This window comes from Salmo salar, chromosome 06 (assembly GCF_965601325.2).
Source record: "Salmo salar chromosome 06, fSalSal1, whole genome shotgun sequence".
NCBI classification, from domain to species: Eukaryota; Metazoa; Chordata; class Actinopteri; order Salmoniformes; family Salmonidae; genus Salmo; species Salmo salar.
The window spans coordinates 97,323,933-97,396,021 of NC_138296.1; the positions used below are offsets into that span (position 1 = coordinate 97,323,933).

A 72,089-nucleotide genomic window follows, 5' to 3' on the forward strand; every position below is an offset into this window, starting at 1 on the left:
AGGGCTATAGGCCTAGATTAAAGGGCTATGGGCCTAGAGTAAAGGGCTATGGGCCTAGAGTAAAGGGCTATGGGCCTAGTGTAAAGGGCTATGGGCCTAGTGTAAAGGGCTATGGGCCTAGTGTAAAGGGCTATGGGCCTAGTGTAAAGGGCTATGGGCCTAGATTAAAGGGCTATGGGCCTAGTGTAAAGGGCTATGGGCCTAGAGTAAAGGGCTATGGGCCTAGATTAAAGGGCTATGGGCCTAGAGTAAAGGGCTATGGGCCTAGTGTAAAGGGCTATGGGCCTAGATTAAAGGGCTATGGGCCTAGTGTAAAGGGCTATGGGCCTAGAGTAAAGGGCTATGGGCCTAGATTAAAGGGCTATGGCCTAGAGTAAAGGGCTATGGGCCTAGAGTAAAGGGCTATGCGCCTAGAGTAAAGGGCTATGGGCCTAGAGTAAAGGGCTATGGGCCTAGAGTAAAGGGCTATAGGCCTAGAGTAAAGGGCTATGGGCCTAGAGTAAAGGGCTATAGGCCTAGATTAAAGGGCTATGGGCCTAGTGTAAAGGGCTATGGGCCTAGATTAAAGGGCTATGGGCCTAGATTAAAGGGCTATGGGCCTAGAGTAAAGGGCTATGGGCCTAGATTAAAGGGCTATGGGCCTAGTGTAAAGGGCTATGGGCCTAGATTAAAGGGCTATAGGCCTAGATTAAAGGGCTATGGGCCTAGAGTAAAGGGCTATGGGCCTAGAGTAAAGGGCTATGGGCCTAGTGTAAAGGGCTATGGGCCTAGTGTAAAGGGCTATGGGCCTAGTGTAAAGGGCTATGGGCCTAGTGTAAAGGGCTATGGGCCTAGATTAAAGGGCTATGGGCCTAGTGTAAAGGGCTATGGGCCTAGAGTAAAGGGCTATGGGCCTAGATTAAAGGGCTATGGGCCTAGAGTAAAGGGCTATGGGCCTAGAGTAAAGGGCTATGGGCCTAGTGTAAAGGGCTATGGGCCTAGATTAAAGGGCTATGGGCCTAGGTAAAGGGCTATGGGCCTAGAGTAAAGGGCTATGGGCCTAGATTAAAGGGCTATGGGCCTAGAGTAAAGGGCTATGGGCCTAGAGTAAAGGGCTATGGGCCTAGTGTAAAGGGCTATGGGCCTAGATTAAAGGGCTATGGGCCTAGTGTAAAGGGCTATGGGCCTAGAGTAAAGGGCTATGGGCCTAGATTAAAGGGCTATGGGCCTAGAGTAAAGGGCTATGGGCCTAGAGTAAAGGGCTATGGGCCTAGATTAAAGGGCTATGGGCCTAGAGTAAAGGGCTATGGGCCTAGTGTAAAGGGCTATGGGCCTAGATTAAAGGGCTATAGGCCTAGATTAAAGGGCTATGGGCCTAGAGTAAAGGGCTATGGGCCTAGTGTAAAGGGCTATGGGCCTAGAGTAAAGGGCTATGGGCCTAGATTAAAGGGCTATGGGCCTAGATTAAAGGGCTATGGGCCTAGAGTAAAGGGCTATGGGCCTAGAGTAAAGGGCTATAGGCCTAGAGTAAAGGGCTATGGGCCTAGATTAAAGGGCTATGGGCCTAGTGTAAAGGGTTATGGGCCTAGTGTAAAGGGTTATGGGCCTAGATTAAAGGGCTATGGGCCTAGAGTAAAGGGCTATGGGCCTAGTGTAAAGGGCTATGGGCCTAGAGTAAAGGGCTATGGGCCTAGTGTAAAGGGCTATGGGCCTAGAGTAAAGGGCTATGGGCCTAGATTAAAGGGCTATAACTATCTATAAATCAGATGACATGATGAACTGTGCGACATTAGCCTCCAGATAGCAGGCAGGTAGCAGCAGGTCTCTCTGTTTTACCCAGAGGACCTAGAAGGAGTGCTCTGACGCAGAGAAACCGGTCGACTGCACCGATGACTTTAACAGCATGTTTTTCATAGGCTACACTACACACAACTTTTACCACAGTGGTATTCAAAGTCGGGGTCGTGGACTCGCTGGGGGACTGCAGTGAGGTCCGGCCCACAAAAAAAAAAAAAAACGTTTTATTTGTTTTTTTTTCAATAAATAATGAAGAGTACAGATTATTGTATGGGACAATATACAAACATTTTTTGAGAAAGATCTTTTTTTTTTTTAAATGCTGTTTTATTGAGTAAATGTATTTATTGGTTTATTTTGATTTTGATAAGAGATTAAAAAGGTCATGAATTGAAGGTTATTGTATTGATGTAAAAATCTAAATGTACTGATTTTATAAAATTGTATTTGGGGTGGGGGGTCCCCAGAAATTATGACCCCCAAAAAAATGGGGTCCTCTCTGAAAAAGTTTGAACATCACTGCTTTCCAATAATACCCTTTCTCAATCTGTTATTTCCGTCCAATAATTTGGATGGAAAAAAAAATGCATACAAGCACGTCTTGTTTATAGCGATATTCACCCACCAATTGCGAAATATCATCTTGCCTCAATCCGTAAATTATTTATTCGGTACAGGTTCGATTTTTTTTTTGCGTATTTTCGTACGCTGTTGACCAATAGAAATGGTCATATTTCCTTTCAAATCCACGAAGGGAAGTGAACAAGTGCAACCTTCGGGTAAGATAGGAAAGGTTATTGAGCTAACTACCTTCGTCTTTGTGTCTGATCTCTGTGTCGTCCTGAAGATCCTCGTCTACCCACGGTCGGGACTCGGCCGTGGGCTTCCACTCGGGTTTCACTGCCTCGTTCTCCTTCTTCTGAGAGCTTTTGAACAGAAAAACTAAGATCACACATAAAGCAGCCACGAACAGCGGTGTGAGAGAGGAGAGAAGAGCCATGCTGACCGACGGCAATACTCATGAACACGACAGATAGAAACAGACAGTCTGCCAGCCAGGCGGGCATTCCGCTGCACTTTCGTCCCAAACTGCACCCTATTCCCTATCCAGTGCACTATTTTGAGCTGGACCCATAGGGCTCTGTTAGAAAGTAGTGCACTACGTAGGGAACAGTATGCCATTTTTTTGGACACAAAACCCTGGTTGCGAAACAGTCCGGAGTCAGGTGGGAGTTGAGTTGACTGGGTTAATCATCAAACCACGACACACTGAACTACCACTGCGTGACTGAAACAGGCTTTATTTCTAGATTATACATTAGGACTATAACATCTATAGGCTACTTTAAAAAAGTTAGGAGCACCAATCAGTAATTCAGAAAATAGACGGATTAGTTTAGTAGGATGGAGGCTGTATGGATCTGTAACTACTACAGTGTAGTTTATTCTGTAAATATTTCTTAACTCTATTTGTTGAACTGCCTTGTTGGTTAAGGGCTTGTAAGTAAGCATTTCAAATCAAATCAAATGTTATTGGTCACATACACATGGTAGCAGATGTTAATGCGAGTGTAGCGAAATGCTTGTACTTCTAGTTCCGACCGTGCAGTAATATCTAACAAGTAATCTAACAATTCCCCAACAACTACCTAATACACAGAAATATAAAGGGGTGAATGAAAATATGTACATGTATATGGATGAGCGATGGCCGAACGGCATAGGCAAGGTGCAGTAGATGGTATAAAATACAGTATATACATGTGATATGAGTAATGTAAGATATGTAAACATTATTAAAGGGGCATTGTGTAAAGTGACTAGTGATCCATTTATTAAAGTGGCCAGTGATTTGAGTCTGTATGTTGGCAGCAGCCTCTCTGTGTTTAGTGATGGCTGTTTAACAGTCTGATGGCCTTGAGATAGAAGCTGTTTTTTCAGTCTCTCTGTCCCAGCTTTGATGCACCTGTACTGACCTCGCCTTCTGGATGGTAGCGGGGTGAACAGGCAGTGGCTCGGGTGGTTGTTGTCCTTGATGATCTTTTTGGCCTTCCTGTGACATCGGGTGGTGTAGGTGTCCTGGAGGGCGGGTAGTTTGCCCCCGGTGATGCGTTGTGCAGACCTCACTACCCTCTGGAGAGCCTTACGGTTGTGGGCGGAGCAGTTGCCGTACCAGGCGGTGATACAGCCCGACAGGATGCTCTTGATTGTGCATCTGTAAAAGTTTGTGAGGGTTTTGGGTGACAAGCCAAATTTATTCAGCCCCCTGAGGTTAAAGAGGCACTGCTGCGCCTTCTTCACCACGCTGTCTGTGTGGGTGGACCATTTCAGTTTGTCAGTGATGTGTACGCCGAGGAACTTGAAGCTTTCCAACTTCTCCACTACTGTCCCGTCGATGTAGGTAGGGGGCTGCTCCCTCTGTTGTTTCCTGAAGTCCACGATCATCTCCTTTGTTTTGTTGACGTTGAGTGAGAGGTTGTTTTCCAGGCACCACACTCCCAGGGCCCTCACCTCCTCCCTGTAGGCCGTCTCGTCGTTGTTGGTGATCAGACCCACTACTGTTGTGTCGTCTGCAAACTTGATGATTGAGTTGGAGGCGTGCGTGGCCACACAGTCGTGGGTAAACAGGGAGTATAGGAGGGGGCTGAGCACACACCCTTGTGGGGCCCCATTTTACTTGTTTGATTGCATTGCAGAGGGAATAACTACACTGTTTATATTCAGCCATATTTCCAGACCTCTTTCCGTGGTTAAATGCGGTGGATCGCGCTTTCCGCCATCCATCCACGATTTCTGGTTCGGTTTTAACCTGTTTAGGATAGGGGGCAGTATTTTCACGGCCGGATAAAAAATATCCCCGATTTAATCTGGTTATTACTCCTGCCCAGAAACTAGAATATGCATATACGTGTTTGATTTGGATAGAAAACACCCTAAAGTTTCTAAAACTGTTTGAATGGTTTCTGTGAGTATAACAGAACTCATATGGCAGGCCAAAACCTGAGAAGATTTCATGCAGGAAGTGGCCTGTCTGACAAGTGGTGTTTCATCTTGGCTCTTTTTTATTGAAGACTGAGGATCTTTGCTATAAGGTGACACTTCCTACGGCTCCCATAGGCTCTCAGAGCCCGGGAAAAAGCTGATTGCATAAAGGAGTTCTGTATCTATAATTCTTTAAATAATTGTTATGTTTTTTGTGAACGTTTATTGTGAGTAATTTAGTAAATTCACCGGAAGTTTTCGGGGGGTATGCTAGTTCTGAACATCACATACTAATGTAAAAAGCTGGTTTTTGATATAAATATGAACTTGATTGAACAAAACATGCATGTATTGTATAACATAATGTCCTAGGAGTGTCATCTGATGAAGATCATCAAAGGTTAGTGCTGCATTTAGCTGTGGTTTTGGTTTTTGTGACATTATATGCTAGCTTGAAAAATGGGTGTCTGATTATTTCTGGCTGGGTACTCTCCTGACATAATCTAATGTTTTGCTCTCGTTGTAAAGCCTTTTTGAAATCGGACAATGTGGTTAGATAAAGGAGAGTCTTGTCTTTAAAATGGTGTAAAATAGTCATATGTTTGAAAAATGGAAGTTTTGGAATTTTTGAGGAGTTTGTAATTCGCGCCATGCTCTATCATTGGATATTGGCGAGGCGTTCCGCTAGCGGAACATCTAGAATGGTACTTACAGAGTGACTCAATTGCAACTTGCTGAAAAGTGTCAACATGGTTCCTATCATCTGGACTAAGCAGTACAGCAAAAATGGAATTTACAGAGTGACTCAAACATGATTTAGACCTTGTTTATGAAAAACTGTTTATTTCTGTATTTCACGATTGCAACTTGCTGAAAAGTGTCAACAGTGTTCCTATCATCTGGATTAAGCAGTACAGCAAAAATGGTATTTACAGAGTGACTCAAACATGATTTAGACCTTGTTTATGAAAAACTGTTTATTTCTGTATTTCACGATTGCAACTTGCTGAAAAGTGTCAACAGTGTTGCTATCATCTGGATTAATAGTCAATGTGCTCTTCTTTATAAACACAGAGTCAGCGTATATGTTAACCTCTCTGGGCTAGGCGGGACGAAATCGTCCCACCTACTCAACAGCCAGTGGAATCCCGTGGCGCGATATTCAAATACCTTAGAAATGCTATTACTTCAATTTCTCAAACATATGACTATTTTACAGCTATTTAAAGAAAAGACTCTCGTTAATCTAACCACACTGTCCGATTTCAAAAAAGCTTTACAACGAAAGCAAAACATTAGATTATGTCAGCAGAGTACCCAGCCAGAAATAATCAGACACCCATTTTTCAAGCTAGCATATAATGTCACATAAACCCAAACCACAGCTAAATGCAGCACTAACCTTTGATGATCTTCATCAGATGACACTCCTAGGACATTATGTTATACAATACATGCATGTTTTGTTCAATCAAGTTCATATTTATATCAAAAAACAGCTTTTTACATTAGCATGTGACGTTCAGAACTAGCATACCCACCGCAAACTTCCGGAGAATTTACTAAATTACTCACGATAAACGTTCACAAAAAACATAACAATTATTTTAAGAATTATAGATACAGAACTCCTTTATGCAATCGCTATGTCCAATTTTAAAATAGCTTTTCGGCAAAAGCACATTTTGCAATATTCTGAGTACATAGCTCACCATCACGGGCTAGCTATTTTGACACCCACCAAGTTTGGCCCTCACTAAACTCAGATTTACTATAAGAAAAATGTTATTACCTTTGCTGTCTTCGTCAGAATGCACTCCCAGGACTTCTACTTCAATAACAAATGTTGGTTTGGTTCAAAATAATCCATAGTTATGTTCAAATATCCTCTGTTTGTTCGTGCGTTCAAGACACTATCCGAAGGGTGACGAAGGGTAACGTGCCCGACGCGTTTCGTGACAAAAAAATTCTAAATATTCCATTACCGTACTTCGAAGCATGTCAACCGCTGTTTAAAATAAATTTTTATGCGATTTTTCTCGTAAAAAAGCGATAATATTCCAACCGGGAAACCCTGTTTTCGTTCAAAGACGAAAAAATAAAAACATGGTGTCGGCTCGTGCACGCGCCCCCAGTCTCATTGTTCTCTGATCGACCACTATCCAAATGCGCTACTGTTTTTCAGCCATGGCCTGCAGAGTCATCATTCAACGTTTTGCCGCCTTCTGAGAGCCTATGGGAGCCGTAGGAAGTGTCACGTTACAGCAGAGATCCTGAGTTTTCAATAAAGAGAGTGTAGAAGGCCAAGAAATGGTCAGAGAGGGCACTTCCTGTATGGAATCTTCTCAGGTTTTTGCCTGCCATATGAGTTCTGTTATACTCACAGACACCATTCAAACAGTTTTATAAACTTTAGGGTGTTTTCTATCCAAATCAAACAATTATATGCATATTCTAGTTTCTGGGCAGTAGTAATAACCAGATTAAATCGGGTACGTTTTTTATCCGGCCGTGCAAATACTGCCCCCTACCCTAGAGAGGTTAATGTTGTTCTCTGAGGCTGAATGGAAACATATTCCAGTCCGCGTGATCAAAACAATCTTGAAGTGTGGTTTCTGATTGGTCAGATCAGCGTTGAATGGTTCTCGTCACTGGTACATCCTGTTTGAGTTTCTGCCTATAAGACGGAAGGAGCAAGATGGCGTCGTGGTCGGATTTGCCCGAAGGGAGGGCGAGGGAGGGCTTTGTATGCATCGCGGAAGTTAAAGTAGCAGTGGTCGAGAGTATTACTCCTGCGGGTAGTGCAATCAATATGCTGGTAGAATTTAGGTAGCCTTGTTCTCAAATTTGCTTTGTTAAAATCCCCAGCTACAATAACTGTAGCCTCTGGATATATAGTTTTCTAGTTTACATAGATACATACATTCTCATGTGGTTTCCAGTTTACTACATAGAGTCAGGTGGGAATGTACACAACTGTGACTATAACTGACGAGAATTCTCTTGGTAGGTAAAATGGCCGACATTTGATTGTAAGGAATTCTAGGTCGGGTGAGCAGAAGGACTTGAGTTCATGTATGTCTCTCTCCTCTGCTCTCATCCTTCTAGACCTATCTGCTGCCTTTGATACCGTGAACCATCAGATCCTCCTCTCCACCCTCTCCGAGCTGGGCATCTCCGGCACCGCGCACGCTTGGATTGCGTCCTACCTGACAGGTCGCTCCTACCAGGTGGCGTGGCGAGAATCTGTCTCCGCACCACGTGCTCTCACCACTGGTGTCCCCCAGGGCTCTGTTCTTGGCCCACTCCTATTCTCGCTATACACCAAGTCACTTGGCTCTGTCATATCCTCACATGATCTCTCATATCATTGCTATGCAGATGACACACAATTAATCTTCTCCTTTCCCCCTTCTGACAACCAGGTGGCGAATCGCATCTCTGCATGTCTGGCAGACATATCAGTGTGGATGACGGATCACCACCTCAAGCTGAACCTCGGCAAGACGGAGCTGCTCTTCCTCCCGGGGAAGGACTGCCCGTTCCATGATCTCGCCATCACGGTTGACAACTCCCTTGTGTCCTCCTCCCAGAGTGCTAAGAGCCTTGGCGTGACCCTGGACAACACCCTGTCGTTCTCCACCAACATCAAGGCGGTGACCCGATCCTGTAGGTTCATGCTCTACAACATTCGCAGAGTACGACCCTGCCTCACACAGGAAGCGGCGCAGGCCCTAATTCAGGCACTTGTCATCTCCCGTCTGGATTATTGCAACTCGCTGTTGGCTGGGCTCCCTGCCTGTGCCATTAAACCCCTACAACTCATCCAGAACGCCGCAGCCCGTCTGGTGTTCAACCTTCCCAAGTTCTCTCACGTCACCCCGCTCCTCCGCTCTATCCACTGGCTTCCAGTTGAAGCTCGCATCCGCTACAAGACCATGGTGCTTGCCTACGGAGCTGTGAGGGGAACGGCACCTCCGTACCTTCAGGCTCTGATCAGGCCCTACACCCAAACAAGGGCACTCCGTTCATCCACCTCTGGCCTGCTCGCCTCCCTACCTCTGAGGAAGCACAGTTCCCGCTCAGCCCAGTCAAAACTGTTCGCTGCTCTGGCACCCCAATGGTGGAACAAGCTCCCTCACGACGCCAGGACAGCGGAGTCAATCACCACCTTCCGGAGACACCTGAAACCCCACCTCTTCAAGGAATACCTGGGATAGGATAAAGTAATCCTTCTAACCCCCCCCCTTAAAAGATTTAGATGCACTATTGTAAAGTGGTTGTTCCACTGGATATTATAAGGTGAATGCACCAATTTGTAAGTCGCTCTGGATAAGAGCGTCTGCTAAATGACTAAAATGTAAATGTAAAATGTTGTTATGATTACACCATGAGTCGTTAATCATGAAGCATACACACCCCCCCCCCTCCCCCCACCCTTCCTCTTCCCAGAGAGGTGTTTATCTCTGTCGGCGCGATGCATGGAGAAGCCTGGTGGCTGAACCGATTCAGACAACATATCCCGAGAGAGTCATGTTTCCATGAAACAGAGAATGTTACAATCTCTGATGTCTCTCTGGAAGACAAACCTAGCTCGAATTTCATCTACCTTGTTGTATTCGGGCGCATATATGTCAAATACAATTTGATTTGATTTTGATTTGACATTGGTAGTATCATTGATATCCTTGCATCAACCTTGGATTTGATGAATAATGAAGATAACACTTGTTTCCTATTGGGTGATTACATCATAAACGCATTTAAATGTGAGAACATCTCACTGACATCTGACTTGTTGAATACTTTATACTCCGTCTATCAGACTGAATACTTTATACTCAATCTATCAGACTGAATACTTTATACTCCGTCTATCAGACTGAATACTTTATACTCCGTCTATCAGACTGAATACTTTATACTCCATCTATCTATACCCCCTCATCTATAAGCCCACTAGACTGAATACTTTATACTCTATCAGACTGAATACTTTATACTCCGTCTATCTATACCCCTCATCTATAAGCCCACTAGACTGAATACTTTATACTCCGTCTATCTATACACCCTCATCTATAAGCCCACTAGACTGAATACTTTATACTCCGTCTATCTATACACCCTCATCTATCAGCCCACTAGACTGACCAGTTCATCTACCACCCTTATTGATCATATTTGTACCAATTCTTTGAATAATGTGGCTAATACAGGTATACTTTATCCATGTCACGGAGGAGCGGACCAAAGAGCAACTTTTTCGTAGTTCCACATCTTTAGTGAAACGTGATGCGATACATAAATACTTAAACTAACGAGAAAACAACAAACCGTGACGCAGAGAGGGGAAAAAAAAACACACTACTCAAAATATAATCACACCACAAGGACAGGTGGGAAAAACATCAACTTAAGTATGGCCTCCAATTAGAGACAACGACAACCAACTGTCTCTAATTGGAGGTCATGCCAAACAACAACCCACATAGAAATACAACAACTAGAACCTGAACATAGACATACAAAAAAACAGATCAACACCCCCCCTGTCACGCCCTGACCTACTCTACCATAGAAAATAACAACTTATTATGGTCAGGACGTGACATATACTGACATTTCTGACCACTTTTTCCACTTCTCTTTTGGCAGCTGGAAATAAACAGACGGGAATGATTAGTAGCATTACAGGTAGAATATTTAACAAAAGTAATTGTGAGTGCTTTAAGATGTTGATTGATTATATTTTTATTGGAAAATATTTATAAAATCAGTCTGCTTACCAGACTTTTCTCACATCTTTCAACTCTGTATTTCACTAGTGCTTTCCCTTGGTTAAACCAAGTAAGAGATCTGCAGAAGGGTTCTGGAAACCTCGGTTTACAAACGGTTTCAACTCCCGAGTGGCGCAGTGGTCCAAGGCACAGCATCACAGTGCTAGAGACGTCACTACAGACCCGGGTTCGATCCCGGTCTGTATCACAACCGGCCGTGGTCGGGAGTCCCATACGGCTGCGCACAATTGGCCCAGCGTTGTCCGGGTTAGGGGAGGGTTTGGCCAGGGCGTGCTTTATAAGTAGGTCGTCATTGCAAATAAGAATTTGTTCTTAACTGACTTGCCTAGTTAAATAAAGGTTAAATAAACACATGTATTGGATTGAGGTCGGGTGATTGTGGAGGCCAGGTCATCTAATGCAGCATTCCATTCCTTCTTGGTCAAATAGCCCTTACACAGCCTGGAGGTGTGTTGGGTCATTGTCCTATTGAAAAACAAATGATAGTCCCACTAAGCCCAAACCAGATGGGATGGCGTATCGCTGCAGAATGCTGTGGTAGCCATGCTGGTTAGGTGTGCCTTGAATTCTAAATAAATCACAGACAGTGTCACCAGCAAAGCACCATCACACCTCCTCCTCCATGCTTCACGGTGGGAACCACACATGCGGAGATCATCGGTTCACCTACTCTGCATCTCACAAAGACACGGTGGTTGGAACCAAAAATCTCAAATTTGGACTCATCAGACCAAAGGAAAAATGTCCACCGGTCTTTACGTCCATTGCTCGTGTTTCTTGGCCCAAGCAAGTCTCTTCTTCTTATTGGTGTCCTTTAGTAGTGGTTTCTTTGCAGCAATTCCATCATGAAGGCCTGATTCACGCAGTCTCCTCTGAACACTTTCCAATTTATTGTTATTGGTTTTTGTTTTTAAATCTTCTGTTTGTTACGTAGTAAATATTTATGTTTTTATTTTCATTTGTTTTTCCCCCTTAAAGTGCATTGTGTTGCATTCATGTCTGAAATGTGCTATATAAATAAATCTTGATTTGGCTGAGCATGCCGGTGGAGGCAGATGTCATCGGTGTGACACTGAGCCATTCCGACCCGGAGACACAGTATGAAGGTCTGAAGGAAGAGCTCATCGTGCCCAAGAGGAACCAGGAGGAGAAGCCGGCCCTGGCGAGGACCCAGGTGGTCGGCCATGCGAAGGCATCCCTGGACGCTGTCCCCTTCCCTGGACGCTGAACGTGGCCACCAAGGACATCAGGGAGCACTATGAGTCTGTGACCTCCTAGAACTGGGAAGTCTGATTATAGAACAAGCTGGTTACTGTAGAGATTGAAGTTGTGACCAACAATGAAGAGCTTCTGTACATCTTTCTTTCTTCCCCTCCATCAGTGCCTCCTCTCCTCCCACAGTCAGCGGTGATGGATGACCGGTTTCTACAGTCTCTTGTCTCCCTGCTGGGCTGTCTCAGCCAACTCTTTCTCCTTATCGAGGTTGTTCTCTTATCCCTCCATCTCCTTCATAGTGATAGTATTACTGATGTTTTCATATTATGCATTTTATTTATTTTTTTTACATTTAGTTTCATGAAAACATTTCTCCATGTTGAGTTATGGTTGTTTAATGGTTGTTTAATGGTTGTTTAATGGTTGTTTTATGGTTGTTTAATGGTTGTTTAATGGTTGTTTTATGGTTGTTTTATGGTTGTGGTTATGGTTGTTTAATGGTTGTTTTATGGTTGTTTAATGGTTGAGTTATGGTTGTTTAATGGTTGTTTAATAGTTGTTTTATGGTTGTTTAATGGTTGAGTTATGGTTGTTGAATGGTTGTTTAATGGTTGTTTAATGGTTGTGGTTATGGTTTTGTTTGGACCTGAGGGAACGCAGCCAGGCCATTCTGGAGCTGAAGGATCTGAAACTGAGAGGGTAGAGGGAAAATGAGGAGGCTGCCAGGTGAGTCACACACACACTGAACACAATGTCATACTGCTGTCGTACCAGACTGATTACAGGGTAAAGACCAGCGGCCAGGTAAACAACAGGGCTGCTGTCGTACCAGACTGATTACAGGGTAAAGACCAGCGGCCAGGTAAACAACAGGGCTGCTGTCGTACCAGACTGATTACAGGGTAAAGACCAGCGGCCAGGTAAACAACAGGGCTGCTGTCGTACCAGACTGATTACAGGGTAAAGACCAGCGGCCAGGTAAACAACAGGGCTGCTGTCGTACCAGACTGATTACAGGGTAAAGACCAGCGGCCAGGTAAACAACAGGGCTGCTGTCGTACCAGACTGATTACAGGGTAAAGACCAGCGGCCAGGTAAACAACAGGGCTGCTGTCGTACCAGACTGATTACAGGGTAAAGACCAGCGGCCAGGTAAACAACAGGGCTGCTGTCGTACCAGACTGATTACAGGGTAAAGACCAGCGGCCAGGTAAACAACAGGGCTGCTGTCGTACCAGACTGATTACAGGGTAAAGACCAGCGGCCAGGTAAACAACAGGGCTGCTGTCGTACCAGACTGATTACAGGGTAAAGACCAGCGGCCAGGTAAACAACAGGGCTGCTGTCGTACCAGACTGATTACAGGGGAAGGACACTGGCAGATTTCCCACCCATATGAAGTGTTCCCAACCCTAATAACTTAAAGATCAGTGTCTAGGGGCAAAAGAGATGTCAATCTCAAGGTGACTTTCCCGGTTAAATTAAGGATTACAAAACACCAGTATAGTAGAAGAGGCGTCAAAGAGGCTGGTTTCCTTTTCTCTCACGCCAAACTTTTCGCTCCCACCAGCGGCAAGAATACCCCTGCTCCTGTCAACAGGGTCACTGGGCTGCTGCAGACTAAATCACATGACTACAGACTCCGACCCCAGACAGCGATGTGAGTCTACTCTCTCTCTCTCCCCTCCCTCTCTTTCCCTCCCTCTTTCCCTCTCTCTCTCTCCCCCTCCCTCTTTCCCTCCCTCCCTCTCTCTCTCCCTCTTTCCCTCTCTCCCTCTTTCCCTCCCTCCCTCCCTCTCTCCCCCTTTCCCTCCCTCTTTCCCTCCCTCCCTCTCTCTCTCGCTCTCTCTTTCCCTCTCTCTCTCTCCCCCTCCCTCTTTCCCTCCCTCTTTCCCTCCCTCCCTCCCCCTCCCTCTTTCCCTCTCTCCCTCTTTCCCTCCCCCTCCCTCTTTCCCTCTCTCCCTCTTTCCCTCCCTCCCTCCCTCCCCCTCCCTCTTTCCCTCCCTCCCTCCCTCCCTCTTTCCCTCCCTCCCTCTCTCACCTCTCTCTCTCTCTCCATGCCAGTTCTGATTTTCATATGCACATTTTCGTGGAACAGTTTCATTTAATTTCTAAGTCTTTTGTATCTCAAAATCATTGTCATATACAAATCTAAAAGTAACTTTTATTGCCACGTCCAACTATGTAAAAATAGCCTACACATAAAGCCAACAAATAGAAACATTGCAGCCCGCAGGTAGAAAATATGTGTAACGGTTGTCGTCGGATAAAGTGGACCAAAACGCAGCAGGAATATGTGCACTTATCTTCTTTTATTTGGTAAAGAAGGAGAACCAAAAAATAAACACAAAGGGAAAAACACAACGACTATATACAGGCTGGTACGGCACAAGGCTATACACAGAACAATCTCCCACACACTACAAAACAAAACACATACCTATATATAGGACTCTCAATCAGAGGCAACTAGAAAACACCTGCCTCCAATTGAGAGTCCAACACCCAATTAACAAAACATAGAAATACAAAAGACTAGACAGAACATAGAAATACACTAAACATAGAACAGTGCCCAAAACCCCCCCGGAATACATAAATCAAATACCCTACTAAACAAACCACCACCCCGAACCACATAAAACAAATACCCTTCTGCCACGTCCTGACCAAATATAATACAATTACTCCCTCTGCTGGTCAGGACGTGACAATATCCTGATAAAAATAAATATCCTATAAATCACATTGGCTATGCATAGCCTGTCTGCAACGATCAAATATTCTGGGTCCTCTGAATTCCCTGTGCCAGTTAGCTCTGGACAGACACAGCTGTAGGCTATTTGCACAAAGATAAGAAATAATCTGTTATTTTAAGAGTTTCCACTTGATCATAACATTACATTTTTTCCCTTTCATGCTGAGTGGAGCTGGAAATATAAAAACAAAAAATAATACTTTTGAGGAACTATTGTCATTCTCAATTAATGATAAAAAACAGACTTTGTTTAGTTGCTGTTTGAGGTGAAGTAAAAAAAAATACTTTGAGAAGTGCCACAGATTATTCGTGGTGGTGAGTTAAGCCAATCAGAAATACTATCAGATCCCCCAAATGGGGACATTTATAGGCCTACATTTGCGCGCAGGCCAGGTAGACTAGGCCTACTTCTATAGGCCTGTGCTTAATCAGGTAAACGTGCTTAACATTGACAGTACCGTTTAAAACAAAAGAAGATTAATAAATAAAAACTCATAACTCAAAACTCATAACTCAAAACTCATAACTGGAATGAAATAAACAAAAAAGTGTTTCTCTGTCACATCCTGACCCGTGAAAAGGGGTCATTTTGCCATAGTAGAATGGTCAGGGCGTAGGCAGGAGGCGTGGCAGGGGGCGTGGCAGGGGGCGTGGCAGGGGGGGTTGTTTTGTGTGTTTTTGGGGGGGTTTGTTTGTTTCTAGGGGAATGTGTTCTAGTTTTCATTTTCTATGTTTCGTTTTTTCAGGTTTGGCCGAGTATGGTTTCCAATCAGAGGCAGGTGTCTTTCGTTGTCTCTGATTGGAAACCATACTTAGGCAGCCTGTTTTCCTTTGGGGGTTTGTGGGTCGTTGTTTTTTTTTTTCGTATAGTCGTGGTACCTTGCGTAACTGTTGGCTGTCATTTATTGTTTTCTTGTGAAGTGTTTTCATTAAATGTAAAGATATACACGCTTCCGCCTTGGTCTAATCCTTTCGACGCTAATTACATTATCACAAGTGTAGCATAGGTTGTGAGTTCTGCAAAACAAGCATGTCCACTCTGACAGTGACAACAGGAAACAACTGTGATAATAACATATTGAATGCATTAACAGAGATGACCTTAGCCAAACGTTGCAGATTAGAAATGAATTAAGTGATAATGCCCGAGAAGACGTTGTTTGGAGGATATATTGGTTAAAGGTCAAAAACGGTAATAGAGTGCTAATTTGACGACTTCACGAACCTACGGTGTCGGGAAGAAAAAAAAAGAACCAGACATTTATCTGTCGTAATTTACGAGAAATCGTACAATGTACAATTGATGATGGTTAAAAGAAATGTGGGGTTTTTTTCCCCCCAAAAAGTTACAGATCCAGTTGCGGCGTGTTCAGATGAATCTGTTAAGGCGGGTTTCGGAGCTCTACATGATTTTCGGTGATTTTCGGAAGTCACACACACACACACACACACACACACACACACACACACACACACACACACACACACACACACACACACACACACACACACACACAGTCAATGGGGAGGGACACAGACACACAGAGCCTGCAATAGTTACCTGCGTTCGAACTATCCTAGAGCTAGAGCTCTGAAACAATAAATACATGTTCTAGAGCTTAAGTCGGTTGTGCACTGTGAGTTATGAGACTCTAGAAGGTTCTCAGGCTGAGAAAGAGCCTCGTACATTTGCAATGACTTCAGTTCATTTTGACCATCGCGAAAATGACAACATTTGGAAAGGTCCCAGAGTCACAAGACTGGGTGCATTGAAACCACTTCGACCCATAGAGACGGGCCCTAAAGTTTCTGTCCAATAGCTCATTCAGGGACCCCATAGCAACGCCCGGAACAAGTGGATTTTTGCACGAATTAATGGTTAATGCTCAGGCTCTGAATGACCTATCGAGCAGAAACTCGGGATTCGGGGTCGCCTCAGCTAGGCCTACACATAATGTCAGAACTGGACCCGCAGCTACAATGTAACTACGTGTTTTAATTTTTTTATGGTTTAAACAGAAGACGCTGTGAAATTTGGGCCTGCTCTGAAATATGTGATAGTTGGCTTCTAAACGAGTTGGACAAAGTGGGTTTGGTGCCAGTTTGTATCAGTTTGGTGTCAGAATGATATCTTACTGACTGATGGACGCTGACTTGATGGCTGACTTCTGTCCATTTGCAATAAGTTTAAACAGTAATGAACCATCTCCAAATTGACATGCTGAAATCAACACCAACGAGCGATGGAGAGGACCCACTATCACTGCCCGGCCATCCCAAGTTCAATGGGAAAGTCAATTGGGCATTTCTGCTGTATATTACTGCATGTCAAATTTGTGATGGTAAATGTCCATTGTAAGACATTGCAAATGGACAGCCATGCGCCTGGTTACCTGAACGGGTTACCAGTAGCATTTTTTTTAAAGTTTTTTAATGCCTTTAGGGAGGTGCAAGGGGTCCATGGCCGGGTAGGGGGCACCCCCCACCCGTGCCCAACCAATAGAAGGTGCCCTTGGTCATATTGGACTTTTTTTATCTTTAAAAAACGACAGAGTCCCACTTCTCTCTCATTGCACCAAATTCCTATGTCCTATGACTTCCTATGATCAAACATGACAAATAGACCTTATAGGTTGATTCCAGGCTTAACATAGGGATATATATCATTTGGTCAGTATAAATGCCATTTGGACATTTCTTATGCCATTTTGACATGGTTTACACTGACTTTTGACTTCCTATGATCATATATTGCAAATGGACAAAACATATGCCCTATGGGCAAACTCAATAAAATAAGACAAATGTATGTTCATAAGGTTGTTATATATGTATAACTGACCAAAAAAATCTAAAACATTTTGAAAACGGTGAATAGAAAGCACTTTTTTAGAGGGGGCTGTATTTAAATTTTTTGGCATTTTCAAAATTTGACCCTTGGGTCTTGACTTTATGTCCATTTGCAATATGAAAATCTATGGTGGAGCGCGCTCGCCATCTTTGGGATTTTAGTTGTTTAACCTGTTATGGCTAGGGGGCAGTATTTTCACGGCCGGATAAAAAACGTTCCCGATTTAATCTGATTATTACTCCTGCCCAGAAACTAGAATATGCATATAATTATTGGCTTTGGATAGAAAACACTCCAAAGTTTCTAAAACTGTTTGAATGGTGTCTGTGAGTATAACAGAACTCCTTTGGCAGGCCAAAACCTGAGAAGATTCCATGCAGGAAGTGCCCTGTCTGACAATTTCTTGCCCTTCTTGATTATCTCTATCCATTACAGAGGATCTCTGCTGTTACGTGGCACTTCCTACGGCTCCCATGGGCTCTCAGAAGGCGGCAAAAAGCTGAATCGTGGCTTTGCAGGCTCTGGCTGAAAAAAAGTAGGGCGTTTGGATAGTGGCTGGTCACAGTACTGTGAGACTCAGGCTCGTGCCCGAGTCGACCCCATGCTTTATTTTCTTTCGTCTGTTTACCTAAACGCAGATTCCCGGTCGGAATATTATCGCTTTTTTACGAGAAAAATTGCATAAAAATTGATTTTAAACAGCGGTTGACATGCTTCGAAGTACGGTAATGGAATATTTAGAAATCTTTTGTCACGAAATGCGCCATGCTCGTGACCCTTATTTACACTTCGGATAGTGTCTTGATCGCACGAACAAAACGCCGCTATTTGGATATAACAATGGATTATTTTGAACCAAACCAACATTTGTTATTGAAGTAGCAGTCCTGGGAGTGCATTCTGACGAAGAACACCAAAGGTAATCAAACTTTTCTTATAGTAAATCGGAGTTTGGTCAGGGCTAAACTTGGTGGGTGTCTAAATAGCTAGCCGTGATGGCTGGGCTATCTACTCAGAATATTGCAAAATGTGCTTTCACCGAAAAGCTATTTTAAAATCGGACACCTCGATTGCACAAAGGAGTTCTGTATCTATAATTCTTAAAATAATTGTTATGTTTTTTGTGAACGTTTATCGTGAGTAATTTAGTAAATTCACCGGAGGTTTGCGGGGGGTATGCTAGTTCTGAACGTCACATGATAATGTAAAAAGCTGGTTTTTGATATAAATATGAACTTGATTGAACAAAACATGCATGTATTGTATAACATAATGTCCTAGGTGTGTCATCTGATGAAGATCATCAAAGGTTAGTGCTGCATTTAGCTGTGGTTTTGTCTTTTGTGACATTATATGCTAGCTTGAAAAATGGGTGTCTGATTATTTCTGGCTGGGTACTCTGCTGACATAATCTAATGTTTTGCTTTCGCTGTAAAGCCTTTTTGAAATCGGAGAGTGTGGTTAGATAAAGGAGAGTCTTGTCTTTAAAATGCTGTGAAATAGTCATTGTTTGAAAATTGAAGTTTTTGTATTTTTGAGGAATTTGTAATTCGCGCCACGCCTATCATTGGATATTGGAGCAGGTGTTCCGCTAGCGGAACGTCTAGATGTAAGAGGTTAACACTTGGCGTTTGCCATATGCCACTTGCCATAAGGTTTGGATCAACTGCCGTCCATTTGAGAGGTATTTGCAATTGAGTATATGTTTCGCCCAGTTGCAATAAGTTGCCATTCATTTTTGTACATTTCATGGGGGTCTTCCCTTACTGTTGCCAATAACAGGGATGTCGGCCTTGTTGGGTGTATAGGCTACTACTGGTGAATGTAGGCTACTACTGGTGAATGTAGGCTACTACTGCTTCTACTGGTGAATGTAGGCTACTACTGGTACTACTGGTGAATGTAGGCTACTACTGGTACTACTGATGAATGTAGGCTACTACTGGTACTACTGGTGAATGTAGGCTACCACTGGTGAATGTAGGCTACTACTGGTACTACTGGTGAATGTAGGCTATTACTGGTGAATGTAGGCTACTACTGGTGAATGTAGGCTAATACTGGTACTACTGGTGAATGTAGACTACTACTTGTGAATGTAGGCTACTACTGGTACTAATGGTGAATGTAGGCTACTACTGATGAATGTAGGCTAATACTGGTGAATGTAGGCTAATACTGGTACTACTGGTGAATGTAGACTACTACTTGTGAATGTAGGCTAATACTGGCACTACTGGTGAATGTAGGCTACTACTGGTACTACTGGTGAATGTAGGCTACTACTGGTACCACTGGTGAATGTTGGCTACTACTGGTGAATGTAGGCTAATACTGGTACTACTGGTGAATGTAGGCTACTACTGGTACTAATGGTGAATGTAGACTACTACTTGTGAATGTAGGCTAATACTGGTACTACTGGTGAATGTAGACTACTACTGATGAATGTAGGCTAATACTGGCACTACTGGTGAATGTAGGCTACTACTGGTACTACTGGTGAATGTTGGCTAATACTGGTGAATGTAGACTAATACTGGTGAATGTAGGCTAATACTGGTACTACTGGAGAATGTAGACTACTACTTGTGAATGTAGGCTAATACTGGTACTACTGGTGAATGTAGACTACTACTGATGAATGTAGGCTAATACTGGCACTACTGGTGAATGTAGGCTACTACTGGTGAATGTAGGCTACTACTGATACTACTGGTGAATGTAGACTACTACTGGTGAATGTAGACTACTACTTGTGAATGTAGACTACTACTGGTGAATGTAGACTACTACTGATGAATGTAGGCTACTACTGGCACTACTGGTGAATGTAGACTACTACTGGTGAATGTAGGCTTCTACTGGTGAATGTAGGCTACTACTGGCACTACTGGTGAATGTAGACTACTACTGGTGAATGTAGACTACTACTGGTGAATGTAGACTACTACTGGTGAATGTAGACTACTACTGGTGAATGTAGACTACTACTGGTGAATGTAGGCTTCTACTGGTGAATGTAGGCTACTACTGGTGAATGTAGACTACTACTGGTGAATGTAGACTACTACTGGTGAATGTAGACTACTACTGGTGAATGTAGGCTTCTACTGGTGAATGTAGGCTACTACTGGCACTACTGGTGAATGTAGGCTACTACTGATACTACTGGTGAATGTAGACTACTACTGGTGAATGTAGACTACTACTTGTGAATGTAGACTACTACTGGTGAATGTAGACTACTACTGATGAATGTAGGCTACTACTGGCACTACTGGTGAATGTAGACTACTACTGGTGAATGTAGGCTTCTACTGGTGAATGTAGGCTACTACTGGCACTACTGGTGAATGTAGACTACTGCTGGTACTACTGGAGAATTCTGGAGATTTTGCCTTGTGCATCTGAGCCACACTCCTCTTATTTTTGGACCAGGGCATCCCCGCGACCTCTTCAATGGATTAGTCCACTGCATCCCCGCGACCTCTTCAATGGATTAGTCCACTGCATCCCCGCGACCTCTTCAATGGATTAGTCCACTGAGACAGGTGAAAATCACACAGCTGTCGTGTGGCATGAACATGTTGTTTGTGTACACTGAACAGAAATATTAAAGCAACATGTAAAGTGTTGGTCCCATGTTTCATGAGCTGAAATAAAAACATCCAAGAATTATTCCATATGAACAAAAAGCTTATTTCTCTCAAATTTGTTTACCTCTCTGTTTGTGAGCATTTCTTCTTTGCCAAGATAATCCATCCACCTGACAGGGGTGGCATATCTCCCAGTGTCTGGTAGAAAGCAGACTGAGACAGGTTTTCCTCTTTTCTTATCCTGAAAACCTCTCCAGTCCTTAACGATTACAAGAATACCCATAACATGATGCAGCCGCCACTATGCTTGAAAAAATGGAGAGTTGTACTCATTAATGTGTTGTATTGGATTTGCCCCAAACATAACACTTTGTATTCAGGACAAAAAATGAATTGCTTTGCCACATTTTTTTGCAGAATTACTTTAGTGTCTTGTTGCAAACAAGATGCATGTTTTGGAATATTTTTATTCTGTACAAGCTTCCTTTTTTTCATTCTGTCTGTCACGTCCTGACCAGCAGAGGGAGTAATTGTATTCGTTTTGGTCAGGATGTGGCAGAGGGTTTGTGTTGTGTATGCATTTCTATGTTCTGTCTAATTTAGTTTTTTCTATGTTTAGGATTGGGTGTTGGACTCTCAATTGGAGACAGGTGTTTCTAGTTGCCTCTGATTGAGAGTCCTATATAGAGGTGTGTGTTTGGTTTAGTTATTTTGTGGGTAGTTGTTTTTGCATTGCTTTTCGTATCGCCTGCAAGACTGTTGTACTGTCGTGTTTCTTTGTTTCTTGTATAGTGTTCACGTTCTTGATCAATTAAATTCAAAGATGAACACGTTACTCCGCTGCGTATTGGTCTACTTTCTCAGACGAGGACTTCTCTGTTTCGTCTGAGGACGAAGACCGTTGTGACACTGTCATTGAGGTTAGTATTGTGGAGTAACTATAATGTTGTTGAGCCGTCCTCAGTATCACACCCATTAAACTCTGTAACTATTTTAAAGTCACTATTGACCTCATGGTGAAATCTTGAGAGGGTTCCTTCCTCTCCGGCAACTGAGTTAGGAAGGACGCCTGTATCTTTGTAGTGACTGGGTGTATTGATACGCCATCCAACGTGTAATTAATAATAACTTCACCATGCTTAAAGGGATATTCAGCGTCTGCTTTAAAAAAAAAAAATTGTACACATCTGCCAATAGGTGCCCTTCTTTGCGAGGCATTGAAAAACCTCCCTGGTCTTTGTGGTTGAATCTGTGTTGTGAAATTCACTGCTCGACTGAGGGACCTTACAGATAATTGTATATGTAATGGGGTACAGCACAGGAGATTGGTGTCACCTTTAATTGGGGAGGAATGGTATCAAATACATGGTTTTCAGTAAACAATATCTGCTCAAAGCTTGAATTATCCTTGTCGACAAAGAGCTGATTGAATACCTGCCATAGTGTATCTACGGCTGCTGTTCATATTTACACTACAGAACACTGTGCTCACAAGCCCTGTTTAATGGTCGTTTATCCTCTGTAGGACCAGCAAGCTGTCTGTAGACATCTCCCGTCAGGCGTGACCGTGGCTATGATCTGGGCGGCCCTGGAGGATGAGAGGAAGAGGAAGAGAACGGACGATACAGATAAATACTACAGTTGAAGTCGGAAGTTTACTTACACCTTAGCCAAATACATTTAAACTCAGTTTTTCCACAATTCCGGACATTTAATCCTAGTAAAAATTCCCTGTCTTAGGTCAGTTAGGATCACCACTTTATTTTAAGAATGTGAAATGTCAGAATAATAGTAGAGAGAATGATTTATTTCAGCTTTTATTTCTTTCATCACATTCCCAGAGGGTCAGAAGTTTATATACACTCAATTAGTATTCGGTAGCATTGCCTTTAAATTGTTTAACTTGGGTCAAACGTTTTGGGTAGCCTTCCACAGGCTTTCCACAATAAATTGGGTGAATTTTGGCCCATTCCTCCTGACAGAGCTGGTGTAAATGAGTCAGGTTTGTAGTCCTCCTTGCTCGCACACACTTTTTCAGTTCTGCCCACAAATTTTCTATGGGATTGTGGTCAGTCACACCTGGGACACACCTTTAAATACACTGCTCAAAAAAAATAAAGGGAACACTTAAACAACACAATGTAACTCCAAGTCAATCACACTTCTGTGAAATCAAACTGTCCACTTAGGAAGCAACACTGATTGACAATACATTTCACATGCTGTTGTGCAAATGGAATAGACAACAGGTGGAAATTATAGGCAATTAGCAAGACACCCCCAATAAAGGAGTGGTTCTGCAGGTGTTAACCACAGACCACTTCTCAGTTCCTATGCTTCCTGGCTGATGTTTTGGTCACTTTTGAATGCTGGCGGTGCTTTCACTCTAGTGGTAGCATGAGACGGAGTCTACAACCCACACAAGTGGCTCAGGTAGTGCAGCTCATCCAGGATGGCACATCAATGCGAGCTGTGGCAAGAAGGTTTGCTGTGTCTGTCAGCGTAGTGTCCAGAGCATGGAGGCGCTACCAGGAGACAAGCCAGTACATCAGGAGACGTGGAGGAGGCCGTAGGAGGGCAACAACCCAGCAGCAGGACCGCTACCTCCGCCTTTGTGCAAGGAGGAGCAGGAGAAGCACTGCCAGAGCCCTGCAAAATGACATCCAGCAGGCCACAAATGTGCATGTGTCTGCTCAGACGGTCAGAAACAGACTCCATGAGGGTGGTATGAGGGCCCGACGTCCACAGGTGGGGATTGTGCTTACAGCCTAACACCGTGCAGGACGTTTGGCATTTGCCAGAGAACACCAAGATTGGCAAATTCGCCACTGGTGCCCTGTGCTCTTCACAGATGAAAGCAGGTTCACACTGAGCACGTGACAGACGTGACAGAGTCTGGAGACGCCGTGGAGAACTTTCTGCTGCCTGCAACATCCTCCAGTATGACCGGTTTGGCGGTGGGTCAGTCATGGTGTGGGGTGGCATTTCTTTGGGGGGCCGCACAGCCCTCCATGTGCTCGCCAGGGGTAGCCTGACTGCCATTAGGTACCGAGATGAGATCCTCAGACCCCTTGTGAGACCAAATGCTGGTGCGGTTGGCCCTGGGTTCCTCCTAATGCAAGACAATGCTAGACCTCATGTGGCTGGAGTATGTCAGCAGTTCCTGCAAGAGGAAGGCATTGATGCTATGGACTGGCCCGCCCATTCCCCAGACCTGAATCCAATTGAGCACATCTGGGACATCATGTCTCGCTCCATCCACCAACGCCACGTTGCACCACAGACTGTCCAGGAGTTGGCGAATGCTTTAGTCCAGGTCTGGGAGGAGATCCCTCAGGAGACCATCCGCCACCTCATCAGGAGCATGCCCAGGCGTTGTAGGGAGGTCATACAGGCACGTGGAGGCCACACACACTAATGAGCCTCATTTTGACTTGTTTTAAGGACATTACATCAAAGTTGGATCAGCCTGTAGTGTGGTTTTCCACTTTAATTTTGAGTGTGACACCAAATCCAGACCTCCATGGGTTGATAAATTGGATTTCCATTGATTATTTTTGTGTGATTTTGTTGTCAGCACATTCAACTATGTAAAGAAAAAAGTATTTAATAAGATTATTTCTTTCATTCAGATCTAGGATGTGTTGTTTAAGTGTTCCCTTTATTTTTTTGAGCAGTATAGATAACAGTCACACCTGGAACACACTTTTAAATAGATAACCTCACCTGTAATATAGAAATCAGGCTCTTGCTTTACTTTATAGTCCCCTTCCCTTTGCTATTTGTCCCTAAAGTTCAAGGTCTTGTTTTCGCTGTCATGCTACAATACCTGTCTGACAGCGTAGGACCGCCCTCTTTTCCTTTATCCCCTCACGTGATTGAAGGAACGGTGGGTCCCTCGACGCAGGTGTGGTAACCTGGAAGAAGTGAAACCAATTAACATATTCAGGAAGAGACAACACACACTGTAGAAGAAAAAAAATAGAATAAATTCAAAAACTGAGGCTTAAATGCAAAATAAAGCGGTTTATTAAAACCCCATGGTGCCCCCCAAGAAAGAAAGTGTATAAAATGAAAGGTGAAAACAAAACAAACGTTTGGGCCTCGGGCATCATTGTCTCGTCATCATTGTGTATGTTTGCACTCGCACCCCTGGCTTCTATTTCGAGGATAATTGCACGTCACATGATCAAGGAAGAAAACACATCAGAAAATCTATGAATCAGTACCTCGTGGGAATAGAATACATACGTGATCTAGACTGTATACAAAATATACAAAAGTGGACAGAGAAATATCATCAATTATTGCTTTTACATATATACCACGTGAAACATTTCCTCAGAATAAATAAGACAGGATGTAGGTAGAGACACCACTAGATGGCGGTATCGAACACCAATAAGAGCTAATATACTATTTAAAGTAAACACTTGAATAACTTTCTTGTACTGTGGGTTTTTTTGTGGGGGGGGGGGGGGGGGGGGTGTACCATGATGTCCTAATAAACATCTTTGTTTTGCATTCAAGACTCCGTTTTAGATGTAATCCATTTTTTCGACAGTGTGCGAGTCTCCCTCTCTACCTGAATTCTTATTTTGACTCCTACACACCTGGAACAGACACTGTTGTAACAACTGTCGTTAGAAGAAGGGGACCGTGATAAGTGTTCGTAATTATTTCATACTGAGAACACTAGAACAAAAATAACAAACACGAAAAACCAACAGTTCTGTCAGGTAACAGATAACAAAACAGAAAACAACTACCCACTAACACAAGTGGGAAAAGGCTGCCTAAGTATGGTTCCCAATCAGAGACAATGATGGACAGCTGCCTCTGATTGGAAACCACACTCAGCCAAAACAAAGAAATAGAAAAACTAGATTGCCCACCCCACATCACACCTTGACCTAACCAAAACTAGAGGAAAATAAAACGTCTCTAAGGTCAAGGGAGTGACAACTATTCAGTAGTAAGGAGCTTGAGGCCGTGAGGACGATACGTAAAGCTTATTAAATGTCAGTGATACTATCAAGAGCAGTGTGCGGGTTTCCTATTTTATTCCTTCGTCTTGTTCAATTGTTGCCATGCACCTGCAAATAAGATTGCTCAGATGTGCGAGTGCCTTTTTGAATTTTGTAGTAAGGAGCTTAAAAGACGCCCTCCCATCACTCATAGGATATGCAACAATTCAAACATCCAATGTACATTACCGTTCAAAATGTTGGGACCACTTAGAAATGTCCTTGTTTTTGAAAGCATTTTTTTTTTTTTGTCCATTAAAATAACATCAAATTGATCAGAAATAAAGTGTTGACATTGTTAATGTTGTAAATGACTATTGTAGCTGGAAACAGCTGATTTTTTAAAATGGAATATCTACATAGGTGTACAGAGGCCCATTATCAGCAACCATCACTCCTGTGTTACAATGGCACGTTGTGTTAGCTAATCCAAGTTTATCATTTTAAAAGGCTAATTGATCATTAGAAAACCCTTTTGTGATTACGTTAACACAGCTGAAAACTGTCGTTCTGATTAAAGAATCAATAAAACTGGCCTTCTTTAGACTAGTTGAGTATCTGGAGCATCAGCATTTGTGGGTTCGATTACAGGCTCAAAATGGCCAGAAACAAAGAACTTTCCTCTGAAACTCGTCATTCTATTCTTGTTCTGAGAAATTATGGCTATTCCATGCGAGAAATTGCCAAGAAACTGAAGATCTCGTAAAACGCTGTGTACTACTCCCTTCACAGAACAGCGCAAACTGGCTCTAACCAGAATAGAAAGAGGAGTGGGAGGCCCCGGTGCACAACTGAGCAAGAGGACAAGTACATTAGAGCGGGTAGTTTGAGAAACAGATTTAATAGCCTCAAAAAGTTATGCCTCTGTAATTTGGCCTTCACACCGATCTTTCTGTACATTTGTTAATTTTCCATTTTTTATATGCCACCGACACGAGTTTTAATGACTCCAACCTAAATTGATGTAAACTTCCGACTTCAACTTTATATCTCACTAGGTCGGGGTTTTTTAGTCTCCAAATATCCACCATTTCTAATGTGTCCATAATATTTGTGATTTCCTTAAGGGCACGGTGATGATAGTTTGTAGAGTGATTACCTTTACGGTCCATTGCTGTACTTAACACTGTGTTATAGTCTCCTACCATAATGATTACATCATTTGTTGCCTGTAAGTTCAATAAATTGGTATAAATGTTTTCGAAGAAGTGTGGATCATCCTGATTTGGACCATATAGATTAATGAGCCAAATCTCTTTTTACGTCCACTTTCATATTCAAAAAGATCCACCTTCCCTGCGAATCATTCCTGACTATTTGCACATTCAAATCGACATTTTTTTGTTAATAATTATTAATATCATCACACTTTTTGAGTTTCTTTGTCCATGACAGAAAATGATTTCACCACCCCATTGCTTTTTCCATGCAACTTCATCTCAGGATGTAGAGTGAGTTTCCTGTAAACAGTATATTTTATATTCCTTTTCTTTTAGCCAGGTAAATACTGATCTTCTTTGTTTATTATCTGCTAAACCGTTACAATTATAACTAGCTATACTTATTTCACCCCTTACCATAACTAGATACTATTCTCAGTCTAAACGGACCATAATTAGTGCTTGTAAAGTTACTGCCATCAGAGGTATTATGAAGGTCAAAACTAGATCTTTCAAATGTCTGATATTTAGAATTCAAGAAATAGGTTCTAGAAATATTTGTTTTATTCCCTTGGCTGTTTGCCTGTGAGCCAATGCCGCAGATGTTAGAAAATTGAGACAAGATATTATGTTTGTAGTTAATCTGAGTTAAGTTGATGTGTATGATATTGGATGATGATTTAGTGAGAGTGTGTACGATGTCTGTATAAGAGTAAGACTTCTAATGTGCGATGTCCAAATAAATAATAACTCTGCCAATTTGCTTTGGTTGAGTGACTATGTGTGTAACATGTACTGCTTATAGCCTTAATATTCATGATGATAATTGTAATCCATATCGTATCGCCTGTAACGCCCTGGCCACAGAGAGGGGTTTTTTGTTCTTTATTTTGGTCAGGCCAGGGTGTTACATTGGGTGTGCGTTCTATGTTCCTTTTTCTATGTTTTTGTATTTCTTTGTTTTGGGCCGTGTGTGGCTCCCAATCAGGCACAGCTGAAGTTCGTTGTTGTTGATTGGGAGTCACACATAAGTGCATGTTTTTCCGTTGGGGTTTTGTGGGTAATTGTTTCTGTCATTGTGTTTCACCTGACAGGACTGTTTGGCTGTCAGTTTCTTGTTTTGTAATTGTATAGTGTTCCGTGTAAGAATTAAATATGATGAACTCCGCTGCACCTTGGTCTCTCTCTCTCACGACAGCCCTTACAGAATTACCCACCACAAAAGGACCAAGCAGCGGAGGAAGGAGCAGCACCAGGAGAGCAGCATGATGGACTCATGGACGTGGGAACAAATACTGGACGGAGAGGGACCATGGACTCAGGCTGGGGAGTATCGCCTCCCGCAGTGGGAGATTGAAGCGGCGAGAGCGGAGAGGCGACGGTATGAGGAGAGGGAGCGCAACAGGCACGAGAGGCAGCCCCAAGATTTTTTTTTGGGGGGGGGGTCACACGGGACAGTCGGCGGTGCCGAGGATGGAACCAGAGCCAGTCGGGTTGACGTTGGAGGTGAGCGAAGGGTGCAAAGCAGAGACAGTGAAGGAGTTGATGAGGAGATTGGAGGAGAGAGAGATGAGAGACCTGCTGGTTTGGTGCATAAGGCACGGCATTCGCCCTACGGAGCGTGTCAGTGAATTGATGTCACCTGAGTCAGTTCTCCATACTCGTCCTGAGGTGCGTGCTGGCCGTCTGTTGAAGACTGTGCCTGCACCCAGAACCAGGCCTCCTGCAAGTCTTCCCATCCTGGTCCGTCCTGTGCCTCCTCCTAGGACCAGGCCACCAGTGGGTCTCCCCATCCTGGTCCGTCCTGTGCCTCCTCCTCGGACCAGGCCTCCAGTGGGTCTCCCCATCCTGGTCTGTCCTGTGCCTCCTCCTCGGACCAGGCCTCCAGTGGGTCTCCCCATCCTGGTCTGTCCTGTGCCTCCTCCTCGGACCAGGCCTCCAGTGGGTCTCCCCATCCTGGTCTGTCCTGTGCCTCCTCCTCGGACCAGGCCTCCAGTGGGTCTCCCCATCCTGGTCTGTCCTGTGCCTCCTCCTCGGACCAGGCCTCCAGTGGGTCTCCCCATCCTGGTCTGTCCTGTGCCCTCCTCCTCGGACCAGGCCTCCAGTGGGTCTCGCCAGTTCGGAGCCGCCAGAGCCGCCCGCCAGTCAGGAGCCGCCCGCCAGTCAGGAGCTGCCAGAGCCGCCCGCCAGCCGGGCGCAGCCAGGGTCATCCGCCAGCCGGGCGAAGTCAGGGTCGCCCACCAGACCTTTGGCGCGGCCAGGTGCGCCACCTAAGAGGGCGACGCCAAAGGTGGGGCAGAGGCCACGTCCCGCACCTGAGCCGCCGCCGTAAGAAGGCCCACCCAGACCCTCCCCTTCAGTGTCAGGTTTTGCAGCCGGAGTCCGCACCTTTGGGGGGGGGGGGGGTACTGTAACGCCCTGGCCATCGAGAGGGGTTTTTTGTTCTTTATTTTGGTTAGGCCAGGGTGTTACATTGGGTCTATGTTATTTTTCTATGTTTTTGTATTTATTTGTTTTGGGCCGTGTGTGGCTCCCAATCAGGCACAGCTGAAGTTCGTTGTTGTTGATTGGGAGTCACACATAAGTGCATGTTTTTCCGTTGGGGTTTTGTGGGTAATTGTTTCTGTCATTGTGTTTCACCTGACAGGACTGTTTGGCTGTCAGTTTCTTGTTTTGTAATTGTATAGTGTTCCCGTGTAAGAATTAAATATGATGAACACTAACTCCGCTGCACCTCGGTCTCTCTCTCTCTCTCACGACAGCCCTTACACTGTGTGTGTAACATGTAGTGCATATAGCCTTAATATTCATGATAATTGCAATCCATATCGTATCGCCGTCATTGTTGCGTCATAATTACATTTAGCATCATTGAAAAAACACATCCCAGCATTTCCACAGCAGTTGACGTTTCACATGATCATGAAAGAAACAAAAGCATTAATCTGTTGTTGGTTTTTCAATATAAATCTTGGTGAAATAATTTCAGTGTATGAGTGGTTTTTGAACTTTTCCAGGACATTTTAACAATACCGCAATAATACTGATAACTGTGATTAATACTGATTGTCACGTCCTGACCATCGTAAGTTGCTAGTTTCTATGGTAGAGTAGATGAGGGCGTGACAGGGGGTGTTTGTCTGTTTTTGTATTTCTATGTTCAGTTTCTAGGTTTGTATTTCTATGTTGGATTTTGTTTGGCATGACCTCCAATTAGAGGCAGCAGGGTTGTCGTTGTCTCTAACTGGAGGCCATATTTAAGTTGTTTTGTGGGTGATTATATTTTGAGTAGTGCGTTTTCTTCGCTTCGTCACGGTTTGTTGTTGTTGTGTTTGAAGTATTTAAGTGTATTGCATTCAGTTTCACGTTTAATAAATATGCGGAACGAAATCGACGCTGCATTTTGGTCCGATCCTTCTAACAGCCGTGACACTGATAACCGTGAAAATACTGATAATACCGATAACCGTGATAATACCGATAACCGTGATAATACCGATAACCGTGATAGGGGTTACAGTAGGGTTACAGTATAGTATATTACAGTGTATTGTACCTTTGAGTTACAGTAGTGTATGTAGTGCAGGAACATGCTGCGGATCCTCTCAGCCTCGTCATAGCAGCAGCAGGACATTTGGTTCTCCACGCTCCTCTGAATAGGGGTCCACACACGCTCCGTCCAACGCTTATGGAGCAGCTCTCTCTTACGAAGCTCCGCCTTTTCCTGCTGGCACAGAAAACGCTCCAGGTCCTGTTCAGGAAATGACAGAGACGCAGAATGTCACGACGGAGCAAAACTAATCATTATACCACATAAAGATACACAACGTAATGTACTGCAAAAAATACATAAACATATATTAGATCGATAAGGCCTGAAACTCTACCACAACTGATTCGTCTAATCAAGAGTTTGACGGTTAAGGTGAAAAGTTGAATCAGGTGTGTTAGCTCTGGAATAGATCACATGCATAGACTGGCCGGGATTCCCAGAGGACATGTTGCAGATGAATTGTGTTCACCTTGACAAAACCATTCTCTGAGAGAGAGTTGTGTTCACCTTGACAAAACCATTCTCTGAGAGAGAGTTGTGTTCACCTTGACAAAACCATTCTCTGAGAGAGAGTTGTGTTCACCTTGACAAAGCCATTCTCTGAGAGAGAGTCGCCTCACCTTGACAAAGCCATTCTCTGAGAGAGAGTCGCCTCACCTTGACAAAGCCATTCTCTGAGAGAGAGTCGCCTCACCTTGACAAAGCCATTCTCTGAGAGAGAGTCGCCTCACCTTGACAAAGCCAGTCTCTGAGAGAGAGTCGCCTCACCTTGACAAAGCCATTCTCTGAGAGAGAGTCGCCTCACCTTGACAAAGCCATTCTCTGAGAGAGAGTCGCCTCACCTTGACAAAGCCATTCTCTGAGAGAGAGTCGCCTCACCTTGACAAAGCCATTCTCTGAGAGAGAGTCGCCTCACCCTTGACAAAGCCATTCTCTGAGAGAGAGTCGCCTCACCTTGACAAAGCCATTCTCTGAGAGAGAGTCGCCTCACCTTGACAAAGCCATTCTCTGAGAGAGAGTCGCCTCACCTTGACAAAGCCATTCTCTGAGAGAGAGTCGCCTCACCTTGACAAAGCCATTCTCTGAGAGAGAGTCGCCTCACCTTGACAAAGCCATTCTCTGAGAGAGAGTCGCCTCACCTTGACAAAGCCAGTCTCTGAGAGAGAGTGTGTTCACCTTGACAAAGCCATTCTCTGAGAGAGAGTCGCCTCACCTTGACAAAGCCATTCTCTGAGAGAGAGTCGCCTCACCTTGACAAAGCCATTCTCTGAGAGAGAGTCGCCTCACCTTGACAAAGCCATTCTCTGAGAGAGAGTCGCCTCACCTTGACAAAGCCATTCTCTGAGAGAGAGTCGCGCTCACCTTGACAAAGCCATTCTCTGAGAGAGAGTTGTGTTCACCTTGACAAAGCCATTCTCTGAGAGAGAGTTGTGTTCACCTTGACAAAGCCATTCTCTGAGAGAGAGTTGTGTTCACCTTGACAAAGCCATTCTCTGAGAGAGAGTTGTGTTCACCTTGACAAAGCCATTCTCTGAGAGAGAGTTGTGTTCACCTTGACAAAGCCATTCTCTGAGAGAGAGTCGCCTCACCTTGACAAAGCCATTCTCTGAGAGAGAGTCGCCTCACCTTGACAAAGCCATTCTCTGAGAGAGAGTCGCCTCACCTTGACAAAGCCATTCTCTGAGAGAGAGTTGTGTTCACCTTGACAAAGCCATTCTCTGAGAGAGAGTTGTGTTCACCTTGACAAAGCCATTCTCTGAGAGAGAGTCGTGTTCACCTTGACAAAGCCATTCTCTGAGAGAGAGTCGCCTCACCTTGACAAAGCCATTCTCTGAGAGAGAGTCGCCTCACCTTGACAAAGCCATTCTCTGAGAGAGAGTCGCCTCACCTTGACAAAGCCATTCTCTGAGAGAGAGTCGCCTCACCTTGACAAAGCCATTCTCTGAGAGAGAGTCGCCTCACCTTGACAAAGCCATTCTCTGAGAGAGAGTCGCCTCACCTTGACAAAGCCATTCTCTGAGAGAGAGTCGCCTCACCTTGACAAAGCCAGTCTCTGAGAGAGAGTGTGTTCACCTTGACAAAGCCATTCTCTGAGAGAGAGTCGCCTCACCTTGACAAAGCCATTCTCTGAGAGAGAGTCGCCTCACCTTGACAAAGCCATTCTCTGAGAGAGAGTTGTGTTCACCTTGACAAAGCCATTCTCTGAGAGAGAGTCGCCTCACCTTGACAAAACCATTCTCTGAGAGAGAGTCGCCTCACCTTGACAAAACCATTCTCTGAGAGAGAGTTGTGTTCACCTTGACAAAGCCATTCTCTGAGAGAGAGTTGTGTTCACCTTGACAAAGCCATTCTCTGAGAGAGAGTTGTGTTCACCTTGACAAAGCCATTCTCTGAGAGAGAGTTGTGTTCACCTTGACAAAACCATTCTCTGAGAGAGAGTCGCCTCACCTTGACAAAGCCATTCTCTGAGAGAGTCGCCTCACCTTGACAAAGCCATTCTCTGAGAGAGAGTCGCCTCACCTTGACAAAGCCATTCTCTGAGAGAGAGTCGCCTCACCTTGACAAAACCATTCTCTGAGAGAGAGTCGCCTCACCTTGACAAAACCATTCTCTGAGAGAGAGTTGTGTTCACCTTGACAAAGCCATTCTCTGAGAGAGAGTTGTGTTCACCTTGACAAAGCCATTCTCTGAGAGAGAGTTGTGTTCACCTTGACAAAGCCATTCTCTGAGAGAGAGTTGTGTTCACCTTGACAAAACCATTCTCTGAGAGAGAGTTGTGTTCACCTTGACAAAGCCATTCTCTGAGAGAGAGTCGCCTCACCTTGACAAAACCATTCTCTGAGAGAGAGTCGCCTCACCTTGACAAAACCATTCTCTGAGAGAGAGTTGTGTTCACCTTGACAAAGCCATTCTCTGAGAGAGAGTTGTGTTCACCTTGACAAAGCCATTCTCTGAGAGAGAGTTGTGTTCACCTTGACAAAGCCATTCTCTGAGAGAGAGTTGTGTTCACCTTGACAAAACCATTCTCTGAGAGAGAGTCGCCTCACCTTGACAAAGCCATTCTCTGAGAGAGTCGCCTCACCTTGACAAAGCCATTCTCTGAGAGAGAGTCGCCTCACCTTGACAAAGCCATTCTCTGAGAGAGAGTCGCCTCACCTTGACAAAACCATTCTCTGAGAGAGAGTCGCCTCACCTTGACAAAACCATTCTCTGAGAGAGAGTTGTGTTCACCTTGACAAAGCCATTCTCTGAGAGAGAGTTGTGTTCACCTTGACAAAGCCATTCTCTGAGAGAGAGTTGTGTTCACCTTGACAAAGCCATTCTCTGAGAGAGAGTTGTGTTCACCTTGACAAAACCATTCTCTGAGAGAGAGTTGTGTTCACCTTGACAAAACCATTCTCTGAGAGAGAGTTGTGTTCACCTTGACAAAGCCATTCTCTGAGAGAGAGTCGCCTCACCTTGACAAAGCCATTCTCTGAGAGAGAGTCGCCTCACCTTGACAAAGCCATTCTCTGAGAGAGAGTCGCCTCACCTTGACAAAGCCATTCTCTGAGAGAGAGTCGCCTCACCTTGACAAAGCCATTCTCTGAGAGAGAGTCGCCTCACCTTGACAAAGCCAGTCTCTGAGAGAGAGTCGCCTCACCTTGACAAAGCCATTCTCTGAGAGAGAGTCGCCTCACCTTGACAAAGCCATTCTCTGAGAGAGAGTCGCCTCACCTTGACAAAGCCATTCTCTGAGAGAGAGTCGCCTCACCTTGACAAAGCCATTCTCTGAGAGAGAGTCGCCTCACCTTGACAAAGCCATTCTCTGAGAGAGAGTCGCCTCACCTTGACAAAGCCATTCTCTGAGAGAGAGTCGCCTCACCTTGACAAAGCCATTCTCTGAGAGAGAGTCGCCTCACCTTGACAAAGCCATTCTCTGAGAGAGAGTCGCCTCACCTTGACAAAGCCATTCTCTGAGAGAGAGTCGCCTCACCTTGACAAAGCCAGTCTCTGAGAGAGAGTGTGTTCACCTTGACAAAGCCATTCTCTGAGAGAGAGTCGCCTCACCTTGACAAAGCCATTCTCTGAGAGAGAGTCGCCTCACCTTGACAAAGCCATTCTCTGAGAGAGAGTCGCCTCACCTTGACAAAGCCATTCTCTGAGAGAGAGTCGCCTCACCTTGACAAAGCCATTCTCTGAGAGAGAGTCGCCTCACCTTGACAAAGCCATTCTCTGAGAGAGAGTCGCCTCACCTTGACAAAGCCATTCTCTGAGAGAGAGTTGTGTTCACCTTGACAAAGCCATTCTCTGAGAGAGAGTTGTGTTCACCTTGACAAAGCCATTCTCTGAGAGAGAGTTGTGTTCACCTTGACAAAGCCATTCTCTGAGAGAGAGTTGTGTTCACCTTGACAAAGCCATTCTCTGAGAGAGTTGTGGTCACCTTGACAAAGCCATTCTCTGAGAGAGAGTCGCCTCACCTTGACAAAGCCATTCTCTGAGAGAGTGTCGCCTCACCTTGACAAAGCCATTCTCTGAGAGAGAGTCGCCTCACCTTGACAAAGCCATTCTCTGAGAGAGAGTCGCCTCACCTTGACAAAGCCATTCTCTGAGAGAGAGTTGTGTTCACCTTGACAAAGCCATTCTCTGAGAGAGAGTTGTGTTCACCTTGACAAAGCCATTCTCTGAGAGAGAGTCGCCTCACCTTGACAAAGCCATTCTCTGAGAGAGAGTCGCCTCACCTTGACAAAGCCATTCTCTGAGAGAGAGTCGCCTCACCTTGACAAAGCCATTCTCTGAGAGAGAGTCGCCTCACCTTGACAAAGCCATTCTCTGAGAGAGAGTCGCCTCACCTTGACAAAGCCATTCTCTGAGAGAGAGTCGCCTCACCTTGACAAAGCCATTCTCTGAGAGAGAGTCGCCTCACCTTGACAAAGCCATTCTCTGAGAGAGAGTCGCCTCACCTTGACAAAGCCAGTCTCTGAGAGAGAGTGTGTTCACCTTGACAAAGCCATTCTCTGAGAGAGAGTCGCCTCACCTTGACAAAGCCATTCTCTGAGAGAGAGTCGCCTCACCTTGACAAAGCCATTCTCTGAGAGAGAGTTGTGTTCACCTTGACAAAGCCATTCTCTGAGAGAGAGTCGCCTCACCTTGACAAAACCATTCTCTGAGAGAGAGTCGCCTCACCTTGACAAAACCATTCTCTGAGAGAGAGTTGTGTTCACCTTGACAAAGCCATTCTCTGAGAGAGAGTTGTGTTCACCTTGACAAAGCCATTCTCTGAGAGAGAGTTGTGTTCACCTTGACAAAGCCATTCTCTGAGAGAGAGTTGTGTTCACCTTGACAAAACCATTCTCTGAGAGAGAGTCGCCTCACCTTGACAAAGCCATTCTCTGAGAGAGTCGCCTCACCTTGACAAAGCCATTCTCTGAGAGAGAGTCGCCTCACCTTGACAAAGCCATTCTCTGAGAGAGAGTCGCCTCACCTTGACAAAACCATTCTCTGAGAGAGAGTCGCCTCACCTTGACAAAACCATTCTCTGAGAGAGAGTTGTGTTCACCTTGACAAAGCCATTCTCTGAGAGAGAGTTGTGTTCACCTTGACAAAGCCATTCTCTGAGAGAGAGTTGTGTTCACCTTGACAAAGCCATTCTCTGAGAGAGAGTTGTGTTCACCTTGACAAAACCATTCTCTGAGAGAGAGTTGTGTTCACCTTGACAAAACCATTCTCTGAGAGAGAGTTGTGTTCACCTTGACAAAGCCATTCTCTGAGAGAGAGTCGCCTCACCTTGACAAAGCCATTCTCTGAGAGAGAGTCGCCTCACCTTGACAAAGCCATTCTCTGAGAGAGAGTCGCCTCACCTTGACAAAGCCATTCTCTGAGAGAGAGTCGCCTCACCTTGACAAAGCCATTCTCTGAGAGAGAGTCGCCTCACCTTGACAAAGCCAGTCTCTGAGAGAGAGTCGCCTCACCTTGACAAAGCCATTCTCTGAGAGAGAGTCGCCTCACCTTGACAAAGCCATTCTCTGAGAGAGAGTCGCCTCACCTTGACAAAGCCATTCTCTGAGAGAGAGTCGCCTCACCTTGACAAAGCCATTCTCTGAGAGAGAGTCGCCTCACCTTGACAAAGCCATTCTCTGAGAGAGAGTCGCCTCACCTTGACAAAGCCATTCTCTGAGAGAGAGTCGCCTCACCTTGACAAAGCCATTCTCTGAGAGAGAGTCGCCTCACCTTGACAAAGCCATTCTCTGAGAGAGAGTCGCCTCACCTTGACAAAGCCATTCTCTGAGAGAGAGTCGCCTCACCTTGACAAAGCCATTCTCTGAGAGAGAGTCGCCTCACCTTGACAAAGCCAGTCTCTGAGAGAGAGTGTGTTCACCTTGACAAAGCCATTCTCTGAGAGAGAGTCGCCTCACCTTGACAAAGCCATTCTCTGAGAGAGAGTCGCCTCACCTTGACAAAGCCATTCTCTGAGAGAGAGTCGCCTCACCTTGACAAAGCCATTCTCTGAGAGAGAGTCGCCTCACCTTGACAAAGCCATTCTCTGAGAGAGAGTTGTGTTCACCTTGACAAAGCCATTCTCTGAGAGAGAGTTGTGTTCACCTTGACAAAGCCATTCTCTGAGAGAGAGTTGTGTTCACCTTGACAAAGCCATTCTCTGAGAGAGAGTTGTGTTCACCTTGACAAAGCCATTCTCTGAGAGAGTTGTGGTCACCTTGACAAAGCCATTCTCTGAGAGAGAGTCGCCTCACCTTGACAAAGCCATTCTCTGAGAGAGAGTCGCCTCACCTTGACAAAGCCATTCTCTGAGAGAGAGTCGCCTCACCTTGACAAAGCCATTCTCTGAGAGAGAGTCGCCTCACCTTGACAAAGCCATTCTCTGAGAGAGAGTCGCCTCACCTTGACAAAGCCAGTCTCTGAGAGAGAGTGTGTTCACCTTGACAAAGCCATTCTCTGAGAGAGAGTCGCCTCACCTTGACAAAGCCATTCTCTGAGAGAGAGTCGCCTCACCTTGACAAAGCCATTCTCTGAGAGAGAGTCGCCTCACCTTGACAAAGCCATTCTCTGAGAGAGAGTCGCCTCACCTTGACAAAGCCATTCTCTGAGAGAGAGTCGCCTCACCTTGACAAAGCCATTCTCTGAGAGAGAGTCGCCTCACCTTGACAAAGCCATTCTCTGAGAGAGAGTCGCCTCACCTTGACAAAGCCATTCTCTGAGAGAGAGTCGCCTCACCTTGACAAAGCCATTCTCTGAGAGAGAGTCGCCTCACCTTGACAAAGCCATTCTCTGAGAGAGAGTCGCCTCACCTTGACAAAGCCATTCTCTGAGAGAGAGTCGCCTCACCTTGACAAAGCCATTCTCTGAGAGAGAGTTGTGTTCACCTTGACAAAGCCATTCTCTGCGTCCAGTAAGGGCTGGGTGATGGCTCTAGCTTCTTGGTTCTCAGATTCTAACTTGACCTGAATGATTGTAGATGAAAAAACACAAACATGAAAGAAATGAGTTTCGTGTGTGTGTGTGTGAGTGTGTGGCTGAGTGTGTGTGTGTGTGTGTGTGTGTGAGTGTGAGTGTGTGTGCATGCTTGCGCGTGTGTGTGTGTGAGTGTGTGGCTGAGTGAGTGTGTGTGTGTGTGCGTGCTTGCGTGTGTGTGTGTGTGTGTGTGTGAGTGTGTGGCTGAGTGTGTGTGTGTGTGTGTGAGAGTGTGTGTGCATGCTTGCGCGTGTGTGTGTGCTCGTGTGTGGCTGAGTGAGTGTGTGTGTGTGTGTGCTTGAGTGTGTGTGTGTGTGTGTGTGTGTGAGTGTGTGGCTGAGTGTGTGTGTGTGTGTGTGTGTGTGTGTGTGTGTGAGTGTGTGTGTGTTCGCGTGTTCGCGTGTGACTGAGTGTGTGCATGGTTGCAGTACCTGCAGTCTCCTGAAGGAGGTGTGAGAGAGCCAGTCCACCCACGGCCCTCTGGGAGGTCCAGGAAGCCACACCTCAGTCCTCCACTTCTCTCCTCCTCTTCCTCCTCTTCGGCCGGTCATCCTGACACTTCTCCATACTCCGCTGGGTACCTGGAGCGACACGCAGCAGCTGTACATCAACAACAGCGAGAATCAGAGGTTTACATCACAATGAACTCAAATAGAGGAAGAGTACATGGGCCATTTCTGGGTCTAAAAAGGAAAGCAGTCAAGGGAAGGAAGGAAGGAAGTCACTTCAGGCTGTTAAGATGCACCCAGACAGGGTTCTAGACAGGGTTCCCAGACAGGGTTCTCAGACAGGGTTCTCAGACAGGGTTCCCAGACAGGGTTCCCAGACAGGGTTCCCAGACAGGGTTCTCAGACAGGGTTCTCAGACAGGGTTCTCAGACAGGGTTCTCAGACAGGGTTCTAGACAGGGTTCTAGACAGGGTTCTCAGACAGGGTTCCCAGACAGGGTTCTAGACAGGGTTCTCAGACAGGGTTCTCAGACAGGGTTCCTAGACAGGGTTCCTAGACAGGGTTCCCAGACAGGGTTCTAGACAGGGTTCCCAGACAGGGTTCCCAGACAGGGTTCCCAGACAGGGTTCTCAGACAGGGTTCCCAGACAGGGTTCTAGACAGGGTTCTCAGACAGGGTTCCTAGACAGGGTTCTCAGACAGGGTTCCCAGACAGGGTTCTAGACAGGGTTCTCAGACAGGGTTCCTAGACAGGGTTCTCAGACAGGGTTCCCAGACAGGGTTCCCAGACAGGGTTCTAGACAGGGTTCTCAGACAGGGTTCCCAGACAGGGTTCTAGACAGGGTTCTAGACAGGGTTCTCAGACAGGGTTCCCAGACAGGGTTCTAGACAGGGTTCTAGACAGGGTTCCCAGACAGGGTTCCCAGACAGGGTTCCTAGACAGGGTTCCCAGACAGGGTCTAACACGGACATTGTATGAATCACAAATGGTACCCTAATCCCAACAACTACTTTAGACCAGAGCCCTATTCCCTATATAGTGCACTACTTTAGAGCAGAGCCCTATTCCCTATATAGTGCACTACTATAGACCAGAGCCCTATTCCCTATATAGTGCACTACTTTAGACCAGAGCCCTATTCCCTATATAGTGCACTACTGTTGACCAGGGCCCTATTCCCTATATAGTGCACTACTGTTGACCAGAGCCCTTTTCCCTATATAGTGCACTACTGTTGACCAGGGCCCTATTCCCTATATAGTGCACTACTGTTGACCAGAGCCCTATTCCCTATATAGTGCACTACTGTTGACCAGGGCCCTATTCCCTATATAGTGCACTACTGTTGACAAGAGCCCTATTCCCTATATAGTGCCCTACTGTTGACAAGAGCCCTATTCCCTATATAGTGCACTACTATAGACAAGAGCCCTATTCCCTATATAGTGCACTACTATAGACCAGAGCCCTATTCCCTACATAGGGCACTACTGTTAACCAGAGCCCTATTCCCTATATTTTTATTTTACCTTTATTTAACTAGGCAAGTCAGTTAAGAACAAATTCTTATTTTCAATGATGGCCTAGGAACAGTGGGTTAACCCTTGTTCAGGGGCAGAACGACAGTGGGTTAACCCTTGTTTAGGGGCAGAACGACAGTGGGTTAACCCTTGTTCAGGGGCAGAATGACAGTGCGTTAACCCTTGTTCAGGGGCAGAATGACAGTGGGTTAACCCTTGTTCAGGGGCAGAACGACAGTGGGTTAACCCTTGTTCGGGGGCAGAATGACAGTGGGTTAACCCTTGTTCGGGGGCAGAACGACAGTGGGTTAACCCTTGTTCGGGGGCAGAACGACAGTGGGTTAACCCTTGTTCAGGGGCAGAACGACAGAGGGTTAACTGCCTTGTTCAGGGGCAGAATGACAGTGCGTTAACCCTTGTTCAGGGGCAGAATGACAGTGGGTTAACCCTTGTTCAGGGGCAGAACGACAGTGGGTTAACCCTTGTTCAGGGGCAGAACGACAGTGGGTTAACCCTTGTTCAGGGGCAGAACGACAGTGGGTTAACCCTTGTTCAGGGGCAGAACGACAGTGGGTTAACCCTTGTTCAGGGGCAGAACGACAGTGGGTTAACCCTTGTTCAGGGGCAGAACGACAGTGGGTTAACCCTTGTTCAGGGGCAGAACGACAGTGGGTTAACCCTTGTTCAGGGGCAGAACGACAGTGGGTTAACCCTTGTTCAGGGGCAGAACGACAGTGGGTTAACCCTTGTTCAGGGGCAGAACGACAGTGGGTTAACCCTTGTTCAGGGGCAGAATGACAGTGGGTTAACCCTTGTTCAGGGGCAGAATGACAGTGCGTTAACCCTTGTTCAGGGGCAGAACGACAGTGGGTTAACCCTTGTTCAGGGGCAGAACGACAGTGGGTTAACCCTTGTTCAGGGGCAGAACGACAGTGGGTTAACCCTTGTTCAGGGGCAGAACGACAGTGGGTTAACCCTTGTTCAGGGGCAGAACGACAGTGGGTTAACCCTTGTTCAGGGGCAGAACGACAGTGGGTTAACCCTTGTTCAGGGGCAGAACGACAGTGGGTTAACCCTTGTTCAGGGGCAGAACGACAGTGGGTTAACCCTTGTTCAGGGGCAGAACGACAGGGGGTTAACCCTTGTTCAGGGGCAGAACGACAGAGGGTTAACTGCCTTGTTCGGGGGCAGAATGACAGTGGGTTAACCCTTGTTCAGGGGCAGAACGACAGTGGGTTAACCCTTGTTCGGGGGCAGAACGACAGTGGGTTAACCCTTGTTCGGGGGCAGAACGACAGTGGGTTAACTGCCTTGTTCGGGGGCAGAACGACAGTGGGTTAACTGCCTTGTTCGGGGGCAGAACGACAGAGGGTTAACCCTTGTTCGGGGGCAGAACGACAGAGGGTTAACCCTTGGTGCGATGTGAAGGGTGCTTGTGTTCACAGGTTTGCTTCCCTGCCCTGCCGTTCGCAAAACAGTATATTTGCTGTCGTCCCTGCCACTAGACAGGTCTTCGTAAATCAGAACCCGTTCATTATTGACATACCTGTATTAACAGCTTGTTTACGTTGCTGTAAGTTGTAATTTCTTATAATTAAGTCATATTATTAGAAAGTAGTTGCAAGCAGGTTTTTTGGAGGGGGGGGGGATTGAAAAACGAGATCTCGTTGAAAAACAAGATGGTGTACCTCAAGACATTTCATCCCTGCAAAATGTATATTACACAAATATATAATTTTCAAAAATGTTACCAATAGTCTTACCGTAGACGTGAGGAGACCGTCGGGAGCAGGCGTATGGAACGTGATCAGACCGGCTGCACCACTGTCCTTATTAACAGGCATGTCTGGGATGAGAATGAAATGAAAATAGGTTTACCTGATAGAAAGGTATTACAGGGCATTCGAAGAAAGTATCCAGACCCCTTTTTTCTACATTTTGTTAGGTTACAGCTTCATTCTAAAATGGATGAACTAGTTATTTTCCTCATCAATCTACACACAAATACCCCATAATGACATCACAATACCTCATAATGACATCACAATACCCCATAATGACATCACAATACCTCATAATGACATCACAATACCCCATAATGACATAATGATACCCCATAATGACATCACAATACCCCATAATGACAAAGCGAAAATCTGGTTTTTAGACATTTTGGCAAATATTGGCACACCTGTATTTGGGGACTTTCTCCCATTCTTCTCTGCAGATCCTCTCAACCTCTGTCAGGTTGGATGGGGAGCATCGCTGCACAGCTATTTTCAGGTCTCTAGAAAATAGATGTTTGATCGGGTTCAAGTCCGGGCTCTGGCTGGGCCACTCAAGGACATTCAGAGACTTGTCCTGAAGCCACTCCTGCGTTGTCTTGGCTGTGTGCTTAGGGTCGTTGTCCTGTTGGAAGGTGAACCTTCACCCCAGTCTGAGGTCCTGAGCGCTCTGGAGCAGGTTTTCATCAAGGATCTCTCTGTATTTTGCTCCGTTCATCTTTCCCTCAATCCTGACTAGTCTCCCAGTCCCTGGTGCTGAAAAACATCCCTACCAACATGCTTCACCGTAGGGATGGTGCCTGGTTTCCTGCAGACGTGACGCTTGGCAAAGATTTAAATCTTGGTTTCATGAGACCAGAGAATCTTGTTTCTCATGGTCAGAGAGTCTTTAGGTGCATTTTGGCAAATTCCAAGCGGGCTGTCATGTGCCTTTTTACTGAGGAGGGGCTTCCGTCTGGCCACTCTACCATAAAGGCCTGATTGGTGGAGTGCTGCAGAGATGGTTGTCCTTCTGGAAGGTTCCCCCATCTCCACAGAGGAACTCTAGAGCTCTGTCAGAGTAACCATTGTGTTCTTGGTCACCTCCCTGACCAAGGCCCTTCTCCCCCGATTGCTCAGTTTGTCCGGGCGTCCAGCTCTAGGAAGAGTCTTGGTGGTTCCAAACTTCTTCCATTTAAGAATGATGGAGGCCACTGTGTTCTTGGGGACCTTCAATGCTGCAGAAATGTTTTGGTACCCTTCCCCAGATCTGTGGCTCAACACCATCCTGTCTCTGAGCTCTACGGACAATTCCTTCGACCTCATGGCTTGGCTTTTGCTCTGACATGCACTGTCAACTGTGGAACCTTATATAGACAGGTGTGTGCCTTTCCAAATCATGTCCAATCAATTGAATTTACCACAGGTGGACTCCAATCAAGTTGTAGAAACATCTCAAGGATGATCAATGGAAACAGGAAGCATCTGAGCTCAATTTCGAGTCTCATATCAAAGGGTCTGAAAACCTACAAAAATGAGGATCTGTTTTTTATATTTTATAAATTTGCTAAAATTTCTACAAAACTGTTTTCACTTTGTCATTATGGGGTATTGTGATGTCATTATGGGGTGTTGTGATGTCATTATGGGGTATTGTGATGTCATTATGGGGTATTGTGATGTCATTATGGGGTATTGCGTGTGGATTGATGAGGAAAATGATTTATTTTATCAATTTCAGAATCAGGCTGTAACGTAACAAAATGTGGAAAAAGTCAAGGGGGGTCTGAATACTTTCAGAATGGACTGTAAGCATAGAGATCCTATTCAATCTCTAGACATCTCTAAAATGTCAAAGATATAAAGGTTTAGGCTGTAGGATGGATAGTGTTAGACATTTTGCTCATGGCTGCTAATTCTAATGCATGCCCTATAATAGTGCACTAAATGATTTATTTGGCACATCGTTGATCACATGTTACACATCATCAAATACAGTATATTGAGGAACAATTTACAGATAGTGTAGTATTCAAATATAACTCAACTGACTAAATGTAACCGATGTGAAATGGCTAGTTAGTTAGCGGTGGTGCGCGGCTAATAGCGTTTCAATCGGGTGACGTCACTCGCTCTGAGACCTTGAAGTAGTTGTTCCCCTTTGCTCTGCAAGGGCCGCGGCATTTTGTGTCGCGATGGGTAACGATGCTTCGTGGGGGTGGCAGTTGTTGATGTGTGCAGAGGGTCCCTGGTTCGAGCCCAGGTCGGGGCGAGGAGAGGGACGGAAGTTATACTGTTACATAAACATGAAATTGATTTCAATATAATTTAAATATATACAAAATACACTTTCCTACTGAATTGATTTTCTAAAATGTAGCCATCTCGGTTTTCATTTGAAACATATTTTTTTTATCCTTCACTTCATCGACAACTTTGTATTTGTAGTCAACTTCGTTCCAAAGTTGTCGGCAGTCACAGAAAGACTGTCACAGAAAGGCAGTCACAGAAAGGCAGTCACAGAAAGGCAGTCACAGAAAGGCAGTCAGAGAAAGACTGTCAGAGAAAGACAGTCACAGAAAGACAGTCACAGAAAGACAGTCACAGAAAGACAGTCACAGAAAGGCAGTCAGAGAAAGACTGTCAGAGAAAGACAGTCACAGAAAGACAGTCACAGAAAGACTGTCAGAGAAAGGCAGTCAGAGAAAGACAGTCACAGAAAGACAGTCACAGAAAGACAGTCACAGAGAGAGAGTCAGAGAGAGACAGTCACAGAAAGACAGTCAGAGAGAGACAGTCACAGAAAGACAGTCACAGAAAGACAGTCACAGAAAGACAGTCAGAGAGAGACAGTCACAGAAAGACAGTCAGAGAAAGACAGTCACAGAAAGGCAGTCACAGAAAGACAGTCACAGAAAGACAGTCAGAGAAAGACAGTCAGAGAAAGACAGTCACAGAAAGACAGTCAGAGAGAGACAGTCACAGAAAGACAGTCAGAGAAAGACAGTCACAGAAAGGCAGTCACAGAAAGACAGTCAGAGAGAGACAGTCACAGAAAGACAGGAGACACAACAACAGAGAACAGTGTTCTGGTCTCACAGGAGACACAACAACAGAGAACAGTGTTCTGGTCTCACAGGAGGAACAACAGAGAACAGTGTTCTGGTCTCACAGGAGACACAACAACAGAGAACAGTGTTCTGGTCTCACAGGAGACACAACAACAGAGAACAGTGTTCTGGTCTCACAGGAGGAACAACAGAGAACAGTGTTCTGGTCTCACAGGAGACACAACAACAGAGAACAGTGTTCTGGTCTCACAGGAGACACAACAACAGAGAACAGTGTTCTGGTCTCACAGGAGACACAACAACAGAGAACAGTGTTCTGGTCTCACAGGAGACACAACAACAGAGAACAGTGTTCTGGTCTCACAGGAGGAACAACAGAGAACAGTGTTCTGGTCTCACAGGAGACACAACAACAGAGAACAGTGTTCTGGTCTCACAGGAGGAACAACAGAGAACAGTGTTCTGGTCTCACAGGAGACACAACAACAGAGAACAGTGTTCTGGTCTCACAGGAGGAACAACAGTGAACAGTGTTCTGGTCTCACAGGAGACACAACAACAGAGAACAGTGTTCTGGTCTCACAGGAGGAACAACAGAGAACAGTGTTCTGGTCTCACAGGAGACACAACAACAGAGAACAGTGTTCTGGTCTCACAGGAGGAACAACAGTGAACAGTGTTCTGGTCTCACAGGAGACACAACAACAGAGAACAGTGTTCTGGTCTCACAGGAGGAACAACAGTGAACAGTGTTCTGAATTTCACTACACCCAGAATAACAATTTGCGAAAATATGTGTATGCGACCAATAAAATGTTATTTGATTGGGGGCCCGGTGGAAGCCACACACTCATGACAATCAACAATATAACACACCACTACAGCTGGGTAAGGAAAGGAACAATAACAAAAGGCCACAACTAAGGAAACGAAACCGCAGGACAAATGTTAGACAACGCTGGAACGAAGATATCCAAAGCAGCTATCGGAGCTGAGAGAAAGCGACAACTAAACTGTTGCAAGAAAACAAAATCATCAGAAAGGGACAAATCCAGAACGGAACGAGAGACTCGTTAGAACAGGATGGAGGAAAACAAATCCAGAACGGAACGAGAGACTCGTTAGAACAGGATGGAGGAAAACAAATCCAGAACGGAACGAGAGACTCGTTAGAACAGGATGGAGGAAAACAAATCCAGAACGGAACGAGAGACTCGTTAGAACAGGATGGAGGAAAACAAATCCAGAACGGAACGAGAGACTCGTTAGAACAGGATGAGGGAAAACAAATCCAGAACGGAACGAGAGACTCGTTAGAACAGGATGGAGGAAAACAAATCCAGAACGGAACGAGAGACTCGTTAGAACAGGATGAAGGAAAACAAATCCAGAATCAAAAGATGGCCGAAGACATCTTGCTAGACTAAGAAGTAGAATTACTAGAACGAAGACTTTACTGAAAGACACTGACTGACACCACTTTGACTAACTGACCCGACACCCCAGTTCCAGTCTGAAACCACTCCTTTCCTTTTCAGACAAAGAATTGTATTTTTGTTGTTTTAATAAAATACTAAATGCACTAACACAGGAAGAACACCCACAATGCACTAACACAGGAAGAACACCCACAATGCACTAACACAGGAAGAACACCCACAATGCACTAACACAGGAAGAACACCCACAATGCACTAACACAGGAAGAACACCCACAATGCACTAACACAGGAAGAACACCCACAATGCACTAACACAGGAAGAGCACCCACAATGCACTAACACAGGAAGAACACCCACAATGCACTAACACAGGAAGAACACCCACAATGCACTAACACAGGAAGAACACCCACAATGCACTAACACAGGAAGAACACCCACAATGCACTAACACAGGAAGAACACCCACAATGCACTAACACAGGAAGAACACCCACAATGCACTAACACAGGAAGAGCACACTGAACTCAGGTATAATGTATTATTTTGCCATTTTCTTCTGAAATTAGAATCGTTTGCTTCATTCTTCACAATAATATTAGAGCCATTTTGCATAAAGGAGAGAAAATGTATAGAAATGTATAGAAAATGCTTAGTATGTATAGAAATGTATGGAAACTGTTATTATGTTAATTATTTATATTAGAAACCGTTTTATTGTTATTGGAACACCTTTTGGGTTTACCTGCAGCGTAGCATATAGGGAGGGGGGTTATGGGTAAAGATGGACTTAGAGCTGGATTGGAACACCTTTCGGGTTTACCTGCAGCGTAGCATATAGGGAGGGGGGTTATGGGTAAAGATGGATTTAGAGCTGGATTGGAACAACTTTTGGGTTTACCTGCAGCGTAGCACATAGGGAGGGGGGTTATGGGTAAAGATGGATTTAGAGCTGGATTGGAACACCTTTCGGGTTTACCTGCAGCGTAGCATATAGGGAGGGGGGTTATGGGTAAAGATGGACTTAGAGCTGGATTGGAACACCTTTTGGGTTTACCTGCAGCGTAGCACATAGGGAGGGGGGTTATGGGTAAAGATGGATTTAGAGCTGGATTGGAACACCTTTTGGGTTTACCTGCAGCGTAGCATATAGGGAGGGGGGTTATGGGTAAAGATGGACTTAGAGCTGGATTGGAACACCTTTTGGGTTTACCTGCAGCGTAGCATATAGGGAGGGGGGTTATGGGTAAAGATGGATTTAGAGCTGGATTGGAGTAGCATATAGGGAGGGGGGTTATGGGTAAAGATGGATTTAGAGCTGGATTGGAACAAGTGCAAGCCAGTATTAGAAGACGCCTAAGAGAAACAACCCACTTCATTTCTGTTGTTTTATTTTTTAAATCTTTTGTTTTAAACCCTTCATCAAACTGGAATCTATGTGACAAACCTGGACCTTTGTGACTAAGGAATAACATTTCGAATTGAACAAGAACAATAACGCAAGTCTCCCGGGAAACGAGTTGGAACCGTGCCAGTATCAGGGCCTAAAGAAAGGGGTTATAATGATTTGGCTTAGATTTTGATTTTTCCAAAAAAGGTAGGATTGCAATGAATGATATATACACATTGGTTTGTTGACGAATATAACATATTAAATTTAGCCCATCAGAACCCCAAAGTATAAAGCTTGTTTTGCTCCATTGTTTGTAAACATTTGAATTGTAAACAAACACTGTATAGCATCAAAACATAATGTTGTTATCATGGAAGGACGTTCCTTACGTCCATAGCTCTGTCCATAGCGCTGTCCATAGCTCTGTCCATAGCTCTGTCCATAGCTCTGTCCATAGCTCTGTCCATAGCTCTGTCCATAGCTCTGTCCATAGCGCTGTCCATAGCGCTGTCCATAGCTCTGTCCATAGCTCTGTCCATAGCGCTGTCCATAGCGCTGTCCATAGCTCTGTCCATAGCTCTGTCCATAGCGCTGTCCATAGCTCTGTCCATAGCTCTGTCCATAGCTCTGTCCATAGCTCTGTCCATAGCTCTGTCCATAGCTCTGTCCATAGCGCTGTCCATAGCGCTGTCCATAGCTCTGTCCATAGCTCTGTCCATAGCTCTGTCCATAGCTCTGTCCATAGCTCTGTCCATAGCGCTGTCCATAGCTCTGTCCATAGCTCTGTCCATAGCTCTGTCCATAGCGCTGTCCATAGCTCTGTCCATAGCTCTGTCCATAGCGCTGTCCATAGCGCTGTCCATAGCTCTGTCCATAGCTCTGTCCATAGCGCTGTCCATAGCTCTGTCCATAGCTCTGTCCATAGCTCTGTCCATAGCTCTGTCCATAGCGCTGTCCATAGCTCTGTCCATAGCTCTGTCCATAGCTCTGTCCATAGCGCTGTCCATAGCTCTGTCCATAGCTCTGTCCATAGCTCTGTCCATAGCGCTGTCCATAGCTCTGTCCATAGCTCTGTCCATAGCGCTGTCCATAGCGCTGTCCATAGCTCTGTCCATAGCTCTGTCCATAGCTCTGTCCATAGCTCTGTCCATAGCTCTGTCCATAGCGCTGTCCATAGCTCTGTCCATAGCTCTGTCCATAGCTCTGTCCATAGCTCTGTCCATAGCTCTGTCCATAGCGCTGTCCATAGCTCTGTCCATAGCTCTGTCCATAGCTCTGTCCATAGCGCTGTCCATAGCTCTGTCCATAGCTCTGTCCATAGCTCTGTCCATAGCGCTGTCCATAGCTCTGTCCATAGCTCTGTCCATAGCGCTGTCCATAGCTCTGTCCATAGCTCTGTCCATAGCTCTGTCCATAGCTCTGTCCATAGCTCTGTCCATAGCGTTTAGCATAGCTCTGTCCATAGCTCTGTCCATAGCGCTGTCCATAGCTCTGTCCATAGCTCTGTCCATAGCTCTGTCCATAGCTCTGTCCATAGCTCTGTCCATAGCGTTTAGCATAGCGCTGTCCATAGCTCTGTCCATAGCTCTGTCCATAGCTCTGTCCATAGCTCTGTCCATAGCGCTGTCCATAGCTCTGTCCATAGCTCTGTCCATAGCTCTGTCCATAGCTCTGTCCATAGCTCTGTCCATAGCGTTTAGCATAGCGCTGTCCATAGCTCTGTCCATAGCTCTGTCCATAGCTCTGTCCATAGCGCTGTCCATAGCTCTGTCCATAGCGCTGTCCATAGCTCTGTCCATAGCTCTGTCCATAGCTCTGTCCATAGCTCTGTCCATAGCTCTGTCCATAGCTCTGTCCATAGCGCTGTCCATAGCTCTGTCCATAGCGCTGTCCATAGCTCTGTCCATAGCTCTGTCCATAGCTCTGTCCATAGCTCTGTCCATAGCTCTGTCCATAGCTCTGTCCATAGCGCTGTCCATAGCTCTGTCCATAGCGCTGTCCATAGCTCTGTCCATAGCTCTGTCCATAGCTCTGTCCATAGCTCTGTCCATAGCGCTGTCCATAGCTCTGTCCATAGCTCTGTCCATAGCGCTGTCCATAGCTCTGTCCATAGCTCTGTCCATAGCGTTTAGCATAGCTCTGTCCATAGCTCTGTCCATAGCGCTGTCCATAGCGCTGTCCATAGCGTTTAGCATAGCGTTTAGCATAGCGTTTAGCATAGCGTTTAGCATAGCGTTTAGCATAGCATAACATTTCTAGAGTCCTATCTCACAGCTGTTTCTTATTAAAAACAGCGGCAGGTTGTCTTTTTCCTTTGTTTTAACTCCAGATTGTCCCTAAATAAATGACCTCTATGATCACTAACCTGCGGAGTTCACCGGAGGAGGTCGGAACGAACAAAACCCATCACCTGAACAGGTGTAGCGTTTCACCGAGAGGTCGTAGCTCGTCACCAGGTAACCCGACACAAGAGACGACGAGGTGGAGCGTCCACATCTACAATCGGGCCTACACTTTTATATTGGTATTAGTAAATAGTGAATATATATTAGAACTTCAACAACAACAAACAAACTAAAAGTTATTCTACGAGTAGGCCTAGTAATCCTGTTTTCATTTATTTATTTTTTGGCTAAACTAAAAATATCGATTGAGTTGAAGTCAGAAAAGTAGGTGGCCTAAACTTGCAAGGAGATAGAAAACTCAGGACGAAATAAATGGGGAATTGGGGACCGTGTTCTGTAGGCTACTTACGGTAGGATTTATCCCCGGTTTGAGTCCCGCTTGCTTTACAGCACGGAGAGTAGTAGTGCCCGCTCCGTGCGTGATCTCCCGGTCTGCTTCTTCTCTGGTGGGTAGCCCGGTGTCCCGCCGTTGTCAAGGTGATGTCACACAAACCGAGTAGAATGTCGCAACAATGTTTTTTTTTTTTTTTTTGTTTTTTACACAACAGTGTTCTAGTGGGCGTGTTGATTTTATGGCACCGGACAATACCGGCTCAGGCGCAAAGAACTGAATGGCCCCTTCAAGGAAGAGGACCTGAGCAACGTTACTGCAGCTGGTGCTGTTTATGTATTGTACTACTCGTACAATACCCCCACACCGCCCATCCCCAATGATCTGAAACAAATATTCACAAATGTAAGTCATGTATATGTGACCAATAAAATTTGATTTACTATAGACCAGAACCCTATTCCCTATATAGGGCACTACTTTAGACCAGAGCCCTATTCCCTATATAGTGCACTACTTTAGACCAGAGCCCTATTCCCTATATAGTGCACTACTTTAGACCAGAGCCCTATTCCCTATATAGTGCACTACTATAGACCAGAGCCCTATTCCCTATATAGTGCACTACTGTAGACCAGAGCCCTATTCCCTATATAGTGCACTACTATAGACCAGAGACCTATTCCCTATATAGTGCACTACTTTAGACCAGAGCCCTATTCCCTATATAGTGCACTACTATAGACCAGAGCCCTATTCCCTATATAGTGGTACTACTTTAGACCAGAGCCCTATTCCCTATATAGTGCACTACTATAGACCAGAGCCCTATTCCTTATATAGTGCACTACTATAGACCAGAGCCCTATTCCCTATATAGTGCACTACTTTAGACCAGAGCCCTATTCCCTATATAGTGCACTACTATAGACCAGAGCCCTATTCCCTATATAGTGGTACTACTATAGACCAGAGCCCTATTCCCTATATAGTGCACTACTATAGACCAGAGCCCTATTCCCTATATAGTGCACTACTATAGACCAGAGCCCTATTCCCTATATAGTGCACTACTATAGACCAGAGACCTATTCCCTATATAGTGCACTACTTTAAACCAGAGCCCTATTCCCTATATAGTGCACTACTATAGACCAGAGCCCTATTCCCTATATAGTGGTACTACTTTAGACCAGAGCCCTATTCCCTATATAGTGCACTACTATAGACCAGAGCCCTATTCCTTATATAATGGTACTACTTTAGACCAGAGCCCTATTCCCTATATAGTGCACTACTATAGACCAGAGCCCTATTCCCTATATAGTGGTACTACTATAGACCAGAGCCCTATTCCCTATATAGTGGTACTACTATAGACCAGAGCCCTATTCCCTATATAGTGCACTACTATAGACCAGAGCCCTATTCCCTATATAGTGCACTACTATAGACCAGAGCCCTATTCCCTATATAGTGCACTACTATAGACCAGAGCCCTATTCCCTATATAGTGGTACTACTATAGACCAGAGCCCTATTCCCTATATAGTGCACTACTATAGACCAGAGCCCTATTCCCTATATAGTGCACTACTTTAGACCAGGGCCCTATTCCCTATATAGTGCACTACTTTAGACCAGAGCCCTATTCCCTATATAGTGCACTACTTTAGACCAGAGCCCTATTCCCTATATAGTACACTACTATAGACCAGAGCCCTATTCCCTATATAGTACACTACTATAGACCAGAGCCCTATTCCCTATATAGTGCACTACTTTAGACCAGAGCCCTATTCCCTATATAGTACACTACTATAGACCAGAGCCCTATTCCCTATATAGTACACTACTATAGACCAGAGCCCTATTCCCTATATAGTGCACTACTATAGACCAGAGTCCTATTCCCTATATAGTGCACTACTTTAGACCAGAGCCCTATTCCCTATATAGTGCACTACTATAGACCAGAGCCCTATTCCCTATATAGTGCACTACTATAGACCAGAGCCCTATTCCCTATATAGTGCACTACTTTAGACCAGAGCCCTATTCCCTATATAGTGGTACTACGATAGACCAGAGCCCTATTCCCTATATAGTGCACTACTATAGACCAGAGCCCTATTCCCTATATAGTGCACTACTTTAGACCAGGGCCCTATTCCCTATATAGTGCACTACTTTAGACCAGAGCCCTATTCCCTATATAGTGCACTACTTTAGACCAGAGCCCTATTCCCTATATAGTACACTACTATAGACCAGAGCCCTATTCCCTATATAGTGCACTACTATAGACCAGAGCCCTATTCCCTATATAGTGCACTACTTTAGACCAGAGCCCTATTCCCTTCGTAGTGCACTACTATAGACCAGAGCCCTATTCCCTATATAGTGCACTACTATAGACCAGAGCCCTATTCCCTATATAGTGCACTACTATAGACCAGAGCCCTATTCCCTATATAGTGCACTACTATAGACCAGAGCCCTATTCCCTATATAGTGCACTACTATAGACCAGAGCCCTATTCCCTATATAGTGCACTACTATAGACCAGAGCCCTATGGCACCCTATTCCCTATATAGTGCACTACTATAGACCAGAGCCCTATTCCCTATATAGTGCACTACTATAGACCAGAGCCCTATTCCCTATATAGTGCACTACTATAGACCAGAGCCCTATTCCCTATATAGCCCACTACTATAGACCAGAGCCCTATTCCCTATGTAGTGCACTACTATAGACCAGAGCCCTATTCCCTATATAGTGCACTACTATAGACCAGAGCCCTATTCCCTATATAGTGCACTACTATAGACCAGAGCCCTATTCCCTATATAGTGCACTACTATAGACCAGAGCCCTATTCCCTATATAGTACACTACTATAGACCAGAGCCCTATTCCCTATATAGTGCACTACTATAGACCAGAGCCCTATTCCCTATGTAGTGCACTACTTTAGACCAGAGCCCTATTCCCTATATAGTGCACTACTTTAGACCAGAGCCCTATTCCCTATATAGTGCACTACTATAGACCAGAGCCCTATTCCCTATATAGTGGTACTACTACAGACCAGAGCCCTATTCCCTATATAGTGCACTACTATAGATCAGAGCCCTATTCCCTATATAGTGCACTACTATAGACCAGAGCCCTATTCCCTATATAGTGCACTACTATAGACCAGAGCCCTATTCCCTATATAGTGCACTACTATAGACCAGAGCCCTATTCCCTATATAGTGCACTACTATAGACCAGAGCCCTATTCCCTATATAGTGCACTACTATAGACCAGAGCCCTATTCCCTATATAGTGCACTACTATAGACCAGAGCCCTATTCCCTATATAGTGGTACTACTATAGACCAGAGCCCTATGGCACCCTATTCCCTATATAGTGCACTACTATAGACCAGAGCCCTATGGCACCCTATTCCCTATATAGTGCACTACTATAGACCAGAGCCCTATGGCACCCTATTCCCTATATAGTGCACTACTATAGACCAGAGCCCTATTCCCTATATAGTGCACTACTATAGACCAGAGCCCTATTCCCTATATAGTGCACTACTATAGACCAGAGCCCTATTCCCTATATAGTGCACTACTTTAGACCAGAGCCCTATTCCCTATATAGTGCACTACTATAGACCAGAGCCCTATTCCCTATATAGTGCACTACTATAGACCAGAGCCCTATTCCCTATATAGTGCACTACTATAGACCAGAGCCCTATTCCCTATATAGTGGTACTACTTTAGACCAGAGCCCTATTCCCTATATAGTGCACTACTTTAGACCAGAGCCCTATTCCCTATATAGTGCACTACTATAGACCAGAGCCCTATTCCCTATATAGTGCACTACTATAGACCAGAGCCCTATTCCCTATATAGTGCACTACTATAGACCAGAGCCCTATTCCCTATATAGTGCACTACTATAGACCAGAGCCCTATTCCCTATATAGTACACTACTATAGACCAGAGCCCTATTCCCTATATAGTGGTACTACTACAGACCAGAGCCCTATTCCCTATATAGTGCACTACTATAGATCAGAGCCCTATTCCCTATATAGTGCACTACTATAGACCAGAGCCCTATTCCCTATATAGTGCACTACTATAGACCAGAGCCCTATTCCCTATATAGTGCACTACTATAGACCAGAGCCCTATTCCCTATATAGTGCACTACTATAGACCAGAGCCCTATTCCCTATATAGTGCACTACTATAGACCAGAGCCCTATTCCCTATATAGTGCACTACTATAGACCAGAGCCCTATTCCCTATATAGTGCACTACTATAGACCAGAGCCCTATTCCCTATATAGTGCACTACTATAGACCAGAGCCCTATTCCCTATATAGTGGTACTACTATAGACCAGAGCCCTATTCCCTATATAGTGCACTACTATAGACCAGAGCCCTATGGCACCCTATTCCCTATATAGTGCACTACTATAGACCAGAGCCCTATGGCACCCTATTCCCTATATAGTGCACTACTATAGACCAGAGCCCTATTCCCTATATAGTGCACTACTATAGACCAGAGCCCTATTCCCTATATAGTGCACTACTATAGACCAGAGCCCTATTCCCTATATAGTGCACTACTTTAGACCAGAGCCCTATTCCCTATATAGTGCACTACTATAGACCAGAGCCCTATTCCCTATATAGTGCACTACTATAGACCAGAGCCCTATTCCCTATATAGTGCACTACTTTAGACCAGAGCCCTATTCCCTATATAGTGCACTACTATAGACCAGAGCCCTATTCCCTATATAGTGGTACTACTATAGACCAGAGCCCTATTCCCTATATAGTGCACTACTTTAGACCAGAGCCCTATTCCCTATATAGTGCACTACTATAGACCAGAGCCCTATTCCCTATATAGTGGCACTACTATAGACCAGAGCCCTATTCCCTATATAGTGCACTACTTTAGACCAGAGCCCTATTCCCTATATAGTGGCACTACTATAGACCAGAGCCCTATTCCCTATATAGTGCACTACTATAGACCAGAGCCAGGTGAGTCGCAGGTCCGGGAATTCAGTCTTTATAAAAGCAGAATAATTCATCCGATGTTCGTAGCCTGAAATTGGACCTCCCGATTAATTTCAGCCCCCAGTGTCTGTAATACCTCCCGATTAATTTCAGCCCCCAGTGTCTGTAATACCTCCTGACTAACTAACTTCAGCCCCAGTGTACTTAATACCTCCTGACTTCAGCCCCAGTGTCTGTAATACCTCCTGACTTCAGCCCCAGTGTCTGTAATACCTCCTGACTTCAGCCCCAGTGTCTGTAATACCTCCTGACTTCAGCCCCAGTGTCTGTAATACCTCCTGACTTCAGCCCCAGTGTCTGTAGTACCTTCTGACCTCAGCCCCCAGTGTCTGTAATACCTCCTGACTTCAGCCCCAGTGTCTGTAATACCTCCTGACCTCAGCCCCAGTGTCTGTAATACCTCCTCACTTCAGCCCCAGTGTCTGTAATACCTCCTGACCTCAGCCCCAGTGTCTGTAGTACCTTCTGACCTCAGCCCCAGTGTCTGTAATACCTCCTGACTTCATCCCCAGTACCTGTAATACCTCCTGACTTCAGCCCCAGTGTCTGTAATACCTCCTGACTTCAGCCCCAGTGTCTGTAATACCTCCTGACTTCAGCCCCAGTGTCTGTAATACCTCCTGACCTCAGCCCCCAGTGTCTGTAATACCTCCTGATCTCAGCCCCAGTGTCTGTAATACCTCCTGACCTCAGCCCGTGTCTGTAATACCTCCTGACTAACTAACCTCAGCCCCAGTGTCTGTAATACCTCCTAACTAACTAACCTCAGCCCCAGTGTCTGTAATACCTCCTGACTTCAGCCCCAGTGTCTGTAATACCTCCTGACCTCAGCCCCGGTGTCTAATACCTCCTGACTAACTAACCTCAACCCCAGTGTCTGTAGTACCTCCTGACTTCAGCCCCAGTGTTTGTAATACCTCCTGACCTCAGCCCCAGTGTCTGTAATACCTCCTGACTTCAGCCCCAGTGTCTGTAATACCTCCTGACCTCAGCCCCGGTGTCTGTAATACCTCCTGACCTCAGCCCCTGTGTCTGTAATACCTCCTGACTTCAGCCCCAGTGTCTGTAATACCTCCTGACCTCAGCCCCAGTGTCTGTAATACCTCCTGACCTCAGCCCCAGTGTCTGTAATACCTCCTGACCTCAGCCCCAGTGTCTGTAATACCTCCTCACTTCAGCCCCAGTGTCTGTAGTACCTCCTGACCTCAGCCCCAGTGTCTGTAGTAGCTCCTGACCTCAGCCCGTGTCTGTAATACCTCCTGACCTCAGCCCCAGTGTCTGTAATACCTCCTGACTAAATAACCTCAGCCCCAGTGTCTGTAATACCTCCTCACTTCATCCCCAGTGTCTGTAATACCTCCTGACTTCAGCCCCAGTGTCTGTAATACCTCCTGACCTCAGCCCCAAAGTCTGTAATACCTCCTGACCTCAGCCCCAGTGTCTGTAATACCTCCTGACCTCAGCCCCAGTGTCTGTAATACCTCCTGACCTCAGCCCCAGTGTCTGTAATACCTCCTGACTTCAGCCCCAGTGTCTGTAATACCTCCTGACTTCAGCCCCAGTGTCTGTAATACCTCCTGACTTCAGCCCCAGTGTCTAATACCTCCTGACTAACTAACCTCAGCCCCAGTGTCTGTAGTACCTCCTGACTTCAGCCCCAGTGTCTGTAATACCTCCTGACCTCAGCCCCAGTGTCTGTAATACCTCCTGACCTCAGCCCCAGTGTCTGTAATACCTCCTGACTTCAGCCCCAGTGTCTGTAATACCTCCTGACCTCAGCCCCAGTGTCTGTAATACCTCCTGACCTCAGCCCGTGTCTGTAGTACCTCCTGACTTCAGGAGATGAATCACACAGCGTTGGTCATTTGGGCTCTTTCTACCTGTAATCTGTCACATTTCTGCCTTCCTACAGATCTACATTTCCCATAACCTTTCTTCACGGTTACTTGGGGATTGTCACGTTAACGGACTTAAGACTATAAATTGTTTAGGGGCCAGTTCAGATCAGGTTGCCATGTGACCGACAGAGACATCAGCTGGGTTCAGCTCGGTAGTGGTACTGGACACCCTGTCTGTTACTGTTTTTTGAAACAATAAAAAACATTTTATTTTCACTTCACCAAAATTTGGACTATTTTGTTTATGTCCGTTACATAAAATCCAAATAAATAAAAATCAAGTTAAATTACACGTTTTAATGCAACAAAATAGGAAAAATACTAAGGGGGATGAATAATTTTGCAAGGCACTGTACACTGCCTGTTACTGTCTCGCTCTCTCCCCCCTCTCGCTCTCTCCCCTCTCGCTCTCTCCCGTCTCCCCCCTCTCGCTCTCTCCCCTCTCGCTCTCTCCCCTCTCGCTCTCTCCCCGTCTCCCCCCTCTCGCTCTCTCCCCTCTCGCTCTCTCCCCTCTCGCTCTCTCCCGTCTCCCCCCTCTCGCTCTCTCCCCTCTCGCTCTCTCCCCTCTCGCTCTCTCCCCTCTCGCTCTCTCCCGTCTCCCCCCTCTCGCTCTCTCCCCTCTCGCTCTCTCCCCTCTCGCTCTCTCCCGTCTCCCCCCTCAAGCATCGCAATGCTACTTAGGGAAGAGGGGAGGCCAACATGAAATATAAAAATAGGGAACAGTCTTTGCAATAAGGTGACATTCATTTTATTAAAGAATTCTTCAAAATGGAAATCAAATGTAAAAAACCCCCCCCAAAAAACATTTATAATTAACATGTTGTTGATATCTGATAAGTCTTTGCATATATTATATTTATTGATCGGTATGATGAATTACATTGAAATCTTGCAACGAACCTCAGACCGTGTGTATTGACTCAGTGGTTAGACTGCCATCTAGTGGCCTCCAGGGGAAGTGTCTGGAGTCTAGCAATTACCTTCACTGATTCTACTTGATCCTTATTGCAGCTCTGGATCGGTATCACTCTAAGGCCAATAAAGGTCTATAATTACAACAGCTGTAGCGGGTCACAGCTTTACAGTTCAGTTGATTTATAGTGCCGAAGCTCTGTTCAGTTCAGTTCAGCGTCTGGAGTGATGCTGAGCACGAGAGGACCCCGGCGTTTCGACTCTAAAGACGCTGCATGAATACAGGCACAGAGTTGGTTTGGAGACAGGAAGTGAATAGACATGTTTGGTCCAGTCTGTCTGTCTGGTCTGGTCTGGTCTGCAGGCCTCCAGGGTTAGAGCCTGGGGTTAGGGGCGGTCTGTACCGGCAGTCTACCCGCTGGAGGGAGGAGACAGACGGGAGAGGGGGGAGACGGGAGAGAGCGAGAGGGGGGAGATGGGAGAGGGGGGGAGACGGGAGAGAGCGAGGGGAGGGAAGACAGAGCGAGAGAGAGGGGAGACGGGGAGAGAGATAGATGGAGCGAGAGGGGGAGATGGGAGAGGGGGGAGACGGGAGAGAGCGAGAGGGGGGAGACGGGAGAGAGCGAGGGGAGGGAAGACAGAGCGAGAGAGAGGGGAGACGGGGAGAGAGATAGACGGAGCGAGAGAGAGAGAGAGGGGAGATGGGAGAGGGGGGAGACGGGAGAGAGCGAGAGGGGGGAGACGGGAGAGAGCGAGGGGAGGGAAGACAGAGCGAGAGAGAGGGGAGACGGGGAGAGAGATAGACGGAGCGAGAAGGGGGAGACGGGAGAGAGCGAGCGAGAGACGGGAGAGAGAGAGGGGAGACGGGGAGAGAGATAGACAGAGCGAGAGGGGGGGAGACGGGAGAGAGCGAGAGGGGGGAGACGGGAGAGAGCGAGAGGGGGGGAGACGGGAGAGAGCGAGAGGGGGGGAGACGGGAGAGAGCGAGAGGGGGGAGAGAGCGAGAGGAGGGAGACGGGAGAGAGCGAGAGGGGGGAGACGGGAGAGAGCGAGGGGAGGGAAGACAGAGCGAGAGAGAGGGGAGACGGGGAGAGAGATAGACGGAGCGAGAGAGCGAGAGGGGAGAGGGGGGAGAGCGAGAGGGGGGAGATGGGAGAGGGGGGAGACGGGAGAGAGCGAGAGGGGGGAGACGGGAGAGAGCGAGAGGGGAGATGGGAGAGGGGGGAGACGGGAGAGAGCGAGGGGAGGGAAGACAGAGCGAGAGAGAGGGGAGACGGGGAGAGAGATAGACGGAGCGAGAGGGGGGAGACGGGAGAGAGCGAGACGGGAGAGAGCGAGAGGGGGGAGATGGGAGACGGGGGGAGACGGGAGAGAGCGAGAGGGGAGACGGGAGAGAGCGAGATGGGAGAGAGCGAGAGGGGAGATGGGAGGAGAGCGAGAGGGGAGATGGGAGAGGGGGGAGACGGGAGAGAGCGAGGGGAGGGAAGACAGAGCGAGAGAGAGGGAAGACGGGGAGAGAGAGGGAGAGAGACAGAAACAGAACTCACTGAAACCATTAAAATTGTAGTGACTTACAGTAACTTTAGCAGAGAGTATGTACACAGAATATTTTATTCATTACTTATTATAAAGAGAGTTGGACACGGCATTTCCACGTTCTTACCCAGAGTATCCGCTAATCTCCGGATGGCTGGCTTGTTGGCTCTGAATTCACCATGTTCAGCTCTGTAATCAGACAGCATTAATAACAGCACACAGAAACCACTGAAGTGTACTAAATTCAAATGGACTACATTCAAGTGTACTAACGTTCTCGGCCTGGTCACAGCCCCCAGTCTCAGCAGAGCTGACAGGACATTCTTCTGGGTATCAGACGACAGGGCTTCATAAGACTTCAGCTCGCCTAGAAACACACACACACACACAAGATGACAGGGCTTCATAAGACTTCAGCTCGCCTAGAAACACACACACACAAGATGACAGGGCTTCATAAGACTTCAGCTCGCCTAGAAACACACACACACAAGATGACAGGGCTTCATAAGACTTCAGCTCGCCTAGACACACACACACAAACAAGATGACAGGGCTTCATAAGACTTCAGCTCGCCTAGACACACACACACAAACAAGATGACAGGGCTTCATAAGACTTCAGCTTGCCTAGACACACACACACAAACAAGACGACAGGGCTTCATAAGACTTCAGCTTGCCTAGACACACACACACAAACAAGACGACAGGGCTTCATAAGACTTCAGCTCGCCTAGAGACACACAAACAAGATGACAGGGCTTCATAAGACTTCAGCTCGCCTAGAGACACACAAACAAGACGACAGGGCTTCATAAGACTTTAGCTTGCCTAGACACACACACACAAGACGACAGGGCTTCATAAGACTTTAGCTTGCCTAGACACACACACACAAACAAGATGACAGGGCTTCATAAGACTTCAGCTTGCCTAGACACACACACACAAACAAGACGACAGGGCTTCATAAGACTTCAGCTTGCCTAGACACACACACACAAACAAGATGACAGGGCTTCATAAGACTTCAGCTCGCCTAGACACACACACACAAACAAGACGACAGGGCTTGATAAGACTTCAGCTCGCCTAGAGACACACAAACAAACAAGACGACAGGGCTTCATAAGACTTCAGCTCGCCTAGACACACACACAAACAAGACGACAGGGCTTCATAAGACTTCAGCTTGCCTAGACACACACACACAAACAAGACGACAGGGCTTCATAAGACTTCAGCTTGCCTAGACACACACACACAAACAAGACGACAGGGCTTCATAAGACTTCAGCTTGCCTAGACACACACACACAAACAAGACGACAGGGCTTCATAAGACTTCAGCTTGCCTAGACACACACACACAAACAAGACGACAGGGCTTCATAAGACTTCAGCTTGCCTAGACACACACACACAAACAAGACGACAGGGCTTCATAAGACTTCAGCTCGCCTAGACACACACACACAAACAAGACGACAGGGCTTCATAAGACTCGCTCGCCGAGCCCCGTGCGGGCCGCTAGCCGCCAGCCACACACACAAACAAGACGACAGGGCTTCATAAGACTTCAGCTTGCCTAGACACACACACACAAACAAGACGACAGGGCTTCATAAGACTTCAGCTTGCCTAGACACACACACACAAACAAGACGACAGGGCTTCATAAGACTTCAGCTTGCCTAGACACACACACACAAACAAGACGACAGGGCTTCATAAGACTTCAGCTTGCCTAGACACACACACACAAACAAGACGACAGGGCTTCATAAGACTTCAGCTTGCCTAGACACACACACACAAACAAGACGACAGGGCTTCATAAGACTTCAGCTTGCCTAGACACACACACACAAACAAGACGACAGGGCTTCATAAGACTTCAGCTTGCCTAGACACACACACACAAACAAGACGACAGGGCTTCATAAGACTTCAGCTTGCCTAGACACACACACACAAACAAGACGACAGGGCTTCATAAGACTTCAGCTCGCCTAGAGACACACAAACAAGACGACAGGGCTTCATAAGACTTCAGCTCGCCTAGAGACACACAAACAAGACGACAGGGCTTCATAAGACTTCAGCTTGCCTAGACACACACACACAAACAAGACGACAGGGCTTCATAAGACTTCAGCTTGCCTAGACACACACACACAAACAAGACGACAGGGCTTCATAAGACTTCAGCTTGCCTAGACACACACACACAAACAAGACGACAGGGCTTCATAAGACTTCAGCTCGCCTAGAGACACACAAACAAGACGACAGGGCTTCATAAGACTTCAGCTCGCCTAGAGACACACAAACAAGATGACAGGGCTTCATAAGACTTTAGCTCGCCTAGACACACACACAAACAAGATGACAGGGCTTCATAAGACTTCAGCTCGCCTAGACACACACACAAACAAGATGACAGGGCTTCATAAGACTTCAGCTCGCCTAGACACACACACAAACAAGACGACAGGGCTTCATAAGACTTCAGCTTGCCTAGACACACACACACAAACAAGACGACAGGGCTTCATAAGACTTCAGCTCGCCTAGACACACACACAAACAAGATGACAGGGCTTCATAAGACTTCAGCTCTCCTAGAGACACACAAACAAGACGACAGGGCTTGATAAGACGACAGGGCTTGATACTCATATAAAGACGCCGTTTGCCTTCTGAATGGTACAGCTTTAACTTATCTAGGGTAGGGGGCAGTATTTTGACGTCCGGATGAAAGGCGTGCCCGTAGTAAACTGCCTGCTACTCAGGCCCAGAAGGTAGGATATGCATATTATTAGTAGATTTGGATAGAAAACACTCAGAAGTTTCTAAAACTGTTTGAATGATGTCTGTGAGTATAACAGAACTCATATGGCAGGCAAAAACCTGAGAAAAATCCAACCAGGAAGTGTGGAAATCTGAGGCTCGTAGTTTTTCAAGTGATTGCCTTTACAGTATACAGTGTCTGTGGGGTCATTTTGCACTTCCTACGGCTTCCACTAGATGTCAACAGTCTTTAGAACGTTGTTTCATGCTTCTACTGTGAATGGGGAGAGAATAAGAGATCCTGGAAGTAGATGAGTGAGAAAATGACATGAGTTCAGTGGCGCGCGCTCACGTGAGAGTTAGCTGTGTTCCTTTTCTGAAGACAAAGGAATCGTCCGGTTGGAATATTATGGAAGATTTATGATAAAAACATCCTAAAGATTGATGCTATACAACGTTTGACATGTTTCTACGAACGTAAATATAACTTTTTTTTTTTTTTAACTTTTCGTTGTGACATTTTGCGCGCGCTTCCTGCATTTGGAGTAGTGGACTAAACGCGCGACCAAAAAGGAGGTATTTGGACATAAATGATGGACTTTATCGAACAAAACAAACATTTATCGTGGAACTGGGGTTCCTGGGAGTGCCATTCTGATGAAGATCATCAAAGTGAATATTTATAATGTAATTTTTGTCATTTCTGTTGACTCTAAAATGGCGGGTGTCTGTATGGCTTGTTTTGGTGTCTGAGCGCAGTACTCAGATTATTGCACAATTTGCTTTCCACGTAAAGCTTTTTTGAAATCTGTCACAGCGGTTGCATTAAGGAGAAGTTTATCTATAATTCTTTGAATAACTGTTGAATATTTTTATCAACGTTTATGATGAGTATTTCTGTAAATTGATGTGCTAATTCACCGGCAGTTTTGGAGGCAAAACATTTCTGAACATTACACGCCAATGTAAAATGGGTTTTTTGGATATAAATATGAACTTTATCGAGAAAAACATACATGTATTGTGTAACATGAAATCCTATGAGTGCCATCTGATGAAGATCATCAAAGGTTAGTGATTCATTTTAGCTGCATTTCTGGTTTTTGTGACGCCTCTTCTTGCTTGGAAAATGGCTGTGTGGTTTTTCTTGTCTTCGGCGCTGTCCTAACATAATCTAAATGTTATGCTTTCGCCGTAAAGCCTTTTTGAAAATCGGACAATGTGGTTGGATTAATGAGAAGTGTATCTTTAAAATGGGATATAATAGTTGTATGTTTGAGAAATTTGAATTATGAGATTTTTGTTGTTTTGAATTTGCCGCTAGCGTCCCACATACCCCAGAGAGGTTGAGGAACTTCCCTGCTGATGCTTCACTACAGCTTGGGTTCGAGCCCAGGCTGTCCCCGTGGTCGGCTGTGCACGGAAGTCCCAATAGACGGCGCACATTGGACCAGCACCTTCATTACAGCCTGCGTTCGACACACATTGAGGTTTTTTTCTCGAAACCTGCAGTACACCTGGTGGACTGGCTGAATGGGAGAGGGACAAAGCGCCACCTGGTGGACTGGCTGAATGGGAGAGGGACAGAGCGCCACCTTGTGGACTGGCTGAATGGGAGAGGGACAAAGCGCCACCTGGTGGACTGGCTGAATGGGAGAGGGACAAAGCGCCACCTGGTGGACTGGCTGAATGGGAGCGGGACAGAGCGCAACTGGCTGAATGGGAGAGGGACAGAGCGCCACCTTGTGGACTGGCCGGAATGGGAGAGGGACAGAGCGCCACCTTGTGGACTGGCTGAATGGGAGAGGGACAAAGCGCCACCTTGTGGACTGGCTGAATGGGAGAGGGACAGAGCGCCACCTTGTGGACTGGCTGAATGGGAGAGGGACAGAGCGCCACCTGGTGGACTGGCTGAATGGGAGAGGGACAGAGAGCCACCTTGTGGACTGGCTGAATGGGAGAGAGACAGAGAGCCACCTGGTGGACTGGCTGAATGGGAGAGGGACAGAGCGCCACCTTGTGGACTGGCTGAATGGGAGAGGGACAGAGCGCCACCTTGTGGACTGGCTGAATGGGAGAGGGACAGAGCGCCACCTTGTGGACTGGCTGAATGGGAGCGGGACAGAGCGCCACCTTGTGGACTGGCTGAATGGGAGAGGGACAGAGCGCCACCTTGTGGACTGGCTGAATGGGAGAGGGACAGAGCGCCACCTGGTGGACTGGCTGAATGGGAGAGGGACAGAGCGCCACCTTGTGGACTGGCTGAATGGGAGAGGGACAGAGCGCCACCTGGTGGACTGGCTGAATGGGAGAGGGACAGAGCGCAACTGGCTGAATGGGAGAGGGACAGAGCGCAACTGGCTGAATGGGAGAGGGACAGAGCGCAACTGGCTGAATGGGAGAGGGACAGAGCGCCACCTTGTGGACTGGCCGGAATGGGAGAGGGACAGAGCGCCACCTTGTGGACTGGCTGAATGGGAGAGGGACAAAGCGCCACCTTGTGGACTGGCTGAATGGGAGAGGGACAGAGCGCCACCTTGTGGACTGGCTGAATGGGAGAGGGACAGAGCGCCACCTTGTGGACTGGCTGAATGGGAGAGGGACAGAGCGCCACCTTGTGGACTGGCTGAATGGGAGAGGGACAGAGCGCCACCTTGTGGACTGGCTGAATGGGAGAGGAACAAAGCGCCACCTGGTGGACTGGCTGAATGGGAGAGGGACAGAGCGCCACCTTGTGGACTGGCTGAATGGGAGCGGGACAGAGCGCAACTGGCTGAATGGGAGAGGGACAGAGCGCCACCTTGTGGACTGGCCGGAATGGGAGAGGGACAGAGCGCCACCTTGTGGACTGGCTGAATGGGAGAGGGACAGAGCGCCACCTTGTGGACTGGCTGAATGGGAGAGGGACAGAGCGCCACCTTGTGGACTGGCTGAATGGGAGAGGGAAGGAGCGCCACCTTGTGGACTGGCTGAATGGGAGAGGGACAGAGCGCCACCTTGTGGACTGGCTGAATGGGAGAGAGACAGAGCGCCACCTTGTGGACTGGCTGAATGGGAGAGGGACAGAGCGCCACCTTGTGGACTGGCTGAATGGGAGAGGGACAGAGCGCCACCTGGTGGACTGGCTGAATGGGAGAGGGACAGAGCGCCACCTGGTGGACTGGCTGAATGGAAGCGGGACAGAGCGCCACCTGGTGGACTGGCTGAATGGAAGCGGGACAGAGCGCCACTGGCTGAATGGGAGAGGGACAGAGCGCCACTGGCTGAATGGGAGAGGGACAGAGCGCCACTGGCTGAATGGGAGCGGGACAGAGCGCCACTGGCTGAATGGGAGAGGGACAGAGCGCCACCTGGTGGACTGGCTGAATGGGAGAGGGACAGAGCGCCACCTTGTGGACTGGCTGAATGGGAGAGGGACAGAGCGCCACTGGCTGAATGGGAGAGGGACAGAGCGCCACCTGGTGGACTGGCTGAATGGGAGAGGGACAGAGCGCCACCTTGTGGACTGGCTGAATGGGAGAGGGACAGAGCGCCACTGGCTGAATGGGAGAGGGACAGAGCGCCACTGGCTGAATGGGAGAGGGACAGAGCGCCACTGGCTGAATGGGAGAGGGACAGAGCGCCACCTTGTGGACTGGCTGAATGGAAGCGGGACAGAGCGCCACTGGCTGAATGGGAGAGGGACAGAGCGCCACCTTGTGGACTGGCTGAATGGGAGAGGGACAGAGCGCCACCTTGTGGACTGGCTGAATGGGAGAGGGACAGAGCGCCACTGGCTGAATGGGAGCGGGACAGAGCGCCACTGGCTGAATGGGAGAGGGACAGAGCGCCACCTGGTGGACTGGCTGAATGGGAGAGGGACAGAGCGCCACCTGGTGGACTGGCTGAATGGGAGAGGGACAGAGCGCCACTGGCTGAATGGGAGAGGGACAGAGCGCCACCTTGTGGACTGGCTGAATGGGAGAGGAACAGAGCGCCACCTTGTGGACTGGCTGAATGGGAGAGGGACAGAGCGCCACCTGGTGGACTGGCTGAATGGGAGAGGGACAGAGCGCCACCTGGTGGACTGGCTGAATGGGAGAGGGACAGAGCGCCACCTGGTGGACTGGCTGAATGGGAGAGGGACAGAGCGCCACCTGGTGGACTGGCTGAATGGGAGAGGGACAGAGCGCCACCTTGTGGACTGGCTGAATGGGAGAGGGACAGAGCGCCACCTTGTGGACTGGCTGAATGGGAGAGGGACAGAGCGCCACCTTGTGGACTGGCTGAATGGGAGAGGGACAGAGCGCCACCTTGTGGACTGGCTGAATGGGAGAGGGACAGAGCGCCACCTTGTGGACTGGCTGAATGGGAGAGGGACAGAGCGCCACCTTGTGGACTGGCTGAATGGGAGAGGGACAGAGCGCCACCTTGTGGACTGGCTGAATGGGAGAGGGACAGAGCGCCACCTGGTGGACTGGCTGAATGGGAGAGGGACAGAGCGCCACCTGGTGGACTGGCTGAATGGGAGAGGGACAGAGCGCCACCTGGTGGACTGGCTGAATGGGAGAGGGACAGAGAGCCACCTGGTGGACTGGCTGAATGGGAGAGGGACAGAGAGCCACCTGGTGGACTGGCTGAATGGGAGAGGGACAGAGCGCCACCTGGTGGACTGGCTGAATGGGAGAGGGACAGAGCGCCACCTGGTGGACTGGCTGAATGGGAGAGGGACAGAGCGCCACCTGGTGGACTGGCTGAATGGGAGAGGGACAGAGCGCCACCTGGTGGACTGGCTGAATGGGAGAGGGACAGAGCGCCACCTGGTGGACTGGCTGAATGGGAGAGGGACAGAGCGCCACCTGGTGGACTGGCTGAATGGGAGAGGGACAGAGCGCCACCTGGTGGACTGGCTGAATGGGAGAGAGACAGAGCGCCACCTTGTGGACTGGCTGAATGGGAGAGGGACAGAGCGCCACCTGGTGGACTGGCTGAATGGGAGAGGGACAGAGCGCCACCTGGTGGACTGGCTGAATGGGAGAGGGACAGAGCGCCACCTTGTGGACTGGCTGAATGGGAGAGGGACAGAGCGCCACCTGGTGGACTGGCTGAATGGGAGAGGGACAGAGCGCCACCTGGTGGACTGGCTGAATGGGAGAGGGACAGAGCGTTTTGTTTTTATATATTTGTTACTTTATTTGTTATAAATGAAAAGTGCAGAAATAGATCTGCCATTGACTGGTTACTAAAATTCTAATAGTTTGTCTGATTTCAGTTTATGAGACAAAACAAAAACACAGAGAATGTAGAGAATCATTGTAGAAGCTAAACTGTGGTGAAATATATTTTTCCATAACCAAAAATATAGTACTTTCAGATGTTTGAAGCTGGTGTACAAAATCGAAAAGTAAACGACGCAAAAAAAAAAAAAAAAACGGGAAGCATAGAAATGACGCACATAGAACAGATCTACTGCTTCTTAGACTGACTTTCAATGAGAATTACCTATCTATAATTCACATGCCCCAAAAAGTGACATATTGCAGCTGTAAAGATGCCTTGTCAACGTTTGATGTAATTGATATAATTTCAGGTAGTTTTGAAAAATAGCGTTCATGAGCCGAAAGTAGTTCCTGAAAAAGGTACTAAACAACATACACTACCTGACCAGAAGTATGTGGACACCTGCTAGTCGAACATCTCATTCCAAAATCATGGGCATTAATATGGAGTTGGTCCCCCCTCCTTTGCTGCTAATAACAGCCTCCACTCTTCTGGGAAGGCTTTCCACTAGATGTTGGAACATTGCTGCTATAACAGCCTCCACTCTTCTGGGAAGACTTTCCACTAGATGTTGGGACATTGCTGCTATAACAGCCTCCACTCTTCTGGGAAGGCTTTCCACTAGATGTTGGAACATTGCTGCTATAACAGCCTCCACTCTTCTGGGAAGACTTTCCACTAGATGTTGGGACATTGCTGCTATAACAGCCTCCACTCTTCTGGGAAGGCTTTCCACTAGATGTTGGATCATTGCTGCTATAACAGCCTCCACTCTTCTGGGAAGGCTTTCCACTAGATGTAGGAACATTGCTGCTATAACAGCCTCCTCTCTTCTGGGAAGGCTTTCCACTAGATGTTGGAACATCGTTGCAGGGACTTGCTTCCATTCAGCCACGAGAGCATTAGTGAGGTCGGGACACTGATGTTGGGCGATTTAGTCCTGGCTCGCAGTCGGCGTTCCAATTTATCACAAAGGTGTTCGACGGGGTTGAGGTCAGGGCTCTGTGCGGGCCAGTCAAGTTCTTCCACATCGATCTCAACAAACCATTTCAGTATGGACCTCGCTTTGTGCACAGGGGGGAATTTTCATGCTGAAACAGGAAAGGGCCTTCGCCAAACTGTCGCCACAAAGTTGGTGTATGTTCAGATGTGTACAAGGTCATTGCTTTCTCTCGCTCTCTGCTGTGTTGGATATCGCTGGGCAGGCATCTTACTTGCTGTCACTCGAATTGACTGAAACTCGAATTACCAGAAGGTAGGTGCACATGGGAAAATGGCACTGCACAGTTTACAGAACAAGTAGAGAGGACCCTTAGAGGTGCTGGACCAAGGTTCAAGGACAGGACGTGTCTCAGGGGGGAGAGAGGAGAGGACAGGCCGAGCGTCAGGGGAGAGAGAGAGGAGAGGACAGGCCGTGTTTCAGGGGAGAGAGAGGACAGGACAGGCCGAGCGTCAGGGGGGAGAGAGAGAGGACAGGACAGGCCGAGCGTCAGGGGGGAGAGAGAGAGGACAGGACAGGCCGAGCGTCAGGGGGGAGAGAGAGGACAGGACAGGCCGTGTTTTAGGGGAGAGAGAGGACAGGACAGACCGTGTTTCAGGGGGGAGAGAGGACAGGACAGGCCGAGCGTCAGGGGAGAGAGAGGAGAGGACAGGACAGGCCGTGTTTCAGGGGGGAGAGAGGAGAGGACAGGACAGGCCGTGTTTCAGGGGGGAGAGAGGAGAGGACAGGACAGGCCGTGTTTCAGGGGGGAGAGAGGAGAGGACAGGACAGGCCGTGTCTCAGGGGAGAGAGAGGACAGGAGTGAGTCAGTTACCTGATAAGAGGAGCTTGGTGGCCAGGCTGCGGACGGCAGGAACCATCTGTCTCTCTGTGAACACCTCAACCTCCTCCACACACAGGTGACTGAACACCACCTGAACACACACACACACACACACACACTTTAGTGGAGGGTATTTGAAACGGACTTGGGATAGGGGTTAAGATTAGACCTGAGATCAGTGTCTGGGGAACAGGGCCCGTCTGTAGGGGACGGGGCCCGTCTCTAGGGGACGGGGCCCGTCTCTAGGGAACGGGGCCCGTCTGTAGGGGGCCAGCGGGGCCCGTCTGTAGGGGACGGGGCCCGTCTGTAGGGAATAGGGTGCTATTTGAAACGCACATGAAGTCCTCCGCATACCTGGTAGGCGTCTATGAAGGGCTGCAGCAGGGCTCGCAGGAACGAGGTAGTACTCTGACCCTCCTCTGGTGATGTCACTTCCTGTTGACTGGTCTGGACTGCTCCACATTTCCTGAGTAACGAACATGCCTCCTCAAAGTCCTTCCGGACACAGAGGCATAGATCAGTCACAATTTACCCAGAATGCATCACAATTCTCGGTTACAGGTGAAGACCGACCTGTGACGATCTGCCAGTGATGAAGATGAAGTCGTTGGAGAAGAGGTCCAGGAGGAACCTGAAGGAGCTATAGATGTCCTCTGGAGACACAAAGAGATATGGTGAGACAGACCAGACAGACAGACAGACAGACAGACAGACAGACAGACAGACAGACAGACAGACAGACAGACAGACAGACAGACAGACAGACAGACAGACAGACAGACAGACAGACAGACAGACAGACAGACAGACAGGAACCAGCTACAGACAGACAGACAGACAGACAGACAGACAGACAGACAGACAGACAGACAGACAGACAGACAGACAGACAGACAGACAGACAGGAACCAGCTACAGACGGACAGACAGACAGACAGACAGACAGACAGACAGACAGACAGACAGGAGACAGACAGACAGACAGACAGACAGACAGACAGGAACCAGCTACAGATGGACAGACAAGGAGACAGACAGGAACCAGCTACAGATGGAGAGACAAGGAGACAGACAGACAGACAGACAGACAGACAGACAGACAGACAGACAGACAGACAGACAGACAGACAGACAGACAGACAGACAGACAGACAGACAGACAGGAACCAGCTACAGATGGAGAGACAAGGAGACAGACAGACAGACAGACAGGAACCAGCTACAGATGGAGAGACAAGGAGACAGACAGGAACCAGCTACAGATGGAGAGACAAGGACACAGACAGACAGACGATCAGTGTGTAACTCACCTCTCCTGGAGCCTTGTGTTGTGTGTACGGCCAGAGCCAACATGGCTGGACGGATGAAAACATGCAGCGCCTGGTTCCTATAGGCCGCAACCATAAGTACCGCCCGCGCCCGCCTGACCACACCCTCCTCTGTTGTGAAAGGCCCAGCCCCCACAGGCCCCTCCTCTTCCTCCAGCAGTGTGACACGGCCCCGGCGACAGCGAATCACAGAGCGGTGCAGGGCCATGCTGGACGCCATCACCTGGATTTCAGGTAGTTGGTCTATAGGGAGGACAGAGAAAGACATCACTGCACTGAGGACAATTCCAGGTCTGTGTCTGTGTGTGTGTCTGTCTTTTAGGTATGATTACAGCTCTGAGATATCAGATATTTTGAGGGTTTCTGTACAGCTCTGAGATATCAGATATTTTGAGGGTTTCTGTACAGCTCTGAGATATCAGATATTTTGAGGGTTTCTGTACAGCTCTGAGATATCAGATATTTTGAGTGTTTCTGTACAGCTCTGAGATATTTTGAGGGTTTCTGTACAGCTCTGAGATATCAGATATTTTGAGGGTTTCTGTACAGCTCTGAGATATTTTGAGGGTTTCTGTACAGCTCTGAGATATCAGATATTTTGAGGGTTTCTGTACAGCTCTGAGATATCAGATATTTTGAGGGTTTCTGTACAGCTCTGAGATATCAGATATTTTGAGGGTTTCTGTACAGCACTTTGAGATATCAGATATTTTGAGGGTTTCTGTACAGCTCTGAGATATCAGATATTTTGAGGGTTTCTGTACAGCACTTTGAGATATCAGATATTTTGAGGGTTTCTGTACAGCTCTGAGATATCAGATATTTTGAGTGTTTCTGTACAGCTCTGAGATATCAGATATTTTGAGGG

At 46.7% G+C, this 72,089-nt stretch overlaps 3 protein-coding genes across 5 annotated transcripts in view; all 3 read right to left on the minus strand.

Moving 5' to 3' along the window:
• iyd (iodotyrosine deiodinase) overlaps window positions 1–2,876 on the minus strand; it is a 15,624-nt gene extending 12,748 nt beyond the window's left edge. Inside the window, exon 1 of the mRNA XM_014206277.3 lies at window positions 2,587–2,876. Coding sequence (XP_014061752.2) covers window positions 2,587–2,776 — 190 coding nt within the window. The 5' untranslated portion in view covers window positions 2,777–2,876. The remainder of the gene's footprint in view (window positions 1–2,586) is intronic.
• Window positions 2,877–22,302: 19,426 nt separating this feature from the next.
• On the minus strand, window positions 22,303–50,291 carry fam228a (family with sequence similarity 228 member A). The gene is made up of 7 exons (XM_045721223.2): window positions 50,177–50,291; window positions 41,904–41,986; window positions 38,603–38,752; window positions 38,084–38,161; window positions 30,726–30,920; window positions 24,812–24,899; window positions 22,303–22,570 (listed from the first exon to the last, which is right to left on the minus strand). The coding sequence occupies exons 2-7, from the start codon at window positions 41,982–41,984 to the stop codon at window positions 22,554–22,556; spliced, it is 609 nt and encodes a 202-aa protein (XP_045577179.1). The 5' UTR covers window positions 41,985–41,986; window positions 50,177–50,291; the 3' UTR covers window positions 22,303–22,553.
• Window positions 50,292–58,299: 8,008 nt separating this feature from the next.
• The window catches only part of gnpat2 (glyceronephosphate O-acyltransferase 2), a 67,431-nt gene continuing 53,641 nt past the window's right edge, over window positions 58,300–72,089 (minus strand). For 2 of the 3 annotated variants that reach the window (XM_082977111.1, XM_082977110.1), the window contains exons 11-15: window positions 71,204–71,464; window positions 70,467–70,546; window positions 70,248–70,388; window positions 69,885–69,984; window positions 61,567–62,538 (exon numbers count right to left, since the gene is read on the minus strand). In XM_082977111.1, the coding sequence (XP_082833237.1) occupies window positions 62,318–62,538; window positions 69,885–69,984; window positions 70,248–70,388; window positions 70,467–70,546; window positions 71,204–71,464 (803 nt within the window). In that variant the 3' untranslated portion in view covers window positions 61,567–62,317. Of the gene's footprint in view, window positions 58,898–60,142; window positions 60,205–60,288; window positions 60,383–61,566; window positions 62,539–69,884; window positions 69,985–70,247; window positions 70,389–70,466; window positions 70,547–71,203; window positions 71,465–72,089 lie in introns of those variants that run through there. The other variant, XM_045721224.2, reaches the window with a different exon arrangement.

Excerpts from the sequence above, each read along its gene's own strand:
- fam228a (XM_045721223.2), bottom strand. The coding sequence starts at position 41,984 with ATGCCTGTTAATAAGGACAGTGGTGCAGCCGGTCTGATCACGTTCCAT. Across the intron at positions 38,162-38,602 it reads CCTCCTTCAGGAGACTGCAG|GTCAAGTTAGAATCTGAGAA; the intron begins GTACTGCAACCA and ends ACAATCATTCAG. Across the intron at positions 24,900-30,725 it reads TACACTACTGTAACTCAAAG|GTTACCACACCTGCGTCGAG; the intron begins GTACAATACACT and ends CACTTCTTCCAG.